The following is a 72,089-nucleotide window of genomic DNA, read 5'->3' as shown; positions in this document are numbered from 1 at the left end:
CAATACAGTCTGTGTGGGATCAAATCTGATTTATATCTTATACTACTTGTGAACTCGTATACTTGCGTGTAATATTAGCGTGTGTTTAGCGACTAAAAGTAGGTTGTAATATACAATTTCATCCCGAATAGAAGAAAAGGATTCCCGAGGAATCTATGGATATTAGATCATCCATGTTTTTAACATTTTTTTAAATATTTACAATCTTGACTGAGAAAAGTAGTATGAAAGAAGAATCAAATGAAGATATTCATTATGGATATTCGTCGATGAATTGAGGAAAATTTATTAAAAATTCCTTGGATAATTGAAATAAAGTATAAATAGCTCTGAGCCGAACAAGAAGATCATAATCTATGAATGAAAGTTCATTGATCAACTAAAAGAATTGAGCAAGTCCTGATGCGGAAAAAGACTATTCAAGATGGTCACATCAGAAGTTCAAAGTAGGGAACGAAAAAGATTGCCTGATATGACTTATCGAGGCAATACGAATGATCAACAGTTTGGAGGGAGTAGCGTGACAATGAGTAGGAGCCAAAATATTTCACAGATTATCCTAACTCTCGTTATTATCAGTCTGAAGGATGATACCACCTCTTCGTCTTTGTAATTCCTTATTTCAGCTAGTGTCTCTTTCAAATCATTTTAAAATCGCTTACTAACTTGACTTTCGCACGTATATCTGTCATTCAGGTGTTTTACCTCGAAGTCCTTACTCAGAAATATTCCAAAAGCATCTTTTAAGCCGATAGGGGCCTGCTACATGCATCTGTTACTAACTACAAGTGGTCAGTTCTCCCTGGGAACAGATCAAAGAGATCTATTAGGGATCTCAATGCAGTCCATAAGTTCGGTGGCATGTGTGTGTAAGTGAACATACATGGCCGAATATATTAGATGTCTACGTGTATATATACGTAGTCTCTCACATCATTTCTACCGAAGAATTCTGCTCTGGACTCACTGGTCTATCCTTTTAAAAGGTTCTAAGATCGAACTATCGCTTGTTGTAATATTATGCCATTCAATTGTAGACATGCCATCAATTCTCGATGCTCTCAATCTCTAAGCTAAACCATCATAACCTTACATGTTAAGCACACTAATAATATCATGTAGTATAGTCGTCTTACAATAACATTCTTATATTACATTCAAATCTTCCTTAATAGAAAATATCCTTAAGGGTATATTGGACACTATCTCTGGTGAATTTGTGATTAATACGATGTTCACATCCTCATTGGTAAAATGACACCTTCAACTAGTTTGTGTAACGACCGAGGAATTACGCTTGTATTATATTATAATAATAATAATTATGAGTATTATTATGTGATTAAATGTGTTAAGTCGTTGAACCCTAACTGTTATGTGTTATGTGTTGGTTGTTTTGATCCAAACGTGTTTTGGATATTTATTGAGCGTTCTATCGTCAGTTATATATATTATATCAAAACCTGTACAGCTCAAAACTATGTTTTAAAAGCCCGTATTTCAAACAAAATCATTGGCCCTATTTTGCCAAAAATGCCCTATACCGTATAGCTATTCTGAACCCCTAGACGTTTTACAAATTGACCTTTTTCGCGAAAAACGACTTTTCCGGACCCCTTCAGGTACCAAAAACCCCACAAAAAATCATATTCTTATTTTTATATGATTATGAAATTATCATATATCATTTTTCTTTGTATTTTTGTATTTTTCACAATTTTTGGGAATTTTTAGTATTTATTTAGTATTTATTGGATATTTAAAAAAATTCATTATTAATACCCAAAAATTATAAAAATTGGGGCCAAATATTTTTATTAGGAGTGTAATTAGACCCTTAATTTTACTTAGGGGTATTATTTTCATAAATATAAATACCTGAATTACTATTAATTAAATCAGTTAATTATAATTAAAAATCAGAAAATAAAAAGAAAATCAGAAAAGGGAATTAGGGTTAGGGTTTGTGAAGAACAGAGCAGGAGGATCAAAGGCAATTTTGATCGTGATTCCGGCATCCAAATCGAACGTGTGAGTACTCGTTTTGAAGCTTGTGATCTGTACTTTCTGTTCATGTATTTATTTTCATTGATTATTGAGTTGATTTTTGATTGGTATTTTCGGGTTTTAATTTTGAATTCGGGTTTGAATTTCTAGTTGTTGTTTGATGTTATGGTTGTTAGAGACGTTTAGATCGTCGATTTTGGAGTCGAACGACACCGGTTTCGTCGATTTTGGTTGAGGTTTTAGCATCGTCGGAAAAGCGGCGACGCCGCTGTTGTTCTTCGTTTTCCGGTGACGACGTCGACGACTGGAGAAGAAGGAAGGAAGGAGAAGGTGTCTGTGTTGCGGTGCACCAGAAACGGGGAAGAAACAAGTTTGAATCACACAATTTGGTCATGTTTTTGTCTCGCCGGATTTTCGCCGGGAAACGTCGCCGGCCTCGGATTCTGGGTTGCTGGGGTGTGTTCTTCGCGACCCGGGTTCGACCCGGTTTGCAACCCGGTTTCGACCCGGGTTTGATCCTAAAAACCCTAATCTGGAAACCTGTGTTATGTTTCTGATATATTAATTATTTATTATATTTTCTAAAATCAGAAAATCAGTTTTAAAAATTCTAATAATTAATTAAAAAAATTAGTTTTATATTCTGAAAAATAGTATTATTAATTTCTAAATTATTTTATTAATTTATAAATTTGAATTTAATTATTTAATTAATTATTTAATTATTTATCTAATTATTTATTAGTTATCTAATTAATTAATAATTAGGTAATTAATTAATAATTAGGTAATTAATTAATAAATAAGGATTAAAAATAATTAAATAATATGATTAATAATTCGATAATTAGTTATTATTACGAGTAATAATTCGATAATGGGAATTATTATTCGAGCGATAGTTATTCGAATAATATTGTAGTGATTATTTGTATCGTATAATTAAATACCGATAATTAATTGATTAACGAATCGTATAAGTTTCAGTAATAATGTAATAAGTTCGATAATTATATGAGGATTGCGAGTAGCTCGTATTTATACGAGTAATTAATCGTTGAGTTAGATTATAATTCGAACACATAGTAGATATTCGATAAATAGCGTATCTGTTAATAGAATCGATCGATTATTTGTAAATAATCGATCTAATCGAATAAATATCGATACGTTATAAATATTATAATAAATTGTGATTAATCCTGATAATTAGAGATTTATTATTTTAGATTATTCAATAAGCAATTATTAATCGTTTATTAGTTATTTATTTATTCAATATTTAAAAAGTGATTAATTATTTCGATAATTAATCACATAATTTTCAATAAACCGTAACTTCTTCATTTTAACTCCAAAAATTATAAAAAAATTATTTTTGACTTTGATTTTTCTTAAATAATTATTTAAAAATTATTTTAGGATTTAAAAGGTTGTAATAATTATTTATAATGAATAATAAATTAAATCATCCGTATTTAATTCATAACAATTCAACCGTTAGTCCGATTTAAGTGAAACGAAGACCCCTAGACTCAGAAAAATGAGACGAATCCAATAAAAATGGTTGTAAGTTATAATTTCTTCTGAAAAAGAGTGGTTTGGTGATAATTGATAGTTCGTAGGTCCTAGTAGGGATATAATTGAGCCGAATAAATCCCGAAAAATTATAATAAAATCAGATACGACTAGTAATGCAGGTATAAGCCCAGAATTGATTCTAAAAATAATTATAAATATAGAAATTAATTATGTGCTTTATGTGTTACGTGTTATATGTGATTATGTGCATAAATGTGTTGTGTAAATATATATATATATATATATATATATATATATATATATATATATATATATATATATATATATATATATATATATGCGAGTCAGATAGAAACGCATGGGTAGACTGATAAGGTTGCGTGATATCAATTCAAGATACACGTATATAGTAAATTATCTAAACACCTATCTTTCCATGATTTGTTCAGTGTTAGCAAGGCAGAGCAAGCTAGGGTCAGAAGGCAGTAAGTTAAACCAGGTTAAGTACGCGCAAGGCAAGTTTTCCCCCTATTCTAAATTCAGAATAGTGATTTATATTTCCTTTCTACCATATCAATTCTCTTTGATAATCATTGTTCATATACACTGTTGTCCATTTATTATTACTTGTTCCAGTTTCATTTCAATTCTTGATTTACCCAATTTATTGAATTCCCTGTTCATATTTCAATTCCTTTACCCTTGTTACATATATTCTGGTATATCCTGGTGTTGGGATATATCAATAGCATACCGATTGTTCCGGATGCTCAGCCTTGGACTGGATGGTTACTATAAAGGCTGGGTTTTTCCCAGACCATTAATTAATAGGCCATAGTTGCCTGAGTACTCCTTATGTTGGTTGGGTCTATGCAGTTGGGTATAGATCCGCACTATATTCTGACTGATCAGCAGATTATAGTGCATATGTTGGTTCTTGTTTCCAGTCTTGTTCATTTGGCACTCGCCATCATTGGCAAATTATTATCATATACAGATACAGATGGTTATTCAAACCAGCAGCTTATTGGTTCATTTATTTCTCTCTCTTTATAATATATATATATTGTTGCAGGCTTGTTGAGCAATTTTGGCTCATTTCTTTTATTGTCACTCCTATTGTTTTACAGTTAAGATAGAGAATGAAACCCATCAGGACCCGCATAGTCAAGAAGCGAGTCAAGCAGCGGGACCCTCTTATACCAAGAGTGTTCCTTCCTATTCCCGAAGAGAGCTTTGAATTGCCAGATCAGGTGTAGCAGGATAAGTAGTAATGTTGGGTTGAATAAAAGTTTTGTGTAGTTTGAATAAAAGATTGCGTAGTGAAACTGTAGATAGAATAAAGTTTTGTAATAAAGAGAGTTCTTGAGACAGGTTTTGTTTAGTTGGATTTGTAATAAAGTGTATAATAAAGTGTAGTGCATGATTCTTGTTTCCAAACTCAACCCTTAAAAGATCCTGAGTAGTGATAGTTCGGGGTAATTATTATATTAATATTCCGCTTGTGCAGGTATAGTTGGTAATTGTTGTTAATAATGCCCCAAATCTATACCCCGGATTTGGAGGGTGTTAGAGTTGGCATCAGAGCTTAGGATTGACCTTGGAAAACAAGAATGTTAGGGTTAAGATAAGATAGGAAAATAAGATAGGATGAGGGTAAGAGTGTTAGGATTGTTTGTTTATGTGATTAGAAGTTATGAGTTATAGGATTGTGATTTGATGGTTTTGTGTTATTATTTTTATGTATATTAGATGGCTTCTTTATCATCATCTACGGAGAGGACCGAGACAGATCCAGTGGATGCACAAGTAGTAGCCCCAGTGTCAGAGCAGATATTACCTCCATTGCCACCTGAGCCAGCACTAGAGATACCACTTCCCCCGGAGGTACCAGGTTTTGCAGATTATTTTCCATACGTTGAGCCAGAGATACCAGATATTCCACCATTAGAGTTTCCGATGTTTGATATTCCTGATATGGTTGATCTTCCGCAGTGGGAGGATTTAGATCCTCAGATTCCTATGCCACCAGTTGAGATTCCAGAGATGCCACCGATGGAGCTAGAGGCAGAACCGCCTGTGTATGCGCCTATGGAGTAGCCTGTCTTATTTCCTGCCCCATTAGCCATTTATGCACCTGTTCCAGGAGTTTATCAGTTTCCTCAGCCAGAATTTATGGATGAGATCGTGGTGGATGGACCATTACCTTCTCGAGGTTCCAGCACTGATCTTCAGGAGCATCATACCGTGACTTACCAGCGCTTTCAGGCAGAGAGGGAGGAGAGGATTAGATGGCAGAACCAGTGTAGAGAGATCCTTGGATTGTATGAGACACAGACGGATGGTCCTGTCAGAGCATTACGACCGGATTATATACTGAGAGAGAGACTACATCATATTCACCGGGTTAGTTCGCAGCAGCTTACTGATTTGAGACAGCAGGATCTTAGTGCGGAGATAGCATATCGCAGAGCATTGGGACTTACCGAGGCAGTGCTAGAGGCAGTGCAGGAGGAGTTGAGCCACGTACCACCAGGATTTTGAGACCAGCAGATCGATGAGTGTTATATTATGTATATTTTGTAGATAGAGGCAGCATAGTATTGTATGACTAGTTTGTATGAGTGTAGCTACTGACTCTGACTGATAGTAGTAGCAGTACGACTGTTATATCATAGGGTTTTGTATCAAGCACTGACACCTGTAGCTGGTGTTCTACCTATATATATATATGAGATAATCTTTTGCACATTTTTTTTATTTTATTTTCAGTCATTTAAGCATTTACATTTATTTCAGTACCATTGCATATTTACAAATGTAGTTTTATTCACGATCACGTAGTAAAAAAAAAAAAATAAAAAAAAATAAATTAAAACATATCATACTGTTTTATTTATTCAGTTATTTAATAAGTTATTTTATTTCTCGAATCGACTGTTTTAATATATGTTTAATATACTGTTATTAAATAAGATCCATTATTTATTTACCAGAAAAATGGCACCTAAGAGAAAAGCGCAGCCCGACTCATCGAATGGAAACACCGATGGCCAAAACAATAATAAACAGATGGATCAGATGTTTAATCTCATGCAACAGCAGATGTTGATGATGCAACAACAAATGCAGCAGCAGCAACAGCAGTTCCAGCAACAGATGTTACAGCAAGCCGCTCATCCAGGACATCAAATACCACCAGCAGCACCTACGACTACTTTCAAGCAATTTCAGTCGGTGAAGCCACCGGAATTTATGGGTTCCACAGATCCTACGAAAGCGAGAGCTTGGCTGAAAGAGATGGAAAAGGCTTTTTCATTGGTAAAGGTTGAGGAAGAGCAGAAGACAGATTTCGCTAGCTATTTTCTAAAAGGTGAAGCCAATTACTGGTGGGAATCGAAGAAAGCTTTGGAAGAAGGTGTGGTGACCTGGAACAGATTCACTGATCTTTTCTTGGAGAAATATTTTCCTCGTTTTATGAAGAACCAGATGGAGATCAAGTTCCTGGAGCTGAAACAAGACAACTTATCGGTTGCGGATTATGAAACCAAGTTTACTGAATTGGCAAGGTTTGTTCCAGAGCAGGTGGATACGGACGAAAAGCGGGCCAAGAGATTTCAGCAAGGACTGAAACCATGGATTCGTAGCAGGGTAGCTGTATTTGAATTGACAACTTATACGGCTGTTGTTCAGAAGGCTATGATTATTGAAGGAGAAAGCGAAGCAGCTCAGAAAGAGAAAGGACCAGGGAAATTTCAGAATCGTTTCAACAAAAGGCCGGGATTTCAAGCTCGGGGAAAAGTAAATTTCAAAAGGCCAGAGCAAAACAACCAGAGGATGGGTAATCGACTACCTGCCCCAACTCAGCAAAGGCTTATTCGACTGCCTATACCTGATTGCAGAACGTGTGGTAGAAAGCATACAGGAGTTTGCAACAAGCTAAATGTTACGTGTTTCAAGTGCAAGCAAAGGGGACACTATTCTCGAGAATGTCCAATGGGAAAAGCAGAAGTTACTTGTTTTCAATGTGGGAGAAAAGGACATATCGCCAAAGACTGCAGAGGAATTGCAATGGCTGCCAGTATTCCAAGAGTTTTAGCATTACCTCCACCTCCACTACCACAGCAAAATCAGCCCAGAGCAAGGACTTTCAACATGTCAATGAAGGAAGCGGTACAAAGTCCGAATGTGGTTGCAGGTACACTCCCTGTAAATTCCGTAAATGCTTTGGTATTGATTGATTCAGGAGCTACTAGATCTTTTATTTCTGAAGCTTTTATCTCTAAGATAGATTGTGAGATTCAGTGGTTGGATGAAGTGTTAGTCATAAAATTAGCGAATAATGATCAGGTTGCAGTAGATCGAGTATGTCCGAGCTGTGATATTGAGATAGGGAGATGTCATTTTTCAGTTGATTTGATACCTTTTAGGTCAGGGGAGTTTGATATTATTTTAGGAATGGATTGGCTGTCTAGTAATAATGCTCAAATTGACTGTGCGAATAAGAGAGTGAAATTGCAAACTGAAGAAAATGAAACGGTAATATTTAAAGGTGAGAAGCAAAAGCAGAAATTCCTATCAATAATGCAGACGAGAAGATTGCTACGTCAAGGATGTCAAGCTTATTTAGCCTATGTACGGGATGTTGATAAGGGAAATTTGAAGATTGAAGATATTCCTGTAGTTTGTGAATTTCTTGATGTTTTTCCGGACGAATTACCAGGACTTCCACCAGATCGAGAAATCGAATTCACTATTGACTTGATGCCAGGGACTGAACCAATTTCGAAAGCTCCATATAGAATGGCACCTGTTGAAATGAGGGAATTAGCAAAGCAGTTGCAAGAACTTCTTGACAAAGGAATTATAAGGCCAAGTGTATCCCCATGGGGTGCGCCAGTATTGTTCGTGAAAAAGAAGGATGGTAGTATGCGACTGTGTATTGATTATCGTGAGCTGAACAAGTTAACTATCAAGAATAAATATCCTTTACCTCGCATTGATGATTTATTTGATCAACTAAAAGGAGCAGCATGGTTTTAGAAAATCGACTTACGATCAGGCTATCATCAGTTAAAGATCAAGGCCGAAGATATTCCAAAGACAGCGTTTAGAACAAGATACGGACACTATGAATTTCTTGTGATGGCTTTTGGATTGACGAATGCACCTGCAGCGTTTATGGATTTGATGAATCGAATATTCAAGAAGTATTTGGATAAGTTTATTATTATATTTATTGATGACATCTTGATCTATTCAAAGACGGAAGAAGAGCATGCAGCGCATTTAAGAACGACATTGGAGATATTACGGAAGGAGCAGCTTTATGCAAAATTTCCCAAATGCGAATTTTGGTTGAAAGAAGTGCAGTTTCTAGGGCACATCATCAGCAGAGAAGGCATTCAAGTTGATCCAGCAAAGATTGAAGCTGTGTTGAATTGGGAAAGACCAAAGACGCCGACAGAGGTTCGAAGTTTCTTAGGTTTGGCAGGATATTATCGAAGATTTGTCAAAGATTTTGCGAAGATAGCTACACCGCTGACCAAGTTAACTCGACAAAGTGAAAAGTTTGAATGGAATAGTAAGTGTGAAGAAAGTTTTCAAGAGTTGAAGAATCGGTTGGTGACGGCACCAGTATTAGTATTGCCAGACGAGCAAGGAAATTTTGTTATCTACAGTGACGCTTCATATCGTGGTTTAGGATGTGTATTGATGCAACATGGTAACGTCATTGCATATGCGTCGAGACAACTTAAACCTCATGAACAGAAATATCCTACGCATGATCTGGAATTAGCAGCAATTGTATTTGCATTGAAGCTGTGGAGACATTATCTGTACGGTGAAAAATGTGAAATCTACACGGATCATAAAAGTCTGAAGTATATCTTCACGCAAAAGGAACTAAACATGCGACAACGTCGATGGTTGGAATTGATTAAAGATTACGATGTTACAATCAGTTATCATCCAGGAAAAGCAAATGTTGTAGCAGATGCGCTAAGCAGAAAAGAAAGATTGAATCGGTTGACTTCATGCGAAGAATTGGCCAGGGAATTCGACAAATTGGAAATCGAAATTCGTATTCCTAATGAATCGGTAGAAACTATCTACGCTATGACTTTCCAACCAGAATTGCTGGAAAAGATTCGCCGTTGTCAAGAAGAAGTGATGAGTCAAGACGACAACTTAACAGGAGAAGAGATTACAACTCAGAAAGATAATGAAGGAATTTTACGTTTTGCGTCAAGAATCTGGATCCCTAACGTGGCAGAATTAAAAGAAGAAGTTATGCGAGATGTGCACAATTCGAAGTATTCCATTCATCCAGGAAGCACGAAAATGTATCACGATTTGAAGAAAAACTTTTGGTGGCCGAATATGAAGAAGGAGATAGCAGAATGGGTGAGTAAATGCTACACATGCCAGCGAGTTAAAGCAGAACACCAACGTCCGAGTGGGTTATTGCAACCATTAGACATTCCAGAATGGAAATGGGAACATCTAGCGATGGATTTTGTGGTAGGACTACCGAGGACTAGGGCAAATCATGATGCGATATGGGTAATCATTGACAGACTTACGAAGTCGGCACATTTTCTACCAATTAATGAAAGATTTTCGCTCGACAAATTAGTGCACATATATCTCAAAGAAATTGTGATGCGTCATGGAGTACCAGTATCAATTGTATCGGATCGAGATCCTCGTTTCAATTCAAGATTTTGGAGACAATTCCAAGAATGTCTAGGAACGAAGTTGAATATGAGTACAGCTTATCATCCGCAAACTGACGGCCAAAGTGAAAGGACAATTCAAACGATTGAAGACATGCTACGAGTTTGTGCGATCGATTTTGAAGGCAGTTGGGATGAACATTTACCCCTAGTAGAATTTTCTTATAATAATAGCTATCACGCCAGTATTGGAATGCCACCGTATGAAGCATTATATGGGAGGAAATGCAGATCACCCGTGCACTGGGATGAAGTTGGAGAACGCAAGATTTTGGGTCCAGAATTAATTCAGCAGACAAAAGAAAAGATTAATCTTATTCGAAAACGAATCGAGGCAGCACAAAACAGACAAAGCAGATATGCAAACCAAGCCAGGAAGGATATGGACTATCAGGAAGGAGAACACGTATTGCTCAAAATATCGCCATGGAAAGGATTGACCAGATTTGGCAATAAAGGGAAATTGAAGCCACGATACGTTGGACCATTTGAGATTTTGAAGAAAATTGGGAAGGTTGCGTACGAGTTAGCTCTACCACCCCATATGCAGCACATTCACAACGTATTTCATGTATCTATGCTTAAGAGGTATAATCCGGATACAAGACATGTAATAGAGTATGAACCAGTAGAACTTCAGGTAGATTTGTCATATGTAGAACAGCCAATAAGAATTCTAGATAGGCAAGAGAGGGTATTAAGAAATAAGTCTGTGTCATTAGTGAGAGTTTTATGGAGAAACCCAGTGGTTGAAGAATCAACCTGGGAGCTTGAAAGTGAAATGCTAGAAAAGTATCCTCAGTTATTTGCATAATTAGATTCTGAGGACAGAATCTTGTTAAGGGGGGGAGAATGTAACGACCGAGGAATTACGCTTGTATTATATTATAATAATAATAATTATGAGTATTATTATGTGATTAAATGTGTTAAGTCGTTGAACCCTAACTGCTATGTGTTATGTGTTGGTTGTTTTGATCCAAACGTGTTTTGGATATTTATTGAGCGTTCTATCGTCAGTTATATATATTATATCAAAACCTGTACAGCTCAAAACTATGTTTTAAAAGCCCGTATTTCAAACAAAATCATTGGCCCTATTTTGCCAAAAATGCCTTATACCGTATAGCTATTCTGAACCCCTAGACGTTTTACAAATTGACCTTTTTCGCGAAAAACGACTTTTCCGGACCCCTTCAGGTACCAAAAACCCCACAAAAAATCATATTCTTATTTTTATATGATTATGAAATTATCATATATCATTTTTCTTTGTATTTTTGTATTTTTCACAATTTTTGGGAATTTTTAGTATTTATTTTGTATTTATTGGATATTTAAAAAAATTCATTATTAATACCCAAAAATTATAAAAATTGGGGCCAAATATTTTTATTAGGAGTGTAATTAGACCCTTAATTTTACTTAGGGGTATTATTTTCATAAATATAAATACCTGAATTACTATTAATTAAATCAGTTAATTATAATTAAAAATCAGAAAATAAAAAGAAAATCAGAAAAGGGAATTAGGGTTAGGGTTTGTGAAGAACAGAGCAGGAGGATCAAAGGCAATTTTGATCGTGATTCCGGCATCCAAATCGAACGTGTGAGTACTCGTTTTGAAGCTTGTGATCTGTACTTTCTGTTCATGTATTTATTTTCATTGATTATTGAGTTGATTTTTGATTGGTATTTTCGGGTTTTAATTTTGAATTCGGGTTTGAATTTCTAGTTGTTGTTTGATGTTATGGTTGTTAGAGACGTTTAGATCGTCGATTTTGGAGTCGAACGACACCGGTTTCGTCGATTTTGGTTGAGGTTTTAGCATCGTCGGAAAAGCGGCGACGCCGCTGTTGTTCTTCGTTTTCCGGTGACGACGTCGACGACTGGAGAAGAAGGAAGGAAGGAGAAGGTGTCTGTGTTGCGGTGCACCAGAAACGGGGAAGAAACAAGTTTGAATCACACAATTTGGTCATGTTTTTGTCTCGCCGGATTTTCGCCGGGAAACGTCGCCGGCCTCGGATTCTAGGTTGCTGGGGTGTGTTCTTCGCGACCCGGGTTCGACCCGGTTTGCAACCCGGTTTCGACCCGGGTTTGATCCTAAAAACCCTAATCTGGAAACCTGTGTTATGTTTCTGATATATTAATTATTTATTATATTTTCTAAAATCAGAAAATCAGTTTTAAAAATTCTAATAATTAATTAAAAAAATTAGTTTTATATTCTGAAAAATAGTATTATTAATTTCTAAATTATTTTATTAATTTATAAATTTGAATTTAATTATTTAATTAATTATTTAATTATTTATCTAATTATTTATTAGTTATCTAATTAATTAATAATTAGGTAATTAATTAATAATTAGGTAATTAATTAATAAATAAGGATTAAAAATAATTAAATAATATGATTAATAATTCGATAATTAGTTATTATTACGAGTAATAATTCGATAATGGGAATTATTATTCGAGCGATAGTTATTCGAATAATATTGTAGTGATTATTTGTATCGTATAATTAAATACCGATAATTAATTGATTAACGAATCGTATAAGTTTCAGTAATAATGTAATAAGTTCGATAATTATATGAGGATTGCGAGTAGCTCGTATTTATACGAGTAATTAATCGTTGAGTTAGATTATAATTCGAACACATAGTAGATATTCGATAAATAGCGTATCTGTTAATAGAATCGATCGATTATTTGTAAATAATCGATCTAATTGAATAAATATCGATACGTTATAAATATTATAATAAATTGTGATTAATCCTGATAATTAGAGATTTATTATTTTAGATTATTCAATAAGCAATTATTAATCGTTTATTAGTTATTTATTTATTCAATATTTAAAAAGTGATTAATTATTTCGATAATTAATCACATAATTTTCAATAAACCGTAACTTCTTCATTTTAACTCCAAAAATTATAAAAAAATTATTTTTGACTTTGATTTTTCTTAAATAATTATTTAAAAATTATTTTAGGATTTAAAAGATTGTAATAATTATTTATAATGAATAATAAATTAAATCATCCGTATTTAATTCATAACAATTCAACCGTTAGTCCGATTTAAGTGAAACGAAGACCCCTAGACTCAGAAAAATGAGACGAATCCAATAAAAATGGTTGTAAGTTATAATTTCTTCTGAAAAAGAGTGGTTTGGTGATAATTGATAGTTCGTAGGTCCTAGTAGGGATATAATTGAGCCGAATAAATCCCGAAAAATTATAATAAAATCAGATACGACTAGTAATGCAGGTATAAGCCCAGAATTGATTCTAAAAATAATTATAAATATAGAAATTAATTATGTGCTTTATGTGTTACGTGTTATATGTGATTATGTGCATAAATGTGTTGTGTAAATATATATATATATATATATATATATATATATATATATATATATATATATATATATATATATATATATATATATATGCGAGTCAGATAGAAACGCATGGGTAGACTGATAAGGTTGCGTGATATCAATTCAAGATACACGTATATAGTAAATTATCTAAACACCTATCTTTCCATGATTTGTTCAGTGTTAGCAAGGCAGAGCAAGCTAGGGTCAGAAGGCAGTAAGTTAAACCAGGTTAAGTACGCGCAAGGCAAGTTTTTCCCCTATTCTAAATTCAGAATAGTGATTTATATTTCCTTTCTACCATATCAATTCTCTTTGATAATCATTGTTCATATACACTGTTGTCCATTTATTATTACTTGTTCCAGTTTCATTTCAATTCTTGATTTACCCAATTTATTGAATTCCCTGTTCATATTTCAATTCCTTTACCCTTGTTACATATATTCTGGTATATCCTGGTGTTGGGATATATCAATAGCATACCGATTGTTCCGGATGATCAGCCTTGGACTGGATGGTTACTATAAAGGCTGGGTTTTTCCCAGACAATTAATTAATAGGCCATAGTTGCCTGAGTACTCCTTATGTTGGTTGGGTCTATGCAGTTGGGTATAGATCCGCACTATATTCTGACTGATCAGCAGATTATAGTGCATATGTTGGTTCTTGTTTCCAGTCTTGTTCATTTGGCACTCCCCATCATTGGCAAATTATTATCATATACAGATACAGATGGTTATTCAAACCAGCAGCTTATTGGTTCATTTATTTCTCTCTCTTTATAATATATATATATATTGTTGCAGGCTTGTTGAGCAATTTTGGCTCATTTCTTTTATTGTCACTCCTATTGTTTTACAGTTAAGATAGAGAATGAAACCCATCAGGACCCGCATAGTCAAGAAGCGAGTCAAGCAGCGGGACCCTCTTATATCAAGAGTGTTCCTTCCTATTCCCGAAGAGAGCTTTGAATTGCCAGATCAGGTGTAGCAGGATAAGTAGTAATGTTGGGTTGAATAAAAGTTTTGTGTAGTTTGAATAAAAGATTGCGTAGTGAAACTGTAGATAGAATAAAGTTTTGTAATAAAGAGAGTTCTTGAGACAAGTTTTGTTTAGTTGGATTTGTAATAAAGTGTATAATAAAGTGTAGTGCATGATTCTTGTTTCCAAACTCAACCCTTAAAAGATCCTGAGTAGTGATAGTTCGGGGTAATTATTATATTAATATTCCGCTTGTGCAGGTATAGTTGGTAATTGTTGTTAATAATGCCCCAAATCTATACCCCGGATTTGGAGGGTGTTATAGTTTGGGTCAATAATCTCAACTGTATATTAATAATTAGACTTCATGGTTCTCACATGCGATGCCCCTCATGGGAAACCTATAAAGAACTATGAGTAACAAGGCTCGTGTTGTCCAAATGAACATTTGGTGTTGATAATACCGTTTTTACCCCAAATACCCTGGAGACTTAGCTCCGAGTTCTACATCCACATCATTGCCAAATCATATATGATTCTAATTTTTCTTCTCATGATTCTGATAATCTCCAATGGTTCTATTAGTCACACTTTAATACCTCAAATATACATTTATCCTAACCTACACATTGGGGCTACATCCGGTAGTCCAATGATGAACTCTATATGAGCTCTTACGAAATCTCGCATCTAGACAAAATCCTAACACTCTCGTCTCTAAGTACTATAATTTAATGTTCTAATACCATTTCTGTAACGCCCCCAAATCCGGGGTCAGGAATCTGGGTCGTCGCGCCATCCTTCACTCAAGTGTAACCTGTATTGATTCAATAATCCAACAGACCACAATCTCTCGCACACACACACACACACACTAGTTATAGCCTTAGAAATAATGTACAAAATATAATCTTCTTTTATTATACTCAAATGTACTTTACAGGATCGTAAACAATTATTCGTAACCTATAACGACTCGTGTATTTTTGAATTATTTAATATGTAATGGTGGAAGTATTAATCAAATAAAATATGTGTATTGGTTTTGACCGCTATGTGTTATTTGATTTTTATATATATGTGTGATTTATGGTGTACCGGGTTGCCCGCGTGGTTAATTATGGAGTCATATTGAATTGTTTTCAGTTTTAAAAGTGGATTTAGTGCAAATTTATTTGCATAAATATTTGAAATGTCTTTAAAATTGTTTTTATGGTTTTACAATTACATTAATTATTTTTAGGATTTTATAAAATTGAAAAATCAATATTTTATTGATTATTTATCTTTAAATGATTTTCTGATTACTTTTATTTGTAAAATCCATAGTTGATTCTAGAATTCTTCAAAAATTATGAAACTCATATTTATTTAAGTTTGGAATGTTCCGAGAATTTTAAAATTATTTTGGGGATTTTTGAGATTAATTTCACCTGCACGTTGATTCATTTATTTGTTAAAGCCGGTATAAATTGCATTTTAAAAATTGTTCTAAAATTTCGAAAGTTACGTTTTAGTTACTTCGGGATATTTATAATATTTTAAGACTATTTTCGTGATTTTCTGAATTTGTTTTAAGTACAGCTCGGTTCGTTAATTGTTAGATGCGGGAATAAGTTATGTTTCAGAATTTATTTAAAGATTATGAAATTTATATATTTTTTAGTATCTAATTATACCAGCAACATTGGTATTTTAAATATATTTTTCTGTCGAGTGTTCATTCGCATTTTATTCGTTAAATTTAGGAAAATCGAGCTAAAATTTAATCCCGGGAAGATCAGGGGCACGTGTCCAATTCTTATAAAAAGAAAAGGACACGTATTAAATTTTCGTGCACATGGCAGGACAGCAACACCCTTCAGATACTTCATCCCCTGTGCTTCATTGTGAATCTCTCCAAACTCTCATTCTCTCTCTCAGTATTCCCATTACCTCTTTTATTTTTGTATATTTCAGTTCCCTTTTTCCTTTCTTCGGTCCTGCTTAGCTGGTTTCCAGTTCTTGTTTCTCCGCCTCCATTTTCCGGTATGGGTGCGATTCGGCTTTCAGTCCTCGTTCTGTCCGATTACCGACTTTGCAGTTGTATATATATATATGCATGTATATATGCTTGTTGCGGTTGGTGTGGGTCTTTCTTTTTGCTTCCGTGTTGTTTCCGTTGTGGCTTCTCTGTGTGCCGCCTGTCCTTTACTTCTGGTTGCCGGCGGTTTCAGCCGGCGAGGTGACCTATATGTATGTGCTGGTGACGCGCGCGTGGGTTTTGTTGTTTTGTGTTGCAATTGGGTTAATTTTATAATCTAATCTGATTCCTTTTTATTTCAGAAATTATTGATTGGAATTAGTGATATTAATATGAATTTATGCGGGGAATATAGTGATTAATCGGCGAAATTTATTTGGAAACCCAACACGTGTCGGGCACCGATAAATTTTACCGCCGTAGACGATGAACTTCGTTGAGTCGACGGTGGACTGTGATGAATTAATTCTGAGTCCTATAATTATAAAACAATATTTAATATTTGATTCGTGCCACTATTTTTGAATTGTAAATAGTCGGATATATTTATTAAGGTCCGAATTGGAATGCGAATAATAGTAATAATAAATTAGTTGAATCGGTGATTGGGATTTGTGACGTGGATTTCAGTTATGGTATCGGTTGAAGTAATTATTGGATTGTTTGTTGTTGAATTGACGTCGATTGATGTTTCGACGGGTAGTCCGATAAACAAAAGAAACGTTGCCCGATTTCCGGAAAATCAACTATAGAAATGCGGGAGCGTATCCGATAATTATCGGGACGTCGAGTGAATATATATACTTATACTTTATACGAACTTGATTGTATGTTGTGGTGAACGTTCTGTCCAAAACTCAGTAACCCTAATTTCGTAAAGTGACGAGTATACGTATTTTCTGAAAATAAACACTGAACCGATTTCGAGAACGTGAACCCTAATTGTTGTTTGTGTTATCATAATATGAATAATACCGAGTCGGAATATGTTATCGTATGGGTAGGTGGTTAGCGAGGATATGTCAAGCATAACTGAGTGTCTAACATAGAGTATTTTGCCCCTGTAGGTTCTAGTCGGGAAACCGAAAGTGGACGTTGGACTAAAGATGACCTAGTAATTAGTCGACGATCTCAGTAGAGTTTCAGCAGAAAAACTTGAGTGTCGAAGTCGAATCTAATGTGGTCTACTGGTTTGACGTTAAAGCCTGAGCGGCAGAGTCGGCTCAGAGTCGATCAGTAATAGTTGTAAACCCCTGTAAGGCAAGTACTTCTGAACTTTTATTCAAGATATATCGTAAATATTTTCGAACTATTTCTTAACATATCGCCATTATTCAAAATAACTCATGTTTTATATTGCGAGTGCTTTAAACTATTTACCCTTGAACCCTGATTTTTCGTGATCTTGAGTCGTAAGCCTTATTCTTTGTAAACCATCCTTTGTTGAACCTCAGACACCAAATCACCCAAATATGATACTACTCCACAAATGTATAACTACCAAACACTGGAACAAAATTGTTTGAAAATACATAAACTTTTATACTCCAACCACTCTTTATAACGTCAAAGAACTATACCTTGAAAAATCATTATTTGTCTAATACCTGATCCTTTTACAGATTGAAAACCGTTTCTTATGCATACCCTGATATACCCTTGAGATATCCATGAGTTTCCTTACGTTTTTATTCAAGTGTTTAACCATAATTGATTATGATCTTGTTTTATCAAATTATATTGTTTATCATATTGAACTGCTTTAGGATTGGATAGTTTTTATATATATGGACCAGATTCGTGGTCAGACCATACCAATGGTCAAGTTAGGCCAATGTGTGCCTTGGATCCAGTAATTAGAGCAGTGATGTGTGATTGCTTGGGGTTAGTGCGTGACTGATCAGCAGCCTAACCTTGGTTTTAAAACTTAAAATGAATATCCAATTCTAATGATTGTTTAACAATAAACTTGATTCTTCTGAATCATTCCATTTGAACATTGCTTAACCTCAGTTATCACTGTTATGACTTGCTGAGCTAGTTAGCTCACCCTTGCGATTCTTTCTATATATTTTATAGTTGAAAAGGATATGGATGATAGTAAAGTTCCTCAGTCCAAAGTACGGCTAAGGTTCCAGTTTGACTTGAATCGAGCTAGCAAGGAGCTTCATACGGTAGAGAGAGATAGTAAGATTGTAAGAATAATTTTATTATCAGTTGAAAGTTAAATTAGTTGGGATTTGATACGTTGTAATAAAAGTTAAGGCTGTGGCTTGTTCTAATACTTTAACCTATTGCGATCCGTGGTTATGTAAAGCAGGGTCATTGTAAATAATAGTTCTTATACAGGTTAATATATTGTGTATGTGTTGTGGACCCTAAACTTCTGACCCGGGTTTGGAGGGCGCCACATAACCTCTACATGAAGTTACAATAATTACTACTAACATCTTATACTTATATGAATACTCTGGTCCACCTGAGACAAAGCTGTAGGGGATTCTTCCCACGATTTCAAGTGACTAAGTACCACACTGGTATATTGGTAACCTGTTGTGTCGTGACATTTGAAAGGAAGCAAGAGTGAGCAATAATGCTAAGCCATAATAATCAACAGTATGAAACGGTTGTTAAAGAAACTAGGGACCTTTGCCCGCGTGCTACGCGTGCTAACTAAATTTTTTTATAAATTTTATATTTTTTTACAATAAATAGAAAAAAAAATTCATTTAATTTGGTGATTTAAATTTTAATTTTACCATAAAAGCCGTAGTGTCGGGTTTATAGAAATAATATAACATAATATAGCCACGAATGTTGCGCTACACTGCCAGACAAAATTCTTTTTATAAATATATTATAGAAAACAATTAATCAAATTAAATAATAGGCAAAAATCATTATTTACAAAAATAATTATAAAAAAACATCAAAACATTAAAATTTCGTAAAAAATGTGTAAATTCCAAATTACGATCAACTACTACAACTACTACAGAGTAAAAACGTCCGGGTTTCACTTCTACTACAACTACTACAGAGTAACCATCACTTCAATTATAAATGGGAAGCTAGTTATTTACATTGTTTATCATACTCTGTATATATATATATATATATATATATATTGATTTTTTAATATGTATATTTGAGATATAAAATATGTGTATTTAATAGAAGAAGCATGAATAAAAAAATAATATAATTTTTTTCTTTATATTTCTTTGTTAATAATTTTGGAATTGAAATAAAATCAAAATTAAATCTTTATTGACGGTTTCTCGGTATCGTTGGGTATTGTGCAACTCAAAAGGTATAAAAGAGAATATACAATAATTTTGAAATTAGAATAAAATTAGAATAAAATATTACTATTTCTCGATATTCAATAAGTAAAAAGTATAATAGAGGATATACAATAATTTTGAAATTAGAATAAAATCAAAATAGGATATTTATTAAAAGTTACTACGTCTCGTATTCTGCATCTAAAAAGGTATAAAACATGATATATAACAATTTTATGTAATAAAATTAAAATAAGATATATGCAGACGACTTATTGCTAGGAATCATGGGTGTATTGACTATTTCTCAGCTTCGTTTTCGATGAAGAAACTATAAAATATTTTTCAAATTGGAATAAATCAAAATAAGATATTTATTAACTGTTTCTCGACGTCATTTTTTTTAACTAAAAAGTATCGTTGAGGATATGCAATAATTTTAAAATTAGAATAAAGTCAAAATATGATATGCACTGATAATTTTTCAGCGTCGTCGACGACGACTGGTATTCTGCAACTAAAAAGGTATAAAAGAGGATATACATTTATTTTGAAATTGGAACAAAATAAAAATAAGACATTAATTGACTGTTTCACGGTTTCGTTTTCGATGACGCCTTTTTATAACTAAAAAGTATGATATAGGATATACTATAATTTTAAAATTAGTATAAAATCAAAATAAGATCTTTATAAACAGTTTCTCGGCGTCGTCTCCGACAACGCCTCGTATTGTGTAGCTAAAACGTATAAAAAGAGGATATATAATAATTTTGAAATTGTAGTAAAATTAAAATAAGATGTCAATTGACTATTTTTCGGCTTCTTTTTCGATGACACCTCGTATTATGCAACTTAAAAAGGTATAAAGAGGAATAATCTTTATCCAATATACAAAATATGGGATAAAAGTACGTTTACAACATTGGTGATGGATGAGAATGAATGTTAATTGGATGCATTGCATACCGAAACGGATTGTCGATTTGGGAATGCATAAGATGATTTTGTTCTACACAACCAATTGAGGCTTCATGATGAGCTGATTTCTCGATATATGGGAGATGTAACTTTTCAAGTTTGATGGACAAATTAAATTTATATATTTGGATAATATGTAATCTGAATGAATTTTAAGATTGTAACATGTTCAACTTATTGTTTGTTTGAATATGCTTGGGGCGTAAGTTCAGTTGTATCTTACTCTTAATGAGGTAAGACTACGTGGTTTTTTATCTGTGTTTCATCGTGATTAATTATTTTCGAGGATAACTGATTAGAAGTGTCCCAACAGACAATTTAAATTACCTAAGAACTTAAATTAAATATTGTGTTTGTCACAACATAGGGATAATATATATATATATATTATATATATATAAATTAGAGTAGTAGTAGTCATTGATCATGTGGAACTTAAACTTAATTGTTCTCTGACATTAATTGACTGTTTCTCGGTTTCGTTTTCGATGATGCCCCGTTTCTAAAACTAAAAAGTATGATAGAAAATATACAATAATTTTGAAATTGGAACAAAATTAAAATAAAATATTTATTAACAGTATCTCGGCGTCGTCTTCGACGACGCCTCGTATTCTGCAGCTAAAAAGGTATAAATGAGAATATACAATAAATTTGAAATTGGAATGAAATCAAAATAAGATGTTAATTGACTGTTTTTCGGCTTCATTTTCGTCGACACCTCGTATTATGCAAATAAAAAGGTACAAAAGAGTATATACAATAATTTTTGAAACTGGACTAAAATCAAAGTATGATATTAATTGACTGTTTCTCGTTTTCGTTTTCAACGGCTCCTCATATTCTATAACTAAAAAATGAAAAGTATAATAGAGGATACACAATAATTTTAAAATCGGCATAAAATGAAAATAAGATATTTATTGACAGTTTGTCGGTGTCTTCTTTGCGACGCCTCGTATTCCGTAATTAAAAGGTTTAAAATAGAATTTACACTAATTTTGAAATTGGAATTAAATCAAAATAAGATATTAATTGTCTGTTTCTTAGTTTCATTTTCGATGACTCTTCGTATTATATAAATAAAAAGTATAATGGAGATATAAAATAATCTGAAAATTGGAATGAAATCAAAATAAGATATTTATTAACAGTTTCTCGGCGTCGTATTCGGTGACGTTTCGTATTCACCAACTAAAAAAGTAGAAAAGAGGATATGCAATAATTTTGAAATTGGAATAAAATCAAAATAAGATATTAATTCACTGTTTCACGGCTTTGTTTTCGACGATGCCCCGTATAATGCAACTAAAAAGGTATAAAAGATAATAGATAATAATTTTAAAATTGGACTAAAATTAAAATAATATATTAATTGACTGTTTATTGGCTTCGTTTTCGATGACGCCTCATATTCTTTAACTAAAATGTATAATATAAGATATAATAAAATACAATATTAATAAAAGTTACAACAATCTTTTATTATCTTTATTAATTTAAAATAGTTATGATACCTATGAAATTACTTTATTTTATCATACAATGACCTCACGTCATAGGTTTTTTTTGGGAATACTACAGTGTACGAAGACATTTAATTAAGTTTAATGATTATTACTATAATACTTGATTTTAGTATAAGGTATTTTGAAAAGAAAATATCAACCAATTTTTATTCAAAAAAGAAAAATAGGCTATGATATATGTTCTTTTAAAAATAAAACTTAAAGTTTCAAAAATTAATAATTAAATTAATTACATTTTCAAAAAAAAATACTTTGTTCTAGAATGATATTTTTTTTAATAAAGTACTAAAATAAAAATGTGATTGTTTTTTGTTAAATTATTTTATGGTATTTATTCATTTGAAATATAATCGTTTTTTATAACACGATATTTTTAAATAAAATTATTAAGATTCAAATACTGGTAAAATATTTTAAAAAAATTATAATATTAGACTCAATATGACACATTAAGATCCTATATACTACTCCCTCTGTCCCTCCCATTTGTTTGTACTATCCTATTTGGGATGTCCCTTCCAATTGTTTATATTTCAAAAATTTCAAAAATAGTAAAGTTTTTATAATTTTTAAAATAGCTACATCAACTACTTATCTCCTGTATACCCAGTTTATACCTATAATATTAATCGGTCCTACTACTTTACTCACTTTTTTTAACTTTCCTCCACTACTTTTCATATTTCTTAAACTCTGTGCTACCGAAATGTAAATATTTGGGAGGGACGGAGGGAGTAAGTAATAAGCTTAAGAGAGTTCTTATCAAAAAATTTGGTCATGTACAGACACAACAATGGATTTATATGATATGTCAATTCTAATTCTAATTTATTTTGGCTAAGGTTAAGTTTTTCTTTCTATTTAATCTATAATTCATATTGAAGTCGAAATATTCCAATTGATATCAATTCTAATTCATTCATAACTATATTATTCAAATTGATTAGGGTTGATGGTGGCATGTATAAAGCTTGTATCTTTATTGGACCCTAGTGGTTGTGTTATTAAGACCATTGAATTTACCAAACAGTTTTTGAGTAAAGAAAATGATCTTGTTTATTTCTTATTTTATTTCTTGAATTGCAGTTTATATTGTTGAAGTGCCATAGCATTTTACTATACATATTATTCAGGTTAACTTATGCAAGTATCCATGTTCCTTACTTGTAGACTTAATGTAGTGCTGCTAATTATGTAGCAATGTAAACATTGATGTAAAATTTCAATTTCTTTGGGACCTATTAATTTTTACTAAATTAATTTTTATTAATTAAAAATTAAATAATTTTTATTATAGCACTTATTTAGTTTAATTTTACATTAAACTATAACATGGATATTATAATATCTATTATATAGATATTTATAAGATCTATATATATAATAAATATATGCTATTAAAATACACTTTTCATCCGGGTTAAAATTAATTTTATATTCTTATTCCACGTTAAAATAAAATTGAAATAAATTAAATAAAATTAGTTGGATTTGATTGATATTATGTGCCTTCATCTAAGATAAAATGATAAATATTATTGACCCGGCTATAAAAAATTACATTATTAAACCAGCTTAAAATAAAATAATATATACTATTGATTCCGAAAAAAATAAATATTATACAATTGATTTGAACTCAAAAAATAAAAACAAAGATTATAAGAAAAGTCATCCTTGACAAAAAACTACTAAACAAAATTAAAATTAAAATATAATTAGACTAACTAAAACAAATCATATACACACAATAATGTAATCTATTAATGCAGATAAAATAAATTTATATCAACATATTTTGTATATTATTATCTTACTAAAATTTAACTTATAAGTAAATATTTATTATTTTTTTCTGAATAGAGATATAAATATCAATAACTATATTTTTCAATTAATAAATTGTTCTTTTTATATAGCTCTTTTAACCTAGTAATATTTATATAAATTATGTAGTTTAGTAGTACTGATGTCATTACACAATATTTTATTATGTTATATGATAATTAATATGGAAAAATTAAATGTATTTTTTGTTTAGAAAGAAAATAAGATGGTCATATTTTCGTTAAACGTCTGAATAATATATATATTTTTAAAATTTTAATAAAATCCATTAAAGTACAAAATATTTGTACATTTAATTGTTTATTATTATAATTTCAAAATATATCGAATAAAATGGGATGTTAAATTTTATTTATTCTTATAATTTCACGTAAATAATACTCTATGTGATTAGTAGGTAATGAGTACGTGGGTAGCAATTTCAGACTGAAAATTATTAATATTCAAACCGTAAATTTTATTATGTCATTATATGATTAATGCTAATTATCATAATTCCAAAAATATAAGTATATATATAAAGTTATCCAATTTTAATGTGTTTTTATGTTATATTTTTACTTTTATCGAATAAATATATTTGCTTTCATATTTTAATATCAAAATTACTTTAAAATTTCATGAATATATTTGTGTCAATCTTTTAATAAATAAAGTTAATAAACAATTATATAATAAGTTATAGAAAAAATCATAATTAGAACTTTTTATATGTAAAATGAGAAATTATAAACTTTGTAAATTTGAAAATTTATATTGCAGTTCCAATTTTAAATCACAAAATACTTATGGAAAACAATATCATGAAAAAAAATTGAACAGTTTGCATCAATAAATTTGTTAACATTTCTATAAAAAAATCAGACGTGTTCTCCTCGCAGCACAGTGGTTGGAACTTGGAATTCTATTCTAAAAGAATATTTTTCTGGGATCGTTAACATATGGTTAAGTTCTTCCTAAAGCACCGCTTTCATAAGTAATTTAACCTCACCTAGTCTGAGATGCAAGGCAAGAACAACAATATGATAGGGAGGTTATGGGGTAAATATTACCTATGAAAGATGGGAACCAAGACAACTTTTCAAAATTGGCTCATGTCTTATAATTTGGGGCTATTAACTCAAGTATGGCAAAACTTCTGATACAACAAAAATCAGAAATTAAATGTACAATTAAATGTACAACCTTGTTTACTTATTAGGATCAAGCTTACCAGTATGAACATTTTCTTATAAAAATGGCCAAACATGAAGTACTTGCAGCAAAAATAACATTGTGGTTAGTTGGCTGGAAAGGGGTAGAAGGAAAGAAAGTACCTAGAAAGTTAGATACATAAAAAAATGTTCAGGACATAAATACAGAAGATAAGAATGAAGAGGAGATAAGGTGCAAACAAAAACTGATGAACTTTCAATATATATCATCAATGTGAGAAACAATGAGAATTAATAGGTAACCTTGAAATGTAATCAGTATGAAAATGAAAAGTTTACATAATTGTATACGATATTATCTGATTATTCTCAATCCACCATATTATATTCAGACCAACAAAATGCAAAAAAGAGTATATACTTGTATATAATTCAGAAAAATTATCAAGTATGCATGATAAGTATGATAATTCAGAACTTTTACCGACTACAATTACCAAATACTAAATTATTATATCACACACCAGGGCTTCCATTATATTAACTAACCACCTATTAATAAAATACACCACGCCAGATTTCAGAAAATATATTTAGGAACTACTAATATTGCTAAATAAAAAAAATGTATTAGATGGTGGAAAGATGTGATTAGAGGAATAATGTTGCATAATTAGAGGAATAAATTTGAATAATAGAAGTATGACTTTGTAATATGCAGATTCAAGCTTTGGAGATTGTAAAATTGATCATGCATTCTTGCAGAATTCACAGATTTCCAAATAACACCAAGGATGCCAGATGACTGCTTGGTTTATCAATTTATCAAGTAGTCCAACTCTGTCATATACTGCCTTCTGCGGAGGTGCACATTTAGCTTTTAATCTCCATCATTTTCTTCACATTCTGCATCACCAATATATTTAAGAAAAATCATAAATTTCTTTAAAAAAAACTTTAATTTGTATATATGTATAGGACATGACACCTAATGTTCTTAACATATGTTATGTTCACAATTTTTTATGTCAAACACTCCAATGGGTACACTAACACAAACAAAAAATGAAAAATAATGTAATAACTTCATCAACTACTTCCATCTCCTTTCATTTATCCTCCTCCTGAGAAGTATCAAAATTCTCCTCGGTGACTTAAAATAATAGGCTCACATAACCACGTAATCTTAAATTCAAGATCCAAACATAAATTTATACGCACATACAAATATATATGCATACACACATACAAACTTTTATTCATATAGGATGAAAAAATATCAGTTAAAAATCAAACTTATATTCACAAAACAACATCATTTAAAAATCAAAATACTATAGTAAATCAAAAAAAGGTAGAGAAAATATCACATCACAAACCTGAACTATAAATTTTGAAAAAATGGGTGTACGGTCGATTATCCCTTCATCCTGCACAAACATTTAAAATTTAACAAATTAAACAAATCACGTATATATATATATTAAAGTATACGGTGAAAATTGAGATATAATAAAGATGAAAGGAGAAGGAGAAAAAAGAAGAGGAAGAAGAATAAATCAAATGATAGTGTGTATCGCCATTCTTGAGAGATATTTGAGAATTAATTGCAATTTTAAATTTTGAAAATTGATTGATAGTGTGCATCGCCATTGCCTAGTGACCAATTTTTTTTAGAAACACATTCCAAAGTTTTATTAAATGATAATAATGTTTAGAAAAAGAAATAAATCACTCTGTGGTTACACTAACCACACCTCACCATTGAAAGGAAAGAAGAAAATTGTAGTTTATATCCACGTCAATTTTTAGCTACTAACATTTAAGATCTTGACAATGTGCATCTACAATATCTTATTTAGTACAATTTACAACATTTAAAGATTTTTCTATCGAAGATATAAGTGACTTCTCTAAATTTTGTTCAAACGAAGGGATTACCCGCTGAAACTCTTAGATATGAGGCTGCTAAATGAGTAGTTGATGCTTCAGATAAGTAAGCATAATGATTGGCTGGTGAACTCATACTGCCGTACTTGTCTTATGGCCTTGTGACCTGTTGCAGGATACTACGTATGAGAAGGAAGCATCACCAATATAAGCACTGCATGGAAAGATCATACCATCACATGTATGCACTTGTCAAACGGCGTGCCTTGGATGAAGGCACGAAACCTACATTGTTAGTATTTGTTATTAGGTTGTGCTGCTGCACTTTTCTTCCCTGTCTTCACTTTTCCAAACTACTGAGGGTGCTTCTTCAATGTTTCAGAATAAATTTAGCCTCTAGTATAAATACTTCAATGCACTCGACAACAATTCATATTGCTCTGTACTAACATAGAAAAGAAAAATTAAATACCTCTAGCAAAAAATGACTTCTTCAAAACATTGAGATTATTATTCCCTTTAGAAAATGTTGAGCAATTTTTGGTTAGTTAATTGTAAGGATCGTAAATTCCTTTCTATTCAGAGGCCTGCCCGACATTTTTTGAAGTCATGATTGTGACTAAACTTGTCACTTTAAATCTGCAGTAAGATAATAAAATCAATATGAAGATATAAATATTTAACAATACAATCTTTATATGTAATCATGTAGGCTGGCCATTTTTGGGAAGAAGGAGACAATGGACCTAGCGCTATTCGTCTCGGATTTTACAACAAAGGAGAGACAAAGGTTGAGCCAGAATTCGGAGACACTGTAAATACAATGTGTATCGTACATGAGATGAAGTCATCCCTGATTTGTCCATTAATTATCACTTTATCAAATCAATACAAACAAAAAATTACAATGCTTTTGCTTTACCGCTAAGTGGAAAATTGCATAATATAATAGTCAATGAAAAAATGGTCAATGATCATAAGATAAGGCAGGGATGTAGTAGTTTCCATGTTTATGGGAGATAAGAGAGTTATTTTCGGAATTTAACGAATTCCAGTCTTGAAACTTGAGAAGAACATAGTGTCACTTACATATATGGGTCAGGCTCGGTTGAATTGGATAATCCTGGCATGGGTAAAAACTCTAGAAAATCCAAACAATTGACATGAGGTGAGGAAATCTAGTGCCTCTGAAAGCCTCACCGGTCTGTAGATATTTTTCCTGCATAAACTAAATTTAGTTTATAGTAATAATAACTAACTATAATAAACAATCAAGGAGCAGCTCTCATTAAAAGGAAAACACAATAATACTTAGTGCAACATTAAAAAGAAGAAACAAACCTGAAATAGTACTGCAAATGATCCTTACTCAAAAACTTATTCAGCCATATAGCTCACTATTTGGATTACCGCATTAAACAAATTTACATCATAACCCAATAAATATAAGTTGGCTTGGTACCCAATAACTTAATATTTTTTTAGAAGATCCAAAGCGTGATATTGAAAGATCAGATAATCTTAGAAAAATTCTATCACCGATTTCTAAAGAAGTCGATTTCCTGTATTGATGACAGTAACATAGTAAAGACTCTCTGCTTGAAGTCACCTGTGGAACCATGTTTCTAGATCTTTAGGCAAACAGAACACTATATCAAAAGTCTCATAATGTAATATGATAAATTATTTTATGATGGCCTGAATATACCCAGAAAAAGGCTGCTTGACAATGTAGCTTAACATAAAATATAAAATACGCTCTAAAAAATTGCAAGAAAGAAAAACAGTGCTCAAGTGTAATGAAACAACTATTCATACATTTTAGCAAATTTACCATTGCCAAATACGGTAAAGAGCAACCTATCTTAATACCCTCCTTTAAGATCATTAACCACATCATATAACATAACTACATTATCTCAAAAGTCAAAAGTAGATAGATTTAATCCTTATAATAAATTCATGTATTAAACAATTGGTAAAAGTTAACAAAGTTTGTAATAGAAAATATTAAACAAAAGATGTGATTGCAGAAGTAGCTTGAATCTTTATATTGCCAAGTTCTGAAGAACCTTAAAGTATACCTGGATCTCTAGAGTATGGTCTTCTCAGAGGAAGAGTCACAGGGTAATTGGTATAGTAATCCTATACAGGTATGGAGAGAAAGCCAATGAGCAAGGAACATTATTAACTCCAAAAGAAATTATGTATCTAGCACACTGTTATTGCTATACATACCCATGGTTCCTCGTATTCTTTCATCTCTCTCCCACCTGAAGCGGCACCTTCACGTGAGGAAACACATTCTTATTCAAATTCAGCAATTATTTTAATACGGCTGAATGAGAGCCAATAAAAAAGTTGAATTACCTCCAGTAGCTCGAGTCGCTTGACCATTTTTTAAAGCACCATATGATCTCATAGAAGATTCACCGTCTCTTCCGAAGGCAACCTGGGCTAGTTTGGCTGCATGAATGAAACAAATGAGTTTTAATACATCAATTTGTGGTAAAATATAAATACCTGGATCATACTAAAAGGACGAAATCATTAAGAAAAATTACGGGTGTGAATTATTAATGCAATCTAAATGCCTGCCCCAAAAGGAATTTTTCTTTTTCTCATACTTAATATACTCAATAAAAAACCATTCATCGAACATGTATGAGATTCTAAACATTATGTCAAATTAAAAGTAAATATTACTTACAGATAAGTCATCTCAAAATAAACTATTTAAAAAAGGCACTTACGTTTTTATTCAGCCTTAGGTCTTACCCTCATGGACGCTTCCTAAAATTGAGATATAATTACATAAACTCTGCTATCAAACTATTAAAGTATAAATAAAAACAGGAGTAAAACTATCAACACAATCAGAATTACATTGAAGCATTGCATCAGTTCCTCTGCATCACTACATTATCTCAAAAGTCAAAAGTAGATAAATTCACATAAAAACATCATCTACAATCATCTAGTTTCTCAATCCTTAATCTAATACTCTGCTCTACAAATCCAGCCTTTCATCAAAAAGCTCAAAAACTACTCAACACTACACATTTCACAATCACAAACAAAGACCCACATCAAAAAGAATGAAACCAACATCCACAATCATAAATTGCAGTACCACAACAATCCAATTACAAATTCACCAATCAAACAAAATCAGCAAATATCAAGAACTCAATTACAACAAAAACTAAAAAATAAAAGATAACATCATCCTTTGATCGTTTATAATCTTTTAGTTGCTGAGGATAAATGTTTTCACTTATGTTTGAACTTTTATTTTTGTGAGAATTGTTGATTTCAGGAACCGTATTATTAACATCGTCCTTTGATCATTTAGAATGCTTTGGATTGTAAATATGCAATGACTTTTTATGCAAGTAGAGTTTTAATATTCCCTGACCTTCTAAAGAAAATAATAACTTCAATTTTAATAATTACAAATAACATAATGGAGGTGTAGTAAAGTAGGGTAAAAAGATTGACTACCGATGATTTGAGAAACATTTACTTTATTTCTCTGCAGAATTATGTTAATACTTGATCCACAGCCTCGACGCCTAACACTTATTTTCTCAGATTTGGATGCTGGTAGTTAAATTTACATTGAGAGTATATAACTAATGCACTTCTTATATGCCAAAATACAATAATAATTATTGAGTACAAAATCATTAGTATGAGATGTTTGTGATGCTACTAATATATACAGTTATATAACTGAATTCTAAATTTATATTTACTATTAGTGTTAGTCCCTTAACAATATGACAAGAATTATAGAAGAGGGGTTGAATGGAATTCTTGAAACTTTTTCTTGAAATAAAATATTCTAACTCAAATATAAATATAAGTGTATTGATTAGCACAATGCGGAATAAAAACTTAAGTGAATCAAAACACAAGTAATTAAAAACAAGAGTCCTTAAAAACTTTTTGGTGGATTTGAATTATTCCACCAAAGATATATATTATATATCGAGAGAACCCTGTGTGCAGAAATGCTCACAGCTGCTTACAACAATTGAACTTCTAAGACTACAGAGAAATGCTAAGAATCCTGCTTACAAATGTTTCTCTGCTTTTTTGCTTAGATTGATAATGTCTTAGTTGCTACTACTTGGTTTATATATCACCAAGATTACAAAGTAATAAGACAAGATAATAAAACAAAAATTATCTAGTCTATTACAATGCTACTTTATTACTCTATTCCAGCATCTTTGAATGTCTTCATAGTAGCATGGAAATGGCAATGCTTATTTGTTCTCGAAAACCCAGTTGAATAGGCTACCACATTCCATTTGCATCCACTCGACGCATGTGACTGTGTTGTCATTGTCAACAGATATTTGAATTCTTTATCTGTCGGGTTCATGATCATCCGTCGAGTTATTGATCATCCGTCGGGTAGCAAACTGGAACTTGACTTCATTTTATTTATGCAGAATTACAAGACATCATCTATGTACAATTAATCAACATATTCTGCATATCTAGTTAAAGTCAACATGACTTGAATACTACTTACAGAATTTATACAATGATGAATGCAGAAATGTACTACAGACTTATTGTTACATAAGCTACTCACTCGATGGATAATAAGTCATCATCTGTCGGGACTATAATGAGTCATCCGTCGGGACTATAAATCTTATTCGTCGAGTGCTACATTATTTCACTAAGTAAAATCTACTAAGGTGTTTTGTTCATGAAATCATCAAGTACACAACATATACACAACAATCTCCCCCAATTTATATCTACTAGAATTATAGCCATAAATTAAGAGATACTTGATGATAACAAAACACCCTAAAAATATAACTTTAAGAGAAAGTAGATATTACTGAAAAGTGCTTCAATTAACAAAAATGTACAAAGTTTTGCTCACAGTCATTTTTCAAGATGCTCCTTTAGCCTGAGCAGATTTATCTAGTTTCTTGAAGGTCTGGATCTCTTTCCAAGCTTTCTGTTGTTTTCCTCAATCTGATTTTGGAGCTGCCTGTGGAATTCCGGTTTATCAGATTCTGAGAGATTTAGCTTTCCTTGCATTTCCAAAAGAGTCTCATTGCTAGAGATGCTCAATTGGTCTTCTAATCTGAAGAATCTTCTCACACCTTTGTCATCTATGAACTCCATCAGCCAGTAGGGCCTTGGATGCACTCTTCTCCCTGTGTAAGGGATGATTAGAGTATTTGGGAGTGCATCTTTAGCTCTAACACTCCTTAGTTCTTCAATCTTCTTCAATACTAATCTTCTTGCAGTAATGTTCAACCCAAAATTTTTCTTGAAGGATGAATAAACTTTAATCAGTACATCTTGGCTTTCTTGAAGGATCCTGTGAAGAGGCCACTGAATCTCCTTTCTTCCTTTGTACTTGAACACTAACCTTTCAGGTAGGTTTCTGTATGCATCAATTCCTCTCACTTCATCTAGTTCTTCCAGATAGAGGTTTAGATCAGAAAATTCTTTGATGTCACACAAGTACAGATAGTCTCCCTTATTGACTTTAGATTGAGCTTTGACTTGAGATTTAGATTTGAGAGGTGACAGCTTCACTTTCTTGACTGCTCTTGACTTTGTTCTTTTTGGCTTGCTAAGGATTGGTAGATTGAAGTCAGGAATTGGTATGTTCTCACATTCTATTGGCTCATCCTTGGGTACAATAGGTTCACCATGAATATTCCTGTAGGGATCCACCACCCTGATATCTTCAAATACCACAGAGGGCTTTGATGCTTGAGTTGTAGATGGTGTGGATTCCTTAGGAAATTGATCTTCCAATTCCTTGTCAACAATATCCAGTTTCCTTTTAGTTCTTTTAGCCAATTCCTTCTTTCTTGGAGATTTCTTCTGTTGTTCAACTTGCTTCTTTGATTCAATAACTTCAGATGGTTGAGAAGGAATTTGTTGTGATGAATTTACAGCATGTAGCTTGGCCAAGATAGCAATCTGCTCTTTCTTTTATCTAGTCTTTTTAGCATCCAGAGCAGCTTGCTTCTTTTCCTGCTTCAATCTAGCCTTTTCTTCTCTCTTTGCTTGAGCAAATTGAGGATGTCCAGCCACCACACAAATTTCTTTCCCATTTTTGAAAATCTTGGCAATTCTCCTTTTGGAAGCTGAATTAGCTGGATCTTTGTATAAAGTAATTGACCTTGACAGAAGCTTCTTCTCATCAGGCTTAGGTGTCTCATACACAGTGTCCAAAGGGTTCTTCAATGATGATTTTGAGTAGTTTACCCTTGGTTTAAGAATTATTTCAGCCTTTGGAGATTTGATGCAGGAAGACTGTCCTCTTTCCAGATAGTTCATGCTCATCTTATTCATACTAATTTTCTTAACTTGAGAGTGATGGATGGCTGACTTAACTGGCTCCTTGATAAGTTCAAACTTCTTCTGTATTTCCTCATCAATCTTCTCCCAGTTGACTAAACTCAACTTTTCCTTATCAGCTGCTCTTAAGTTGGTTGTTGTTGCATTGATCAGATCTATGCTATCTGTAACTGATGGCTTTGAGATAGTAATTGAAGGTACAATTACTTTACTGATTTGAATTTGAAGCCTCTCCCCCTCACTTGGTCTTTTCTCCCCCTTTTTGTTATCATCAAGTAGAGTAGAGGAGGGGGTTTGAGCAGCCACTAATTTTTGAAGTAGATCAGTCTGTTGGGCTTGATGGAGATGAATGGCAGTTAAAGATGCTTCCATGGCTGACATTCACGTGTCCAAGGCATCTATCTTGGTTGATAGATCAGAATTTTTCCTTAATTGCCTCTTGATGTCAAGCATTGTAGTTTCTGGAAGTTTAGAATCTATCATGTCTGAAATAGCCTCTTTCATCTCCTCAATATCATTCTTCATAGTATTCACATCTCTAGCATACTGGAAGCCCTGGACTTGTTGAAGTTGCAGGGAGGCTAGATGTGCCTGAAGGAGCTTCTTGGTGCTGGCATTGGTAGTGGTTTGAAGAGCAGTATTTGTCTGATTGATTAATTGGATCAGGGTTGTCTTGAAGTAATGCTCATCACATTGCTTTGAGAATGCCCATGATGGCATACCTGACCTTGAACTTGAGCCTACTTCTCCCCCTATGTCCATTGCTTCATCTTCACTATCCCCACTCCCATCTCCAAAGAAATCAGCTGAATAACCAGTCTCATAGTCCACATCACCAGCTGTAGAAGGCAAAACTGTGATGGCATCCTTGGCTCTCATTATAGACTGTGTGGTATGCACCAAATTCAGCATCCTTTCTGCATTGTCATTGCCCTGTTCAGCTAGAAGTTGATAAGCTGGAACAGGGTGAGTAAATGCCTCAGCATCAAGGGAAGTAGAATCTATAACAGCTTTAGGATGCTGAGATAGTCCTTCCCTGTCTGCATCCTGGACATTCATTGACTCATTAGCAATGACATCTATCCTTATTGCTCCAGTACCCGCATTTCTCTCATTTTCTCTCTTTTGTTGCATCAGGGTCTCACCCTGGCTCCCCACCCTGACACCCTCACCTTCACCTACTAAGGTGGGACTCCTCTCACTCTCTTTTTCCAATCCTGAAGAAATGGATTGCAGAGTTTGACTCATTTCCTCTCCTTTTTCTTGGGAGCAACCTAGACTCTCACTCAAAATACTCTTCTCTCTCAATCCTAAGAGTGACTGTACAACCACTAAATCTTCTGCACTTGAAATAAATGAAGTTTGAAGCTGTGCAGAGATACTCGACGGATGAGTGATATCCATCGAGTGAGTCGTTTTGCTATCCGACGGATAACTGCTATTAGGCTTATCCGTCGGGATACAATCACTACTCGACGGATGAGCAATATCCATCGAGAGAGTAGAAATGAATGAGCTGGGAATAGAAACTATTGTTGACTCTATGCTGATTGAAGATATTTTAGGCACAGATGACACAACAGTTCCTGAAAGAATTGGCAAGTGAGCCAACAAATCATCTAAAAGATGATGCTCACTTGCACTAGATTTTGGCTTCCCCAACAGAGTTAAAGAAGGGGAATCATGAATTGATGTGTTTATCATATCCACATCCAGAGAATTTGTTGGTGAGTTTGGTGTTTGAGGTGCTTCTATAACTAGAGACTTTGGCTGTGACTCCACATTTATTGGAGCCACATCAAACTGAATTTGTGAAGATGCAGTGACTGTGTCTTTAGCACCAGTTTGCACAGTGTGTGTACCCTGTGCAACCCCAAAGGTTTTAGATTTCTTCTTTCTGGTATAAGTTTGGGGTGAGCTTGTGTCCATAACCCTCTTGGCCTGTGCTCTTGGTTGAGAGCTTTGTTCAATAACTACATCCTTTTGGGAGGATGCAGCTAGAAATGAGCTTTTATCCTTTTTAAGCACTGCAGTTTGTTGGAAAACTGTAGTGTGGCTAGGCTGGGACTCACTCAACTCTCCAACCTTATTCTTGGGGTTTCTTTTATGTTCACCCCTTCCCACACCTAACTTACCCTCCTTCACACTCCCCTCTTTGGTTTTAGTGGATTTTTCAACTGGCATCTTTTGAGAGATACCAGAGGGGGGCTTTCTTTGATTTGGATTTTGAAATTATTATAGGTTTGGCAACTTTGGTAGGCAACTGTTTGGTCATTGACACAGTTGCCATAGCCACACTTGAACTCAAAGAAATTGTGGAGGTTGGAATAGTCGTAGGGATAGGTGAACTTACCTCACTTACCTGAGGTGCTTGCATTACAGGAAAATAGAACATTAGCACATCCTTGTGATGATTGGCCCTGTTCAAATATGCAATGAGCCTTCTCTCTTGAACCCAACAATCTAGTTTATTGTTAGGGTTCTCAAGCACAATCTCTTCACAGAGGTGGTTAGCTAATAACATAAGAAATCTAGCATAATACACATTCTTACCTCTTTTATTTAACTCTCCTAATTTAAAACCTAACTCAAACAAGACAAGGTCACTGAAATTGTATAATTTATCTGTAACTAGCATGTAGAGTATGTTAAGCATGAAAATATTCACTGAAATCAAAATTACTGATCTTTCCTGAGAAAACCTTTGTAACTATATAACACAAGAAACTCTACTCTTTCCTAAGACCCATTCTCCTACTATCACTCAGTTTAGAAGTAGAAAGTGCATAGTGCATGGAATTAAGCATATTGATTATATCAGTGTCAGTGTGTGGTGAAGTCACATTGTTATCAGGAATTTTGAAACATGCTTTTATCACATCACTATTGATACATAATTCTTTACCTTTAATGGTTAGAGTGATGGTCTTATATGTAGAGTTGTAGGTAGCAGTGGTCCACATCTCTTCAACAACTTCACAGAAGATTGTGGATGATTCCAGTATGGCATAATTGAGCTTTACCTTCCAATTATGGTAATTATCTTTATCCAGAAAAGGGATCTTGACTCCAACATCCTTCTTGTTCATCTTGCTGTATTGTTTTGATCTTTAAACTCTTTGTCAGTTAAGAGCTTGCTCTGATACCAATTGTTAGTCCCTTAACAATATGACAAGAATTACAGAAGGAGGGTTGAATGGAATTTTTGAAACTTTTTCTTGAAATAAAATGTTCTAACTCAAATATAAATATAAGTGTATTGATTAGCACAATGCGGAATAAAAACTTAAGTGAATCAAAACACAAATAATTAAAAACAAGAGTCTTTAAAAACTTTTTGGTGGATTTGAATGATTCCACCAGAGATATATATTATATATCGAGAGAACCATGTGTGCAGAAATGCTCACAGCTTCTTACAACTAATTGAACTTCTAAGACTACAGAGAAATGCTAAGAATCCTGCTTACAAATGTTTCTCTGCTTTCTTGCTTAGATCGATAGTGTCTTAGTTGCTACTACTTGGCTTATATATCACCAAGATTACAAAGTAATAAGACAAGATAATAAAACAAAAACTATCTAGTCTATTACAATGCTACTTCATTACTCTATTCCAGCATCTTTGAATGTCTTCATAGTAGCATGGAAATGGCAATGCTTCTTTGTTCTTGAAAACTCAGTTGAATAGGCTACCACATTCCATTTGCATCCACTCGACGCTGTCAACAGATATTTGAATTCTTTATTCATCGGGTTCATGATCATCCGTCGAGTTATTGATCATCCGTCGGGTTGTGTATTTGATCATCCATCGACTTCATTGTAGGTTATCCGTCGGGTAGCAAACTGGCACTTGACTTCATTTCATTTATGCAGAATTACAAGACATCATCTATGTACAATTAATCAACCTATTCTGCATATCTAGTTAAAGTCAACATGACTTGAATACTACTTACAGAATCTATACAATGGTGAATGCAGAAATGTGCTACAGACTTATTGTTACATAAGCTACTCACTCAATGGATAATAAGTCATCATCCGTCAGGACTATAATGAGTCATCCGTTGGGACTATAAATCTTATTCGTCGAGTGCTACATTATTTCACTAAGTAAAATCTACCAAGGTGTTTTGTTCATGAAATCATCAAGTACACAACATATACACAACAATTAGTAAACCTTCGTATAAAATAGAATTAGTCATGTGTCATGGAAGGCCTAAAATAAGTTTCGAATAAATTTGTTATGGTAAAAAACTAACCTGAATCAACCACATTTTTGTTGGGTGATGAAGAGGATCAATAAAGTCAGATTTGGATAATAACATATGCATTCAAAGAGAAAAAAAAAACATTATCAGCACTATACATATATATACAACCTTTGAAATTAGGTCAAATATCATCCGTAAACATCGAAGATTAAAATAAAAAAGTCATAAATTAACACTTATATACTTAAATAGGCGATATTGCAGCTAATGAAGTCGCATCTTCACCAATAGCTGCTGCTTCTTCGACGAGAATCAGATTTTTACCTTCCCCGATCAGCAATTCAGAAGGCCTAGAACTACGGTATAAGTGATTATCAACATAATAGCTCACCAATGGTCAAATTACATAATTTAAGTGCACGACTATGAAATAGTAACCTACAACTATTTATTGATATTGAAAATAAATAAAAAGATTCAAACTCGACAAACACAGGATAAAATTAAATAGTTATACATACATAGCTTAAATTTTTTGAAAATATGATGAGATTCATTCCCAGCGTCTGCACAAATCCAAACCAATATGGAGAATAATATAATCAGAAAAAAATACTTCAAATTCCACAATTACAAAAAATTAGAGAAACCGAATTAAACAACAAAAGTATAACATTCTGAAAAAAAATAACAAATAAATCAAAACAAAGTTGTTTAGAACTATCATCAAACGGTTGGAGTGCAAAATGCGATACAAAAACATATCCAAGAAATTATTGTTAAAACTTAGCCATACTTTTAAATCAGTTAACCAAATACGGTGTTACCCCTTTTCCATGAGAGGTCTACATATTCGTAATACACAAAAGGAACTATACCGGTAAAGTGGGGAATATCAGAACTTTCAATCGCCTAAAACGTTGATGGGCAATTTGAGTCTTGATAATCGTCTGAAATTGTAGTATACTGTATATATGGATTATGAATAATAAATTAATAAGAAGACACTTATAAAAAAATCACTCAAACATGTAAAAAATTGAAGAGAAAGCATTATAGAGATTCAGTTTTGAAATAAATATAATGAAAATCACAAATACAAACACAAATCTGATTACATCTTCGAAGCAATAGGTGTAGAAATAATTTTATATTCATCCTGCACAAATCAAATACATTAAACAAATTACACATAAATTACGTACATATATGTATATATATATTATATTAAAGAAGACGATGACGAAATTGAGAGAAAAGAAGGGTGAAGAAGGAGAAAGGACAAAAAGAAATTAACGATAGTTTTGAGAGATATTGTTTGTTTGTAACAAAGTTTATGATGATTAGAATTCAAAAAAAATTGAACGTATAATTCAGTTGCTACAATCAGGGAATGTATAGATAGATATATTAGGTTAGTTTCTATATGGGTTATAATGGATATAAATGTGAAAGATCCATGGACATGTGTATAATATAAAGTTTTATGTGTAAAAAAATAAAATGGGTAATGGATAATGGGTCGTGGGTAAATTTATGGGTAAATCTTATATGGGTAATAGTAGCCTTTAAGATTATATAGATTTATATCAATCCGTATAAGAATATGTATTTATTCAAAGTAGTTTTCTTGGTGATACACACCTCTTTTCAAAACAATTCTTTGATTGACTTATTAGTCTGCAAATACCTTAATGGTAAACCCAGCACCTAGGCTTGGGTTACGGTATTGCATCTCAATTCCAATTGGAAGAATAAGACATTCACTTGGAACTACCGCATACGATGATCAGTCATACTACGGACAATCAACAACCTTATCTACTAGTAGAAGGACGATACCTTTGTATTCTGGTTATCACCCATGCCGCATACGGGCTATGTGTCCTTATTTCGGGTATACACACACTTCGCAAGTCCTTAGGTACTTATAGTACCGTCTCCTACGGTACCGGTAGTCTACCCAATACATGAAGTACTTGGATCTCTACCCCTCCTTTGGCCTTTAAGAAATCCTATCATATACTTCGAATCATCGAACTATATCGAAGTTCCCCAAGCGTTTTGCTCGTTGATAGGAATAGCTCGTCTCATATGTATATATATATGTACTTCCGAGAATTTTCGGAGGAAGTACTAGGATAATGTGAGTTGACCGTCGTCAACAGGTAAATAAATGAGGGGAGTTTCTTTTGAAACTATATTCAAAATATTTAAAAATATGTTGAGAGAATATTCTTCGACGATCTGGAATTATTCGAATGATTTTCTGAAATTCAGAAAGTATTTTAAATCAGTTTTTATGATTTTTAAATCATAATAAATCATTTAATAAATAATTATTAATTAAATAATAATCCTTAAATAATTAAACCTCGAATATTTATACTTTAAAAGAATATTTGAAATAATATTCCTCAACTAATTTATGTTTAGATAATTAAAGTAATCTTTAATAATTAATCGAGTTTGAAATAAATAATTGTTTGAGAATAATTCTTCTATATTAAATAAATAAATGAAATAATATCCATTATTCGAGTAATAAAATATAGTTGAGGGAATACGATCTTTGGAAATCATTTTAATAAAGTTCGAGGTATTTAATGTTTCGCAAGTGGACATCGAGTCCCTAGGAATAAAATAACTGCGGACTTTAATCATCCAAAACACCACCAGAATGATTCCCGGGTTTTTATTTTAAAACTCTGACCGACACTCGGTCTTATAATTATACATCATGCTCAAGGCGGCGTTAAAACATTCTGCGACATATACATGTTGTAACACCATCACTATATATGCAAAAACTCAAATACTTAGTATCATGGCAAGCATGACATTTATGCAAAAGATAATAAAACAATCTTTTCACAACACAACAGTATATGGAGTTGGGTTCGTAAACTTGCTTGGAGTCCAAGATACGTTTTCTGACTTGCTCTCGTTCCGGGTTTTCTAATCAACAAATATCATAATCTTAATCAGTATTCCTAATCCCATCACCGCCTTATATTTCTAATAAGATCAATACTTCATAATTTTTAATATTCGACCGACTCGAAATAAGTATCGATCCTTGGTCGAAACGGATGGTCAAAGTGGTCTTCTAGAGTTGACTTTACCGAATGTTACAATTACATGACTCGCACTCTAACATTTTTAATAAATCGTAAAATTAATATTTTAATACAAAACCACCTCGAGGAGCTTCTTTAGTGCTTCTAATATAAAAGTTTCATTTTGATTAGGTGAAAAGCATTTTAAAAGTTCGGTCAACTACGGAGTTTTACTATTCAAACCGCTTTCACTAAAACATTGATATCTCTCAAACCGTTAACTCAATTGACGCACCGTTTTTGCATGCACGATCTAGACAAAATTTAAAACACATCATTTGAAATTGGGTTTTTGTTAACAGTGGTGAAAATCCCGAAGTAGTAGTTTCTAACAGGGGGTTGTTTTTGATGTTCGTACTCCGCGCGATCTCGGCTGCGACATTTTTATAAAATTGAAAATTCAATATTTTTACTTGAAATTTTTATGGAAGTTAATAAACCCCTTTTATTACTCTCTTTAAAAATTTCATGATTTTTAAATATTTTAAGTCGATCATCTATATTACAAAGTTCATAATTTGTAGCAGTTTTGTCGCGTAACTCACTTTTACTAAAAGGGTCATAACTTTTGATCCGTAAATTGAAATCAAGCGATTCAAGCGCCTAAATGATTCTCATAACATTTTATATCATAATAAAATGTCACATTTTAATAAAATACAGTTATATATTTGGGAACCTCTGCAGAAACTTAAGTTGAGTTTTGTTTGTTTTAACGAGGTTATGATTATGATCCGCGTTTCGTTTATGTCTTAAATCATTATACCACCATCAACAATCATCAAATCATCATATCAACACTAAATCCTCTCAAGAAAATCATGTTATTGAGGCAACAATCATCAACCTTAAAACTAATTAACTAAACATCAAGATACTATTAAATCAATCATCAAAACCATACTTATGTCCAAGATCCTTACTTTTCTTGAAACATAAAACTTGAAAAAAGTTTGGATGAAGGTTTATACCTTTCTTGGTAGATTGGGAGGTCCTCTTCTTTATGGTTTAACCTTGGGAGGGATTGGTTATTCTTAAGGATCCTAAATCATTCCATGAAAATCAAGAAAATAAAAACAGATTTTCGGAGTTACTATTCACCATCAATTTTGAGCAAGGATTTGACTATGCTATACTAATCCAATGGCCATGGAATTTTGAACGTACCTTTTAAATGATATGAGAAAGCTTTTTTAAAAATTTGGTGATGTTTGAATGAGTAGAACATGAGATATGAATTTTTCTTCCCATGGTGTTCTTGGAAATCAGCATTGGGTTCTTGGAGAGAGAGAGAGAGAGAGAGTTTGTTGCTTCTTGAATGCTTCTCTTGGAAGATTTTTGAAGATATGATTTGTATATATTATAGTATATAACCTAGTACTATCAAATCCGTGCATATCTTAGCTAGCTTACTAGGTTTAGAAGCTAACCTATCTACTTTAGATTCTAGATTTACTATTCTAGCCTTTAGGTCATCATGCTTCCTAGTTTAGGTTACTATTCAATAATTTAACCATGGTTAGTTTCTTACCATAGTTAGTTAGTCTAGTTAGCTTGGTTCGATACGTTTATTTATTCGTTTACGCGTTTGCTCGGTCGCTTATTTGTTTTTGTAATAATTTCTCGTAAACGATTCGCGGTGTAAATCCTTTTCTTTATACGTTCTTTTATGTTTTGAAGTATCGTTCTTGGACTTGAATTTGTAGGATTTTAAATTTGTAATTATATTGTGATTCTCGTAATCCTTGATGGTTCATAGATACGATCGTTTTTCAAAGTTTGTTTTCTTCGAAAACTAATAGCGTTTACATACACTCATTTGGTATGTATAATCACAATATCAACTCGGAATCTTAAATTAAAAACTCGTATATGGTGTGGTCGCAAAAGTTTTTTTTAGAACTGCAAGGTTACTATTCATAAAGGTCTTTTACCGATGTCAAAAATTTGGGTTCTAATAGCGCGCCCTAACATACAGGAGCATCAACTTCTTTTAGATTTGGGACAATAGAAGGCGCGCCCTGACATATAAGGGCATCAACTTCTTTTGGAATTCCTGAAGATAAGGGCACGCCCTTAGGAAGAGAGGCATCTACCTTATGTTCATCTTGTCCAAGACTCTGCAAGACATCAAATCTTCCTTCGAGCCGTTCTCCATCGAAATCTGCTTGGATTATGTCATTTAAGGGCTCTTCTTCCAACATTTCAGTCCTGATGGCGTCTTCTAAGAACAGCGTCGCCGGAGGCAATTTAGAGGGGCATTCATTTTCTTGTTCAACATAGTAATGGACCCGAATTTCCTCGATCAGTTGTTCGATACTTCTCTTTTGTTCATCATCTGATGCATCTCGGACTTGGACATCTTTTCTCCTAAATCCCCTCATAGCCTGCCTGTAACATTCCCGAGAATCATATTGAGAGCCCTTTATGCTGCCAACTCCATTTGGGGTTGGAAACTTGATGGTAAGATGGTGGATCGAAGTGATGACTCTCATTTCCCTAAGGAAAGGTCGCCCTAATAGCACATTGTGGGATGACTCCTGATTTAGGACCTTGAACTCGAGCATCTTTGTTACGGACAACGGACTCTCTACCAATGTGCACGGCAATCAAATTGATCCCATGACCCTAACTACTTCACCAGAGAAACCATAGACCCGAGAATCTTCTCCTGACATATCCCAATCAGGTAACCCCATCTTCTTAAAGGTGCTGTAGTAGAGGATGTTTGTTGAGCTTCCATTGTCTACGAAGGCTCTATAGACGTTCTTAGTTCTGATTTGGATAGAAATAACCAGGGCATCATTGTGGGGGTGGTGCACCCACTAGGCATCTGCTTCCCTGAAGGTGATGTCCACGGATTCGCCCTGAAATACTATGGGTGGCTGAGTCTCCACCCTGTGAATGTCAGTTAGAGGTCTGAACCGGGCTTCCCTTGCATACCTTGCCAAAGCTCTATTACTACATTCCATCCCAGGATCTCCTCCGTATATTTCTCGGATGCTGCCATCCCTAACGAACATATTTTCTTCCAGAGTTTCGTTGTTAGACCCCCGAGGGGTATGTTAGTCGCTAAACACGTTAATAATACACGCAAGTATACGAGTTCGCAAGTAGTATAGAATCTTTTCTAGTTCATTCCCACAGAGACTATATTGGTTAACTATCTAATTTATGCACCTAAGCAAGAATGTATGGTTATCGCTCAATGCTAAGACTATAACAAATTGAGATTGTTTATAACTAAGAATTACGTTAACAATTATAACTACGAGAATAAGATTGACTGAATTGATATATATATGACAAACATGGGATTCTAACTTCATTAAATACTTCATTCAATAGCTTTATTATTCTTAACCTTAGCATGCAATAGCGATAACACTAATCAGACAACACGAAACTGATAAACACCAACTTTCGTTGTACGAGTACCATTCTACCAGACATCCACAAAAGAGATAGAAGCTGAATAGGCACCAATTATATTGAGACCCTATATGGCTATAGAATTTGACAACATAACGGTTTAAGCATAAGTTATCTATCTTGATTACATATGGTAAGTAAGATGGTTAAAATTACCTAAGAATCATGCATAACAAATACATGAACCTCTGCTAGCATGGCAAGTTCTAAATCCTTAAATTCACTTTCACTTCATTAAGAATTAACACACTATCTTATAAGTTCGCGACGCTCATAAGACGAATATGCGCAACCAATACTAGGATATCATACAATCACCACATACTAAGGCATCAAACAATTTAACTAAAGGAATCCATAAATAAATCCGCTAGAAACCCACGATAACGATTAGCCCATAATCGGACTCATCATCAACGTGGGTTCTGATGAAAACATGATATAGCAAATGTAGTCTTTATACGAAGAAATAAAACCAAGTACAAACAAGAGTATAGGTTCAGCAAAACAAGAAACAAGCATCCAAATTACAACTCAAAATAAAGATTCACAAGAATAAACTAGATCGTTTTCGCCTTTGTTGAATTGTGCTAAAGGTCTCTTGTCATCTTCTCCTTACGCTCTGGTATATCTCTGACTTGATATATATTAAAAAATAGCTAATATGAATATATATAGCAGCCCTCAACAATCTGGAAGCCTTCCCTTTTAGAATTATAGTAGAAACAGTATTCTGAAATTCGGCCTCGACGCGGGCGCGCGCTATCATAGCGCGGGCGCGCTGCATTTCTGGAAACCTGGCGCGGCCGCGCACTATCACAGGGCGGCCGCGCCGTCCTTCTGGGAAAAACTCAGATTTCATCTTAAATCTTGCTGCTTCGAGCCGTCTTTCCACAAGCTTTAATTCCAACACCACCTGGACACCAAATTAGCACCAAAACAATGCTAATTCACCTGATTACCTGAATAGTGCCTGAAATGCAAAAACACTAGAGAACACATTAAAACACATAACAACTTGAGTACAAATGCATGATTTCAAAGCTTATTAGAGTATAATAAAGTGTCATAAATGCCACTCAACATACCCCCAAACTTGAATCGATGCTTGTCCTCAAACATAAACAGACTCAAAGAACGAGAAAGAAAAATGCATGAATGTAACTATATGAATGCAACGATCCCTAATAGAATAACTCAACCAACCAACAAGCAACATATCAACAAATGAAGTTATTTGCATGAAGATCAATCAAATCATACAAATCAACTTACAAACTAGAGACGTGCGTGTGTGAAGATGCTTACAGATATATTATCGCAACTAGATCAATAATCATGACTCAATACTCATCAAGGAAATCGCAAGGTAAAAATAAAATAAAAAGCTAGACTCAAAATAACTTATAACACTTCAATTCTTATATTGGAGTTTTATACGGATTCATGCTTTTATTCATAACAAAACAACACATGCATGCTTATTTGATCGTGCAATGAGTGAGGTACACAAAAGACTTACACAATGGCACCCATGTAGCGAGCATTAGGTTAGCAGATCCCAGACCATAAAAGCCTTAGGTCACTAGGCACAAAGTCCCCTAAGAACTTAATAACTTGAGTACTAAAGAGCCCACTCATGATTAATTATGCATAAGACTTACTCTTTTTTTCTTTTCATTTTTTTTTCATAATTTATGAATGAGTGCGTTTCGCTCCATCTCATTCAACCCTAGACTACTCATAAAAATATAAGCCGGCTACTAGCCATTTGACACCTAGCCACACAACTAACAATGAAATCCAATTTCTCCAATTTTTAAATATCCATATTTTTTATTATTAAGAGAATACCCTAAATTCTAAATATAAACAACCAATTAAACCTCGACAAATCAAATAAACCATGATTATGATCTAGCACTCTAGCAACCTATAAGACTTAGTGAAATACAAGTGTCTCTAGCATGCAAATCAGTCCAATAAGACTCAACATCACTAAATACGACATCACTACACTAGTATCAATATCGCAAGTCAATCGGGAAAATTATCTAAGGGATCATATTATAATGCAAATGCACGAAACTACATGAACAAATTATCATAAAACTACCAAAATAATAAAAAAACTACTTGGCAAAATATGCAAACTATATGAACTAAACTATCATGAACATGCAACTATATGAGACTCACACAAACATATTCCTTCAACTACTACCCCCAAACTTTAAATATTCACTGTCCTCAGTGAAGGTAATAGTAAGGAATCAGGCATACCTACTCTGAATCAGAATCCTCACCCTCAAGGGGTGGAGTGTCAGGTGTGTCAGGAGGCGGATACACAGAATCATCACCAAAAATTGGCCACTGAATGTCAACTCCGGTGGCTCTAAATGCAGTCCCAAGTGCCTGGGTGAGATCCTGTGCAAAACGACTATGAATGTCGTGCATCGCGTCCATCCTCCTCGCAAGACGTCTATACTGCGTCGAACTCAAACCAGCTCTCATGTCCTATCATGCTGCCTCTTGTTGCTGCTGTGATGGTCCTCCTCCATCTCCTAACTGAGATCTCTATATAGTTCTGCTCGCCTGACCAGCAGCTGGCCTCCCACCAGGTAGGTGGTCAAAAGAATACCCAAGCCCCTTCAGATCGGGCTTGCCTCCATCCCATTTCTGCATCATAGCCAAAGTAGTGCTATCGATCGGAGCACTCGGAATCTATAACTGCTCATGTGTTGGCCAATGCACACCAACTGCCACGCACAGCTTTGTCATCACGGACGCATACGTGCACGCTCCCCCTCAAGAACCTCAGAATAGACCCCGTAGTGCTCCCCCTCGAGAACCTCAGAATCCCCTGGTATATCACCATCCCCAAATCTACATAATCACCCTGGAGAATGCCCCATAGCAGACGTGCACGCTCCACAGTAACCTCATGCACATGCGAAGATGGCATGATATTAGCACATATAAAAACGTTCCATGCACGAGAAAACCTGTTCATGCCGGACGCCGGGAACGTAGAATACTCGGTGACTGTGCCCCTTTTGATCTTCCAATGTGTGTTGGGCCGGCACAGAGTAGCAATAATAAGATCCAGATCAAAGTCCTCTGGAGTCTTATCGTTCCAGGTATCTTGCCCCACCTTCTTCACGGGCTGCTCAATCACAGTCCTAATAGCCTCTGCACTATACTCCACCATCCTCCCTCTCACCACAGTGAAGCCATTCTTCTCGACCTTGGCATTCGTATAGAACTCACGAACCACACTCATAGGCACAACAGCTGGTGCCTCATAAAAAGAAACCCAGCCCATCTCCAAGATCATCTCCAAAAGCTTACCATCTTTCCGAGATGGCAAAAAACCTCTCTCCTTTGCAATAGGCTTCGCGAGAAGCCTCGTGTACTCATCCTCAACCCCGGGAGTGGAAAACCTGGGCCTCACACCACTCGAAGTTGAAGAATCGGTGACGCTGCTATCGACTTGAGTTCTTTGTCTCTTGGGTCCCATGGAAATTGATTAGAGAGAATAAGAGTTGTGTTTGAGAGAGAATTTGTGTTTGAGAGTTTGTGAATTTGTGAAGAAGTTTGTGTATGGGGTATATGTATATATACATGGTGAAAGAGAATTAGATATGGAATAGAAGTGGGATTTGATTATGGGAATAATGGGAGTAATGGGGTTGATTTGGAGAGGGCATTATGAGATGTGGGGGAGTAAAATTCGGTTGGAAATTGATTTTGGGACAAAATTCCCGTTTTCTCCCCTTAACTACCTTTTATTTTTTTCCAGAGTTGGGACACGGCACAGCCACGTGCTGGGACACGGCGCGGCCGTGCGCTGGGACACGGCGCGGCCGCACGCCGGGACAGTGCGGGCGCGCGCTCCTTCTACCAAACCTGCGCAGCCGCGCGCGCGGTGTGTCTGTGTAAATGGCGCGGCCGCACGCTGGGACAGCGCGGGCGTGCCAGGCTTCTATAGTCAGACCTGAATTTTTCCATTTTTTTGATTTTTTTGTGATTTTCCCTTTTCTTCTTGCTTCCTCTACTTACTAATGTACAATAAACTTGGGTTGCCTTCCAAGAAACGCTTCTTTTACATCGCTAGCTCGATGTAGAATCTCGAGATCAAGTAGACAATAAGACGACACTAATCACCTCGCGGTTTTTTATGTCACCATAATAATGCTTCAACCGTTGACCATTTACCTTGAATGCTTGGCCCGGATCATTCTCAAAAATTTCCACCGCTCCATGTGGAAACACAGTTTTGATTATGAAGGGCCCTGACCATCTTGACTTCAACTTTCCAGGAAAAAGACGGAGACGAAAGTTGAATAAAAGAACTTATTGCCCTGGCACAAATTTCTTGAGCACTAGACCCCGATCGTGCCACCTCTAGACTTTCTCCTTATACATCTTGTTGTTCTCATAAGCTTGAAGTCGAAACTCGTCAAATTCATTCAACTGAAGTATCCTCTTCTTTCCATCCGCATCTAAGTCCAGATTCAATTTCTTCAAAGCCCAATATGCTTTATGCTCGAGCTCCACAGGAAAATGACACCCCTTACCATAAACCAACTGAAATGGAAACATTCTCAATGGAGTCTTATATGTTGTTCTATACGCCCAAACAGCTTCATCAAGCTTCAAAGACCAATCCTTCCTTGATGGACATACCACTTTCTCCAAAATGCGTTTGATCTCTCTGTTAGATACCTCAGCTTGACCATTTGTCTGAGGATGATAAGCCGTAGCGATGCGATGATTCATATTATACCTTTTCATCATGGCAGTGAACTTGCGATTACAAAAATGCGACCCCTCATCACTGATTATGACTCTTGGAATTCCAAACCTTGTGAATATCTGCTTGTGCAGAAAATTTAACACCACTTTCACATCGTTTGTTGGCAATGCCTTAACTTTAACCCATTTCGACACATAATCAACTGCCAACAAGATATACTGATTATTACAAGACGAGACAAATGGCCCCATGAAGTCAATTCCCCATGCATCGAAGACCTCAACCTCGAGAAGCACATTAAGAGGGATCTCATCCCTTTTAGACATATTACCCACACGTTGACATCGATCACATTTCAAAATGAACTGATGAGCATCTTTAAACAATGTTGACCAAAAGAAACCTGCTTGAAGAACACGAGCTGCTGTCTTTTCTCCACCATAATGTCCTCCATAAGCCGTTGAGTGGCAATCTCGCAAGATCCCCTACCCCCCCCCCCGTTTCACTGTAAGGAATACATCACCTGATGATTGGTCAGCTCCTTGGCGAAAAAGAAATGGCCCATCCCACATATACCACTTCACTTCATGAAGAAACTTCTTCCTTTGAGCATAAGATAAGTTGGGAGGCATGATATTACTCACAAGATAGTTCAAAATGTCTGCAAACCACGGTTCTTCTTTTTGCACTCCAAACAGCTGCTCATCGGGAAAAGACTCATTTATCAATGTCTTGTCCAATGAAGTAGCATTAGGATTCTCTAAACGTGAGAGATGATCAGTAACTTGATTTTTAGTTCCTTTTTTATCCCTGATCTCTAGTTCAAATTCCTGGAGCAAAAGAACCCATCGAATCAATCTAGGCTTCGAGTCCTTCTTTAAGATGAGATATCGAATGGCGGTGTGATCAGTGAAAACTGTCACCTTAGTCCCAAGTAGATAAGATCGAAATTTCTCAAAACCGTAGACAATAGCCAAAAGTTCTTTCTCCGTAGTAGTGTAATTCAGTTGAGCACCAATTAGAGTCGACTACATGAAATATGTTGTTCTTCCTCTGCCCAAGAACTGCTCCAACTGTTTAGTCGCTTGCATCGCACATCATCTCAAAAGGCTCATTCCAATCAGGTGCAGTTATAACAGGTGTCGTGATTAAACTCTTCTTCAATATCTTAAAAGCTGCAAGGCACTCGTCATCAAATTTAAAAGGAACATCTTTCTCTAATAAACTGCATAAAGGCTTTGAAATTTTTGAGAAGTCCTTGATGAAATGCTTGTAGAAACCCGCATGACCAAGAAAACTGCGAATTCCCTTAACAGAAATTGGTGGAGGAAGATTCTCAATGACCCCCACCTTGGCCTTGTCCACCTCTAGGCCTTTATTAGAAACCTTGTGCCTGAGAATAATGCCCTGACGCACCATAAAATGACATTTCTCCCAATTGAGAACCGGATTGGTCTCAACACACCTCTTGAGAACGTGTCCCAGATTCTGCAAGCATTCATCAAAAGAATTTCCAAAGACTGAGAAGTCGTCCATGAACACCTCCACATTCAGGCCAATCATGTCCGAAAAGATGGCCATCATACATCTCTAAAATATGGTTGGTGCACCACACAGACCAAAAGAAACTCGTCTAAAGGCTAAAGTACCAAATGGACAAGTGAAGGTAGTCTTCTCTTAATGTTCTGGAGCGATACAAATCTGATTGTAACACGAATAGCCATCCAGAAGACAGTAATACTCATGACCGGCCAACCTGTCAAGCATCTGATCAATGAAGGGCAATTGAAAGTGGTCCGTCCTAGTGGTTTTGTTCAGCTTCCGATAGTCCATGCAGACCCTCCAGCCCGTGACTGTTCTGGTAGGGATAAGTTCATTCTTTTCATCTACTACCACAGTAATTCCACCTTTTTTTGGTACACATTGAACCGGGCTTACCCATGAACTATCAGAGATATGATAGATAATCCCTGCATCTAGCCACTTCAGAATTTCCTTCTTCACTACTTCTTTCATGATAGGATTAAGTCTTCTTTGCTGCTCGACTGTAGGCTTGCTACCTTCCTCTAGCAGAATTTTATGCATACAGTAAGAAGGGTTGATCCCCTTGATATCCGATATAGTCCATCCAATTGCCGATTTGAACTCTCTAAGAATCCTCAATAGCCTTTCCTCATCACTACCTGAAAGGTCATATGCAATAATAATAGGCAGAGTAGATGCATCACCTAAAAACGCATACCTTAAATGCTCAGGTAAAGGCTTAAGCTCAGGAGATGGAGCTTCCTCAATAGAAGGCTTGAGGCGTTTAGGAGCTTTGTTCAATTCTTCCATTCCAAGAGATTCAAAAGGCATATCAATCTTCCTTTTTCAGGGAGAAACATTCAAATATTGTAATTGCTCCTCACCTTTGTCATCTTCATTATCTGAATTTCCCAAGAAGGCTTTTTCTAAGGCATCAGACCTTAACAATTGATCAAGTTCTGACGTGACCACCGAATCGACCAACTCCATTTTAAGCACTCCTCATTATCAGTAGAAAATTTCATAGCATTGAACACATTAAAAGTCACATCTTGATCCAGTATTCGCATTGTAAGCTCACCCTTCTGCACATCTATCAAGGTTCAGCCAGTTGCCAAGAAAGGTCTTGTAACACCCCCATATCCGGGGTCGGGGATCCGGGTTGTCACGAGTTCCATTTCCCTTATTAACACCCAATCTTAATAATTTCTCAACTACTCTGTACTGTGACCCCACAATAAACACACACACCGCACGTTATAGTCTCAGAGATGAACATCCAAAAATAATCACAAGTCATTTTATTCCACAATTATATGTCAATACACCTTAAAAAGGTTCTGAATAAATTTACATTTCATTGCCATTATTACAATTCATAAATATACATAAATCTGGTACATCAAAAGTTGAAGCCTAGTCTATTGGTAGTTCCCTACCTCAGCTACAGTGACTTCAATGCCTATAGGAAGCTGCGAAACGCTTCCTATCCGATCGCGAATTGGGAGCTTGGTCCTGTTCATCTTATCTATCTGATGTTGTGTGATGAAAGAAGAAAGCAAGGGTGAGCAGCAAGCCCACCAAAATAATATGTATAATGATTAATAGTATATGAGTCTACTCATAATACTCATGAAAATCTTGGTCAAAAGAAATGAACCAAGTTTGATATCTTAATGCGATGAAGTCGCAAAATATTCAGTATATATACATATATACTTTTCAAAGTAATGGAAGTCCTCTTCCATGCATAATATACACAAAGTCCCATTGTATAACTGTATAAAAATATCGTTGCAAGGTGATCTCATATATCTAACCTTGTCTCAACGTTTTTTCTGAAAATCTTTGTCATTCATAAGACAATTATTAATTAGATATAAGTTTAAAAGATGAAGTTACCAAATACTTCACTACACTTATATCATTCCCAAATACTACTTGAACTACCACCGTTCAAGTTATAATCAATTTCAAAAGTTCATCCCACTGATGAGACCACAAGATAAGACTTGAATAGATTCAATCTTTGAAATATTATTGAATGAAAAAGTTATGAGATACTTTATTTAGCCCCGATATATATATATATCCACATATATATATCCCTTTAAACATTTCCTGGAACCTCTGTTATGCAAAGTATGAACAGAGTTTGAAACATCCAATGAATTTTGGAAAGGAAAAGAATTTTGGCATAAACCCGATATCTCGCTGATCAGGCAAAGATACCAATAAGTAACCTTTTCTACTGTAGATGGATGAATTCCTCACCGGTCATCACCCTGGCCGCATTAGGACCTCGCGCTAGACCGTACCCCGGCCCCTCACGCGTTGATGGACTGCCACCCAGCCACTTACACAATAATAGACCGTACCCCGGCCTGTCGCTTATGCCGACTCAATGAGATGGGCTTACTTCCCGAACGTTGGGCAAGTAATCAATTCATTTACCAAATCTGCAACCTCGTTGCGAATATAAAATACACCACAGAGCCGGATTCCACAGGTTTTGAGCGAGTATTTAAATCCCCTTTAAAAAGGAAGATCTTAAATATAAAAAAATGAGTTTTGGGATCCGCTCTGACTTTTAAAAATCATTTTGAAGACTCGAAAACACTTTAAAGAGTGTTTGGAGTAAGGCTGATTTAATGAAGTAAATCAGTCCCCAGAATATTTAGAAAATGACTGAATATTATTATTTAAATAATATTCCCATAAAGAATAATCTTTATAAAAATAATTGAAGTAGAAGTATTAAAACTTATACTTGAAATAAACATTAAATAACCAAAGATATACTTATATGAAAGTATTATCTTTATTTGAATAATCGAAAATAAGTTTGATTATTAACACCTTACTCTTTAATAAAATAAAGAATATATTACAGCACATTATCGGAGTCATAGATCCTCAAATGAATATTCAAATAATATTCATAATAATATAAAAGAGTCATAAGTCCTCGAATGAATATTCAAATAATATTCAATAAATAATAAAAGGAGTCATACGCCTTCGAATAATATTCGAAATAATATTTAATAATAAAATAAAGTTTCAAGTTATCGAATAAACCTTATTCGATTAATAGTTTGGAAAACTATAACCATATATACATATATATTTAAATATATATATATATCCATATCCATATATACAAAATCTACTCGGGATCCTCGACTCCCGGTTTTAGAAAAATATTTTCACCTTTGGGTCCCTATACTAAGGGTATATGCAAGATACCGCTATCCTCTAGCATAGGTATTATCAAATGAACCAACAGATATATATTTCAAGAATATGAAACAGGCATGCATATATACCATATCACATGCTACAATATATCGCAAGAATTTGCTAAATAACCAACATGCATCTATCGCAAGATAATGCATATACAAGTGTATACATCACAACAACAGTATAACGGATAGAATACTTGCCTGAGCGACTGGGGGTTACGAATGGCTCGGGACGAGTCTGGTAACCTATAAGCAACAAGTAAGTTGGAATTAAACCAAAGTCACTTGTAAATCTATACTTTAACTAACTTAGACTCTAACGCTTGTTTTGCGCTCACTGATTCGCTTAAGTCACTCGGGTACCCTCGGCTCCACCATTTTTAATAATTTAACCTTTACGAGTTTTAAAGCGATTCCTTCGCGAGTGACTTACCAACTGCCTAAAACACTTACCATAAATGTTTCATGCATTAATTAACCCTTTTCGGTCTTTAACCTACATTTCAAAGTAAGGCGAGGGGAAAAAGTTTCGTTCGCGAAACGCCGTTACTTGAAACGGTCGTTTCTCCTAAACCGTTCATCAGAATCAAACGAACCACATATCAAAACGAAGCTCGTAACATGAACTATCTAAACATGACAATGGTAAAAACCTAGCAGTGAGTTCAAGGGTTCTGATGTTAAGAACAAAAACAGTCTACGGTAAATCGGACATTACGACGGCTATGTTTACGCGATTTCCCAAATTTAAACCAACTCAAAACAACCACAATCCAACCCCAATTCATAACCCAATCCAAACTCCATCCAAAATACATTACAACAGCCCCAAACCAACTCATTATAATCCATTTACTTACTCCTAAAACTTGAATTTAAACTATACTACATTCTTTAACCAAATCTTAAGATTTCAACAAATCAATCACCACCATTCCAACCCAAACTCTTAAACAAACAAGTTTCATGCTTCACATATACTATACTACTCATAACCATTCCTAAATACTCAAAACTAAAGCTAGGGTTTGTAGTTTATACCTTCCTTGGAGAGTGGAGAATCAAGAGGATGGCTTGGAATCACCTTTAAAGCCCTTAACCAAGCTTAATCTAAACAAAACTTCAAGAACACAAATTTTAGTTCTTGAAAACACTATTCACCATCTTCTTTGATGATTTATAGAAAAAGATTGGCTTGGAATTAGAAGCTTAAACTTATAGGAAGTATGTAACTTAACTAGGAGGAGCTAGGATAATTACCTTGGAAAATAACAAGTGGAGGAGCTTGGACTTCCCATTTCTTAAGAAACCACCCGAGAGCATGAGGAAGAAGAAGAGAGAATTTTGTGTTTTGTTTGATGAAAATGAAATGATTTGCTTGGTTGGTTGATTTTTGTTGTTTGCTTTAGTGAATTACCTAGTTGCCCTTGGTTTTGTGTGGTTAATATTCCACCACATCTCCTCCTTCCCTATGTCATGCTTACATCACATTGCTATGTCATCCTCCCTTCCTTGTCCTCTTCTCATTGGTTGGGTGACATCACTTCCTCTAATTCCTTTGCTTAACTTCCTAATTGTTTGCCTAATGACCGCTGATCTGTTATACGGTTCGCTTAACTTTCGTTTTCATTTATCGTTTGAAGGATCATACCCGGGATCTTATTACTTAGGTTCCCTTAACCTTTCTCAATACATTGTATTCCTTTTATGATCCTCTCTTATAATCCTTTAATTTAAATCCTTTTTATCCTGTTACCTTATACTCAATTCTCTCCGTATCTAGTGGATTTCCGGGAAAAATCAAAGTGTTCGGAATTGGATTCTGACGATCTTTACATACACTTATATCCCATATAAAGTACTAATAAAATCTCAGAATATCCATATCAGAACCCCTACATAGTGTGGCATGAAAAGTTTTCTCGATCAGCAAAAACACTATTCATAAGGGTTTCAAAATTTCTCAAAAATTGGGGTTATTACAGTCTCCCCTCCTTAAAAGGATTCCGTCCCGGAATCAGATTGAAAACAAATGGGGATACTTTCTTAGCATTACATTTTCTAACTCTCAAGTAAATTTTCCCACATTGGGGTTCTACCATCAAACTCTTACTAGTTTGATAACCCTTCTCCTAAGCACTCGTTCCTTTTTACTCTATACCCTTCCTGGTTGCTCCATATAGGTTACGTCTGGTTGCATGTCTATGCGCTCATATGCCCCTATTTGTCTGGCATCCGAATTACACTTCCTTAATATTGATACGTGGAACACGTTATGAACTTGCTACAGGTTCGGGGGTAGGGCTAGCTCATATGCTAACTTCCCAAATGTCTTAATATATCCAAGGGTCCAACAAATTGTAGACTTAGCTTTCCTTTCTTTCCGAACCTCATCAATCCTTTCCAAGGGATACCTATAACATTATAGGTCCCCTATTTCATACTCTTTATCCTTTCGTGTCAAATCAACATACTTATCATGTCCATCTTGGGCTACTACCAGCCGTCCTCTGATTAGATCTATCATACCCTTGGTCCTTTGGACTACTGCGGGTCCGAGCATCTTGCGCTCTACAACTTCATCCTAACATAAGGGAGATCGACATTGTCTTCCTTCAAGGATCTCATAAGGCGACATCTCGATAATGACATATGATCTATTGTCGTAAGATAACTCAATCCGAATTAAGTGATCATTCCAAATTCTTTCAAGTCTAGTACACAGACTCTCATCATAGCTTCCAATCATTAGAGCTCTTGCTTCTCAATACCCATTCTTTTCCAGTTCGTAATCGCTATCACCTTCCGTTCCTAATATTATACTGGTTATACTTTTGCTCGTTAGCGTTCTATAACCTTTTAATAACCACGTCAACCTTAGTATCACGAACGTGTTCCCATTCCGCATACTACCACCACTTTATTACTCCTTTTTCAGTTGTTTCTATTTTCCGGAATTTGATCAATCAAATAGAAGTAAAGGAATTTGTTGAGAGATCACTATGATCACGAACACTTGTCCTATTGCATAGTTAGTACAGAAGGTGGCCAGCCTTTAGTACTTGACAAGCAATTAAACAATAGATGGTATCCTACTAGGCTTCTATCACACAGATAGATAGTCATTCGGCAATACCTCCCCTTTCTGGAAGGGTTGTTCTTCTCAGCTTACATGAAAATGAAAAGAAGAGAAAAGAGCGAACTGAAGAGAATTGTATATATATGAAAAAAAAAAATTGCCATAAAATATCTGGCTTGGAATCTACCTCTGAACTATAGAGGTTTGTCATAGGAGAACAAAACATATATATATTTATATCAACATCGAGTATTATCGCATCGCATTTCACATGCTTAAATATTTGCTATTCCGTCCATCATTCTATGGACCCATACACTTCCTCTAGCTTATACACAATTACCTTTGAAACTCCCTCGATATCGAAAATCGAACCTGGGATCTCATTCTAGACATCATCATTACTAGAATTCTATGCTTGCACCGCAACCTTCCTCATATAATAATACGGCTCTCTATTGATAAGAAAGAATAAATATTCAATAGGTAGATACTCTACTTAATTAGTCTATCAATGATAACTTATACACTACCACGACCCGATTAGTGGTACTCAATCTCAACACCCATTCCAATACAACTCTCATGGTTGTAATCAGCTCATTACTCGCAGAATCATTGCTGCCTTACTATGGTCCACCACTGACCTACTGTCATCATTCACTTTCCATGAAATCTTAATATCTAACCATACGGAGTCCATATATGTCGTATCTAATTATTCTAAGGAGTTAACATAATCACCATTCTTGATTCATGGAGTACACTCCTGATTCTGACATACATACATGACATGAAGCAGATAAAATTGCAGAAGAGTTTCGCTCAAAGCAACGATAGCAGGTTAATACCATTCTAAATCATATGCCTTAAATAGAAGACTTACTCAAAGGTTCGTCTAGTCCTTTTTGAAACATGGTCCTGGCTTATTCTCAAGATAGTATCTTCTAAGATAGATAGCCCGTTCATGGCGATTACACGAATTATACCTTTACCAACTACTATTACGGTTGGGTATTGCACAGTCATCAGAAGGAATGTCGATCATCCAAACCATAATTCAACCTTCATATTTTTAACCATCATCACTGTTTTCTTTTGGCACACGCGCCTATAATTATCCACTTACCTTTAGAGTGTCGGCCACCTCTTTGGCCTTTCGTGATAGTAAAATTTCCTTACAGTCAATGTCATTTTAACCACCTCCAAATAAATTTTCTACCTTATTTCCGATCACTGCTTGAGTGAAGATGTTTCCCTTAAAATCTGATGAGTAAAAAAAAAATATCACCATTTTTCCATAAGTTATTGCCTCAGTCTTTAGAGGTTAATCACTGTCACGACTGACTCTCAATCATACTTAGAACATCTTTTATCTTAAGTCCTAATTTCCCTGAACAATTTCGACCATTACTGGTTCGATCCATCCTTTCTCGTGGTTTAACACGTGCCCCACTTGGCATCATTATAATTACGTCATATTTCTTTTATCAACATTTTTATTCCTGAGAATTTTGAATATTACCTTTCTCCTTGGAAACCTCTAAGGTTATCCTTCAATCGTTCCTCCTGTGTTCCCTAAATACAGGGCATATCAAAATACCATTTACTATTACTAGAACCATTGTCTATATACTTCTGAAAATTTCTCCACTAATTCTTAAAGGTTATTGTTACCTTAACCCTTTCCAAATCATACTGTCAAAACTCATACCGTCCCTATTAAGGGTGAAATGCAAACCTTTATGCATTCCCCTAGGATTCATTTTAAGTTACCGATGTTCTAGCCTTAATTCCACCTTTAAAAGGTACCTGCATCCATCCATGGATAAATCAAGTCATATATCCTTGACAGATTATCTTATTCATCATTCCCACCTCGATAGTCGATACCTAATTTCATAATAGCATCCTTATTCAAATTGAGGTCAATCCATATGGCCTCCAAAAGATAACAATGGTCATCCGCTTATCTTGCCTAATTTGGTAACGATAACAAGGATGTTCTGGAAGATATTGGTCGTGTTCAACGTGAACTTCTTCTTAATAATTCCTTATTTACTTTTGTTGTTTCTCAACAGTCACCTCAATGTTGGGATATCTCTCATATCTGGCGTCTCCCTTTCTGGGTATCAAGCCACCGATCTTACACTTCACATTCTTGAAGGTTACTTCCTTCATCCAATTTTCCTAATTTCTTACTTCCTTGTCTCCTCAGTCTATCCGCGTCTCATATTTAACCTTCGAACTATCTCAAGTTTTCCTCAAATCCTCCCAACTTACAGGGGATAAAATATATGTATCTCTTATTCCTTCAACCATCAATTTAACTCATGGTGAATCACCCTCATCCTGACGAAGGCATACTTTTCTATTTCTATTGCTACGAGTCTTTAGGGTTTCCCCATACCCAACTCCCTTATCATTCCTCAAACTCTAATGCCTTTATATTCCTTTCCACTTCAATTCCTTTTTATTTTCCTTTCTCTTATCATTAATTCATGAACCAACACAACATAAGCATAGATTTCAAACGTCCCATCATTCTGGATTCGTGTCCTTAGAACGAATCTTGACAACTTTTTACAACTTAGATTCACAATTCATCATACTCGTCCGCCTTTGTTCTGGCTCTAAAGCTTTTACACTATCTCCATAACTCTGGGCAGTACCTTCCTGAAAACAATTGACTGAACTTTAATCAGTTTATTATAATCTCTTGCTCCGTGCCTTCCTTGGCCTTTCACCAGCGGGTGGCCTCTCTCTTAGGAGGGTAAGTGATAAAAATAGTCTTTTGTGATTCGTCAATCATTTAGAATCTCAAATGATTCCTCTATTTCCTTTAGCCAGGCTCTTGCCTCGACTGGGTCAACCTGTTCCTTGGAACTCTGAGAGCTTAGCGACTTAAAGGTCATGAAAGAATTTCCTACCGCATTGTTTCCTCAAGGTGGTGGTTGGGGATAATAGTCTAAGTTCTTTTTAGACAGGTCCATGAATTTCCGTATAGGAGTACCGTCTCGGGTCTCCTTATCTCGCTCGACTTTTGTTTTCTCAGTCTAAATATTTCTTCCTACTCCCCATACTTGGGGTTATCTTATATGTTAAAATCCTCATTTTCCACTTCATTATGTTATGGGTTCCTTCTATCTTGATGGCGTCCTCCCTGACTATCACATTCAGGGTTTGCTCTAAATCTTATTCCTCAAACTAGCTTTCATCTAAGATCTCATCTTTAAGCTCTTGAACATTTGGAACCCAAATTCTGTAGGAATACCTCATTATTCCCTTCTCATCTTTCTCGGTATTAACCTCTTATCTATTTGTTGGCTCTCTGCCTTCATTCATCACTCTTTCTGGCACAATGTGTTCTTTTCCGATAATTCAGACTGTATTGCAATCTCAAACAGCCTTTCGGTACCGGCTCCGGTTACCTTCACTACTATTTCCATTTTCTCAAAATCTCTTATAAACTCTCCAAAAGACATCATCATCTTGAGTCTCTCCTTTTTACTAAGGGCATCAGCCACCATATTGGCTTTCCCCGAATGATAAAGAATCTCCCAATCATTATTCTTGATTAGCTCTAACTGCCTCCTTTGGCATATGTTGAGCTCTTTCTACGTGAAAAATGTACTAGAGCACTTTATGGCTTAGGTAATTCTCGCACTTCTCTCTATACAAGTAGTGCCTCCAATCTTTAGGGAAAAAAAAAAAACTATTGCCACGAGACCAAGCTCATGGGTGGGGATATCGAATTATATATTCCCTTAATTGTCTTGACGCGTACGCGATTACTTTGCTGTGCTGTATAAGAAGCACCCTAATTCCTTATGCGAAGCGTCACTACACATCACAAAATCTCATTTTCCATCCGGCAACGCCAACATAGGGAACGTCACCAACCTTTGTTTCGGTTCTTAAAAGTTATTCTCGCATTTCTCTGTCCATTCGAACTTCTCAGTCTTACTAGTAAGCCGCGTTAAAGGGGCTACTATCTTTATAACTTGAACGAACCTCCGGTAGTGACCGGCCAATCCTACCTCTGGGAGTTGCCCTAACCATGGTCATCAATTCATCAGTGGTCCTTTATCCAATCTTGCCAGGATCCTCCTTGGGATCCTCCTCAACAACTATCCCTTCTAGGACAACCTCCTCAACCGCTACCTCCTCAATATCAACATCATCCGGTCCTGCGTTAGGACGCTCTATTGGATCCATAATTTGATCTCCTATGAGTAATAAAACATCATCGCGATGTTGCTCCTCAACCTCAGGGTTCGGAGTCCCGCTACCATATACGATAACGAACTACGCTCCTATCACGATATTTATAAGGGTTCCCATAAGGGTTTTAACTGTCAGTACTACGTTAGGTAGTCCGACTATGAACTTGGCAAGAGTTCTTATTATCTTTGTGAGTTTATTATTATATCGTCGCATCATCTCTGAGGTTTATAACGCTTAGCTCTGATACCATTTCTGTAACACCCCCAGATCCGGGGTCGGGGATCCGGGTTGTCACGAGTTCCATTTCCCTTATTAACACCCAATCTTAATAATTTCTCAACTACTCTGTACTGTGACCCCACAATAAACACACACACCGCACGTTATAGTCTCAGAGATGAACATCCAAAAATAATCACAAGTCGTTTTATTCCACAATTATATGTCAATACACCTTAAAAAGGTTCTGAATAAATTTACATTTCATTGCCATTATTACAATTCATAAATATACATAAATCTGGTACATCAAAAGTTGAAGCCTAGTCTATTGGTAGTTCCCTACCTCAGCTACAGTGACTTCAATGCCTATAGGAAGCTGCGAAACGCTTCCTATCCGATCGCGAATTGGGAGCTTGGTCCTGTTCATCTTATCTATCTGATGTTGTGTGATGAAAGAAGAAAGCAAGGGTGAGCAGCAAGCCCACCAAAATAATATGTATAATGATTAATAGTATATGAGTCTACTCATAATACTCATGAAAATCTTGGTCAAAAGAAATGAACCAAGTTTGATATCTTAATGCGACGAAGTCGCAAAATATTCAGTATATATACATATATACTTTTCAAAGTAATGGAAGTCCTCTTCCATGCATAATATACACAAAGTCCCATTGTATAACTGTATAAAAATATCGTTGCAAGGTGATCTCATATATCTAACCTTGTCTCAACGTTTTTTCTGAAAATCTTTGTCATTCATAAGACAATTATTAATTAGATATAAGTTTAAAAGATGAAGTTACCAAATACTTCACTACACTTATATCATTCCCAAATACTACTTGAACTACCACCGTTCAAGTTATAATCAATTTCAAAAGTTCATCCCACTGATGAGACCACAAGATAAGACTTGAATAGATTCAATCTTTGAAATATTATTGAATGAAAAAGTTATGAGATACTTTATTTAGCCCCGATATATATATATCCACATATATATATCCCTTTAAACATTTCCTGGAACCTCTGTTATGCAAAGTATGAACAGAGTTTGAAACATCCAATGAATTTTGGAAAGGAAAAGAATTTTGGCATAAACCCGATATCTCGCTGATCAGGCAAAGATACCAATAAGTAACCTTTTCTACTGTAGATGGATGAATTCCTCACCGGTCATCACCCTGGCCGCATTAGGACCTCGCGCTAGACCGTACCCCGGCCCCTCACGCGTTGATGGACTGCCACCCAGCCACTTACACAATAATAGACCGTACCCCGGCCTGTCGCTTATGCCGACTCAATGAGATGGGCTTACTTCCCGAACGTTGGGCAAGTAATCAATTCATTTACCAAATCTGCAACCTCGTTGCGAATATAAAATACACCACAGAGCCGGATTCCACGGGTTTTGAGCGAGTATTTAAATCCCCTTTAAAAAGGAAGATCTTAAATATAAAAAAATGAGTTTTGGGATCCGCTCTGACTTTTAAAAATCATTTTGAAGACTCGAAAACACTTTAAAGAGTGTTTGGAGTAAGGCTGATTTAATGAAGTAAATCAGTCCCCAGAATATTTAGAAAATGACTGAATATTATTATTTAAATAATATTCCCATAAAGAATAATCTTTATAAAAATAATTGAAGTAGAAGTATTAAAACTTATACTTGAAATAAACATTAAATAACCAAAGATATACTTATATGAAAGTATTATCTTTATTTGAATAATCGAAAATAAGTTTGATTATTAACACCTTACTCTTTAATAAAATAAAGAATATATTACAGCACATTATCGGAGTCATAGATCCTCAAATGAATATTCAAATAATATTCATAATAATATAAAAGAGTCATAAGTCCTCGAATGAATATTCAAATAATATTCAATAAATAATAAAAGGAGTCATACGCCTTCGAATAATATTCGAAATAATATTTAATAATAAAATAAAGTTTCAAGTTATCGAATAAACCTTATTCGATTAATAGTTTGGAAAACTATAACCATATATACATATATATTTAAATATATATATATATCCATATCCATATATACAAAATCTACTCGGGATCCTCGACTCCCGGTTTTAGAAAAATATTTTCACCTTTGGGTCCCTATACTAAGGGTATATGCAAGATACCGCTATCCTCTAGCATAGGTATTATCAAATGAACCAACAGATATATATTTCAAGAATATGAAACAGGCATGCATATATACCATATCACATGCTACAATATATCGCAAGAATTTGCTAAATAACCAACATGCATCTATCGCAAGATAATGCATATACAAGTGTATACATCACAACAACAGTATAACGGATAGAATACTTGCCTGAGCGACTGGGGGTTACGAATGGCTCGGGACGAGTCTGGTAACCTATAAGCAACAAGTAAGTTGGAATTAAACCAAAGTCACTTGTAAATCTATACTTTAACTAACTTAGACTCTAACGCTTGTTTTGCGCTCACTGATTCGCTTAAGTCACTCGGGTACCCTCGGCTCCACCATTTTTAATAATTTAACCTTTACGAGTTTTAAAGCGATTCCTTCGCGAGTGACTTACCAACTGCCTAAAACACTTACCATAAATGTTTCATGCATTAATTAACCCTTTTCGGTCTTTAACCTACATTTCAAAGTAATGCGAGGGGAAAAAGTTTCGTTCGCGAAACGCCGTTACTTGAAACGGTCGTTTCTCCTAAACCGTTCATCAGAATCAAACGAACCACATATCAAAACGAAGCTCGTAACATGAACTATCTAAACATGACAATGGTCAAAACCTAGCAGTGAGTTCAAGGGTTCTGATGTTAAGAACAAAAACAGTCTACGGTAAATCGGACATTACGACGGCTATGTTTACGCGATTTCCCAAATTTAAACCAACTCAAAACAACCACAATCCAACCCCAATTCATAACCCAATCCAAACTCCATCCAAAATACATTACAACAGCCCCAAACCAACTCATTATAATCCATTTACTTACTCCTAAAACTTGAATTTAAACTATACTACATTCTTTAACCAAATCTTAAGATTTCAACAAATCAATCACCACCATTCCAACCCAAACTCTTAAACAAACAAGTTTCATGCTTCACATATACTATACTACTCATAACCATTCCTAAATACTCAAAACTAAAGCTAGGGTTTGTAGTTTATACCTTCCTTGGAGAGTGGAGAATCAAGAGGATGGCTTGGAATCACCTTTAAAGCCCTTAACCAAGCTTAATCTAAACAAAACTTCAAGAACACAAATTTTAGTTCTTGAAAACACTATTCACCATCTTCTTTGATGATTTATAGAAAAAGATTGGCTTGGAATTAGAAGCTTAAACTTATAGGAAGTATGTAACTTAACTAGGAGGAGCTAGGATAATTACCTTGGAAAATAACAAGTGGAGGAGCTTGGACTTCCCATTTCTTAAGAAACCACCCGAGAGCATGAGGAAGAAGAAGAGAGAATTTTGTGTTTTGTTTGATGAACATGAAATGATTTGCTTGGTTGGTTGATTTTTGTTGTTTGCTTTAGTGAATTACCTAGTTGCCCTTGGTTTTGTGTGGTTAATATTCCACCACATCTCCTCCTTCCCTATGTCATGCTTACATCACATTGCTATGTCATCCTCCCTTCCTTGTCCTCTTCTCATTGGTTGGGTGACATCACTTCCTCTAATCCCTTTGCTTAACTTCCTAATTGTTTGCCTAATGACCGCTGATATGTTATACGGTTCGCTTAACTTTCGTTTTCATTTATCGTTTGAAGGATCATACCCGGGATCTTATTACTTAGGTTCCCTTAACCTTTCTCAATACATTGTATTCCTTTTATGATCCTCTCTTATAATCCTTTAATTTAAATCCTTTTTATCCTGTTACCTTATACTCAATTCTCTCCGTATCTAGTGGATTTCCGGGAAAAATCAAAGTGTTCGGAATTGGATTCTGACGATCTTTACATACACTTATATCCCATATAAAGTACTAATAAAATCTCAGAATATCCATATCAGAACCCCTACATAGTGTGGCATGAAAAGTTTTCTCGATCAGCAAAAACACTATTCATAAGGGTTTCAAAATTTCTCAAAAATTGGGGTTATTACAGGTCTTCCCAAGATTATGGGAATCTTCTAATCCTCTTCGAAATCAAGAATTACAAAATCAGTAGGAAAGATGAGTTTATCAACCTTGACCAAAACATCCTCCACAATACCTCACGGATATGTAATAGAACAGTCGGCCAACTGCAAAGTCATATACGTCGGTTTAGGATCCGGTAGATCCAACTGCTTGAAGATTGACAAAGGCATCAGATTGATGCTAGCTCCCAAGTCACATAAGCATCTGTCAAAAGACACTTTTCCAATAGTACATGGAATAGTAAAGCTTCCTAGATCTTTAAGCTTTGGAGGCAACTTCTGTTGCAGCACAGCACTGCATTCCTCCATGAGAGCGACAGTCTCTAAATCATCAAGCTTCACTTTCCGAGAGAGAATACCTTTTATAAACTTTGCATAACTAGGCATCTGCTCGAGAGCCTCAGCGAAAGGTATGTTGATATGAAGTTTCTTGAACACCTTCAGAAACTTCTCAAATTGCTTGTCTAGCTTTTTATTCTGCAGCCACTTAGGAAAAGGTGGTGGGGGATAGATCTGTTTCTCCCCTGTATTACCCTCAGGTGGAGTGTGCTCAATAGTAGGCTTCCTTGGTTCCACTTCTTCATCCTGCTGCTTTGCTTCTTTCTCAGCACCAGTTTCTTTAGTTAACTCTTAAGTTTGTACGCGATTCGCAACTTTCCCAGACCTCAAAGTGATTGCTTTTATCTGCTCCTTAGCTTCCTTCTTTCCTGGCACTTCAATGTCACTAGGAAATGTACCAGGTTGACGATTTAGCAAGGCATTGGTAATTTGCCCAATCTGATTTTCCAAGGTCTTGATAGAAACAGCTTGACTCTTGCACATAAGCTTCAACTCCTCTAATTCAGATTTTTCATTAGCTTGTTACAGCTGGAGTTATTTTCTTGGTGCATACTGTGGTTGCTGAAAACTAGGGGGTTGTACTGCTTAGCTGGATATTGTTGATAAGGCTGTTGAACCGCATTCTGAGCGTTGTTCCAACTGAAATTAGGACGATTGCGGTTGTTAGGATGATAGGTGGTTGGCACAGGTTGCTGTGATTGCTGGAAGTAGCTCACGAACTGAGCTGATTCACAAGAAATTACGCACTGATCAGTCTCATCGGCACCAGCACAAAGCTCACATACACTAGTGATTTGATTAGCTCCATAATTAGCCAAAGTGTCCACCTTCATTGTCAAAGCCTTAAGTTGGACAGCGATAGCAGTTGCTGCATCCAACTCCAGAATTCCTGCTACTTTTCCCTGAGTCAGTCTCTGGGAAGGATTCTGGTACTCATTGGCAGCCATCAGTTCAATAAGTTTATAAGATTCATCGTAGCTCTTAGCCCACAAGGCTCCTCTTGATACTGCATCAAGCATGGGTCTAGAAGTAGCACCCAATCCATTGTAGAAATAGTTGATAATCATCCAATCAGGTATGCCATGGTGTGGGCACTTCCTTAACATCTTCTTATATCTATCCCAAGCCTCACACAAATATTCTCCAGTTTATTGAGCAAACTGAGTAAGAGTATTCCTGATTGCTGCAGTCTTCGCTATGGGGAAGAATTTAGTGAGAAACTTTTGAGCAAGATCTTCCCAAGAGGTGATAGACCCTGCTGGTAGAGAATGTAACCAGCACTTAGCTTTGTCCCTCACAGAGAATAGGAAGAGTCATAGCTTAATAGCATCCTCAGTCACATCGTTGAATTTGAAAGTGTCGCATATCTCGATGAAATCCCTGATGTGCATGTTGGGGTCTTCAGTAGGAGAACCCCCAAACTAAACTGAGTTCTGTATCATCTGGATCGTGCTCGACTTAATCTCAAAAGTGTTAGCCCTGATGGCTGGTCTGATGATGCTAGACTGAATGTCATTAATCTTAGGCTTAGAATAGTCCATCAAAGCCTTCAGATTTTCTGCTTGATCACCCATAGCTACTACAATTGGCTCTTCAACTTTCTCTTCTTCCTCTAACTTCTTTTCTTCCTCAGAAACTTCCCTACGAACTACCACAAGTTCTTCCTCGGCTTTATCCAATGTTCTCTTATGAGTACGCGAATGCGTATGCATACACCCTCGCTAGAATACCTAAAACCAGACAAGGAACAATTAAGTAACAATGTCCGAGTCAATGAACTTTAACGACCACTGATGGAAAGCACATAAACTATAAATTAACACTGCAGTCCCCGACAGCGGCGCCAAAAACTTGTTAGTCGCTAAACACGCGCTAATAATACACACAAGTATACGAGTTCGCAAGTAGTATATAATCTTTTCTAGTTCGTTCCCATAGAGACTGTATTGGTTAACTCTCTAATTTATGCACCTAAGTAACAATGTATGGTTATCGCTCAATGCTAAGACTATAACAAATTGAGATTATTTATAACTAAGAATTACGCTAACAATTATAACTACGAGAATAAGATTGACTGAATTGATATCTATATATGATAAACATGGGATTCTAACTTTATTAAATACTTCATTTAATAGCTTTATTATTCTTAACCTAAGCATGCAATGGTGATGACACTAATCAGACAACACGAAACTGATAAACGCCAACTTTCGTTGCACGAGTACCCTTCTATCAGACATCCATAAAAGAGATAGAAGTTGAATAGGCACCAATTATATTGAGACCCTATATGTCTATAGAATTTGACAATATAACGGTTTAAGCACAAGTTATCTATCTTGATTACATAGGGCAAGTAAGATGGTTAAAATTACCTACAAATCGTGCATAACAAATACATGAACCTCTGCTAGCATAGCAAGTTCTAAATCCTTAAATTCACTTTCGCTTCATTAAGAATTAACACACTATCTTATAAGTTCGCGATGCTCATAAGACGAATACGTGCAACCAATACTAGGATATCATACAATCACCACATACTAAGGCATTGTTAGGTCCCAATGTGTTTGTAGAAGGGGGGTTGAATACAAACAGTACCGAATAATCGAATTAAATGCGGAATAAAAATATGAAACAAAATTCAAGTTAAATAAGAATATTATTAAACTTGAAAGGTGTTACAACAACTGTATCAATTACAAGGAATTAATCTCAAATTAATTATCACAAATCTAGAATAAATTCGACATGAACTTTCTCTATTTTTGTAATAAAAAGATTCAAATTCTAAACGCAATTTGAGATTAAGTTCTAGGGATTTTGATCCGCTAGATAGTTACACAAGAACAAGATAAAGATTTCTAGTGGTTTGGATTTAACTTTACAAACTAGAAATTATGTTCTTGAAGTTTGCAGATGAAGGATAAAATATTTCTTCTGCGACTGCTCTGTTTTTGTTCTTGTATATTTCTGTATGTTGGATTAATTGAGTCTTCTGCTACTTTTTGTTTTTATCAATCATTCAACAGACTCACTTCAACTAGCAAGACTTTCGGCAAGACTATCTGTTGTGCTTAGCAAGACAATCCTGAGCTCAGCAAGACAATCTGATTGAACTAGAAAGACTTTCGGTGAGACAATCAGTTGAACTAGCAAGACTATCTCCTTCCCAGTAGAACTTTCGGTAGGACAATTGAAATGACTTGGCATGACAATCGGTATGACAATCCTGATTGTCATGCTAGTTCATTTTCAATTGTCTTGCTGATTTAAGACTGTTTTTAATCCAATTAAATTTCTGAAAATTCTTAATATTAATTCTGAATTAATTAATCAATTAATTCAATTAATAAATAAATTAATCTTTGCAGATATAATTTATTTTCTTAATTAAATTATATGATTTAATTAATTAATAGAGAATTAATACTAATCCTGAACAACAACCATTCTTCTGAAAATCTTCTGAAAATCACTGAGAATTATGAATCAAGTCCACCACTTCAATGTTGACACTCGATGTACTGTCTGGTTCATGAGTGACTAACTTCTGTGACGTTTCTTCATGTCTTGGCTTTGATTTCAGATTAAATTCAGATTAAATCCTTGTAATTATCTGATACCCTGACGAGATCTCTGTCACTTGATTAAATCCATAATCTTGATTTATATCACTAAGGCTTGATCAATTTATTGAACTTCTTCCATTTTATAATTCCTCAAGTCCGTAGATGAGCCTTGTTTTTGAATCCTTTGACAGATGTTACTTTGCGAGATCTCTTTAACGGTAGATCCACTATTTACTTATTACATTCTTATTTGAGTTGAGTTAAATCCTCGAATATACAAATAGGCTATGACATATGCCTTACAATCTCCCCCTATTTGTTTGTTAGACAATAACACACAAATACCTAGAGGATAACTCAATTAACAAATAAGAAAAATATATAAACAGATATGCAAAGTAAATAGCAGAAAAGTTCTAGATGACATTTAACCTTTTCCAGATTCCAAATAGATGTTCCTCTAGACTGAACATATCTTCAAGTAGTTTCATCTTCTTTTGTACAACCACATTTCCTGTTGAGAAGCACATATCTCTCTTGCTTCTCCCCCTATGAGAATCAACTTCCTTAGAGAAGATCACCTTCATTTACCACCTCTCCCGTACAATAGGATCCGCAGATAAAAACCAATGGTACTCCCCTTTTAGAAAACAGCTTCTTCCCTTATCAGAAAATCACCTTGTGTTTACCACCTCTCCCGTACAATAGGATCCGTAGTTACAAACAACATGGTGTGGTGTAGTGTACATGTTTGATCTTTTTCTTCCTTCCTGCTATTTCTCCCCCTTAGTTGAGGAATCCTCCAAACTATTACTTAAGCTTTTATCTCCCCCTTAAAGAAGGAATGTATGCCGTCGTCTGAAGGAGTTCTCATATTTCACTTGGTTGGAAAAGAAATAACAAGTAGTTTCTCTTTCTTCCTCACTGTGAGTGTGTGATTCTGTTTTAGTGTACCTCACATGTGTTTCACTCTTCTCTCCACTCGTGTTTACACTCATTCTCACAAGTGTATCACTCTTCTCTCATAGCTCCATAATCCAGCTGTACCTGCAAGGAAAATCACCTTAGCCATCTTTAAGGAGGTCACGGATGGTGCAATGGGAGTTCGCAAATCCCCATCCTTGTTAAACTCATTAGATAAATCTGAGTCATAATCTACAAGTTGCTAGTTTCCCTTTTAGGGTTCCAGATTTGAATTATGGGAAGGTAAACAATGATCCAACGAATTTAGCATAAAGATCAAAGTTCCCTTCTAATGTCTGTGAAGACATTTCCTTGTGACTCATCAGGTAATATCTGAATCATTGTCAACAAGTTGCCGATCTGCACCTATGTCAGATCCACTATCCGTAGATGCATCCAGGGGATTTAAGCCTAGGGAGGTAGACACTGACCACTGACATATGGCTTTTGGATCAGTATCCTCTCCTAACACCTGTAAAGGCAATTGGTCCATTAACAAACCTTGAACAATCGAATCTGACCTTAAAATGGTCGAAACTCTTGTTTCCGTCAACTCATCCTTTGTGTGTGTAACCTTTCCTTGTGCATCAAGAATTGTTTATATTTGAAGGGGTGACACTACATCGGATGCCTTGGCCGACAGGCAAATTTCAATAGACGCACCCTGTTGAGAGAATGAATCTAGTAACTATTTTTGTGCCTTTTCAGCCATTACATCTTTTTGAGAAGATGTATGGGGGCTAGCAGTTGTCTCGGTTTAAATACTACTCATCTATGTAGGAGACAGAGCTACTGGATTGACTACAGAACCTTCCTTATGTGGTGCACTAAGGCACTATCTCCCTCACGCTCATTCATACTACATTTAGTGGTAAGAGAGTGTTGGTTGGTTCTGTTTCTGTGTTTGTCTTTACAGTCTGGGATAGACGTTGTGGGTTTTCAACCTCATGACTGTCAATGAAAGAAAGCCATTGGAGACTGAACCTGTATCACAGAACATAAGGCAATATAGAGAGATAAAATGTACTTAAGATCTATAAGGAATGAAAATTATACATTTAATCTTTTGAGAGTAATGATGTACAATAGTGATTTCAAAAGATTTTACATAAAATAAGAAATCACTAATGTAGAAAGAAGTTTGATTTACTCCTAAAACTCACTGCACATATAAAACAATATGATTGTGCCTAGTGATTAGAGAGTTATAAATATGACGATTACTTGAGCAGTACACTAGTTCATACCAATCTGAAGTGAGATTGTGAAGAAGAGATTGCATAGTCCAATAGATCTGCAACTGCAAAGTCCATGAACTGAGGTGCATTGACTTCCTCTTTTGACTCACCAACCAGGAGTACACTTGTACACATCTTACTAGAGTCCAATTTCAAGTGTAATGTGCATCAGGTGCCTGATATGTCGTAATATTCTCAAGTCTCGTCACTGGTGCTATATGTTAGATACTGCT

General features: G+C 34.9%; 1 non-coding gene across 1 annotated transcript; it reads left to right on the top strand.

Moving 5' to 3' along the window:
• The first annotated feature begins 67,154 nt into the window (after nucleotides 1-67,154).
• On the top strand, nucleotides 67,155-67,261 carry LOC141715307 (small nucleolar RNA R71). The gene has a single exon (XR_012572074.1). It is a non-coding gene; the product is annotated as a small nucleolar RNA R71 (small nucleolar RNA).
• Nucleotides 67,262-72,089: the final 4,828 nt, after the last annotated feature.

Source organism: Apium graveolens, chromosome 3, assembly GCF_009905375.1.
Source record: "Apium graveolens cultivar Ventura chromosome 3, ASM990537v1, whole genome shotgun sequence".
Classification (NCBI taxonomy): Eukaryota; Viridiplantae; Streptophyta; class Magnoliopsida; order Apiales; family Apiaceae; genus Apium; species Apium graveolens.
The sequence above is the reverse complement of the archived record's forward strand: the minus strand, read 5'-3'. Positions and strand labels throughout refer to the sequence as shown.